Source organism: Saimiri boliviensis, chromosome 4 (genome assembly GCF_048565385.1).
Source record: "Saimiri boliviensis isolate mSaiBol1 chromosome 4, mSaiBol1.pri, whole genome shotgun sequence".
Lineage (NCBI taxonomy): Eukaryota > Metazoa > Chordata > Mammalia > Primates > Cebidae > Saimiri > Saimiri boliviensis.
In genome coordinates, this window is record NC_133452.1 from 31906774 (window position 1) to 31978862 (window position 72089).

A 72089-nucleotide genomic window follows, 5' to 3' on the forward strand; every position below is an offset into this window, starting at 1 on the left:
GCATCAATAGTGGAATTGACCACGCAGAAGAAAGGATATCAGAGACTGAAGATCAACTTAATAAAATAAAGCATGAAGACAAGATTAGAGAAAAAAGAATGAAAAGGAACAAACAAAGCCTCCAGGAAATGTGAGACTATGTGAAAAGACCAAACCTACGTTTGATTGGTGAACCTGAAAGTGACAGGGAGAATGGAATCAAGTTGGAAAACACTCTTCAGGATATTATCCAGGAGAACTCCCCCAGCCTAGCAAGACAGCCCAACATTCAAATTTTCAAATTCAGGAAATACAGAGAACACCACAAAGATACTCTTGGAGAAGAGCAACACCAAGACTCATAATCGTCAGATTCACCAAGGTTGAAATGAAGGAAAAAATATTAAGGACAACTGGAGAGAAAGGTCGGCCTACCCACAAAGGGAAGCCCATCAGACTCACAGCATATCTCTCTGCAGAAACTCTGCAAGCCAGAAGAGAGTGGGGCCAATATTCAACATTCTTAAAAGAATTTTCAACCCAGAATTTCATATCTAGCCAAACCAAGCTTCATAAGCAAATTAGAAAGAGTCAAGACCTATCAGTGTGCTGTATTCAGGAGACCCATCTGATGTTCAAAGACACACATAGGCTAAAAATAAAAAGATGAAGGAATGTTTACCAAGCAAATGGAAGGCAAGAAAAAAAAAAAAAAAAAAAAGCAGGGGTTGCAATCCAATCCTAGTCCCTGATAAAACAGATTTTAAATCAACAAAGATCAAAAAAGACAAAGAAGGGCATTACATAATGGTAAAGAGATCAATGCAACAAGAAGAGTTAACTATCCTAAATATATATCCACCCAATACAGGAGCACCCAGATTCATAAAGCAAGTTCTTAGAGACCTACAAAGAAACTTAGACTCCCAGACTATAATAATAATGAGAGACTTTAACACCCCACTGTCAATATTAGACAGCTCAATGAGACAGAAAATTAGCAAGGATATCTCGGACTTGAACCCAGCTCTGGACCAAGTGGACCTAATAGACATCTACAGAACTCTCCACCCCAAATAAACAGAGTATACATTGTTTTCAGCATCACATTGTACTTTATTCTAAAATTGACCACATAATTGGAAGTAAAACACTCCTAAGCAAATGCAAAAGAATGGAAATCATAACAAACAGTCTCTCAGACCACAGTGAAATCAAATTAGAATCCAGGATTAAGAAACTCACTCAAAACTGCACAATTGCGTGGAAACTGAACAAACTGCTCCTGAATGACTATTGGGTAAATAACAGAATTAAGGCAGAAATAAAGAAGTTCTTTGAAACCAAATGAGAACAAAGACACAGGATACCAGAATTCCTGGGACACTGCTAAAGAAATGTTTAGAGGGAAATTTATAGCACTAAATGCCCACAGGAGAAAGCAGGAAAGATCTAAAATCGACACCCTAATGTCAAAATTAAAAGAACTAGAGAAGCAAGAGCAAACAAATTCAAAAGCTAGCAGAAGACAAGAAATAACTAAGACCGGAGCAGAACTGAAGGAGATAGGGACACGAAAAGCCCTTCAAATAAGTCAATGATTCCAGGTGCTGGTTTTTTGAAAAGGTTAACAAAATACATAGACCACTAGCCAAACTAATAAAGAAGAAATGAGAGAAGAGAATAATCGAATAGACACAATAAAAATGATAAAGAAGATAGCACCACTGATCCCACAGAAATACAAACTACCGTCAGAGAATACCCGTACACAAATAAACTAGAAAACCTAGAAGAAATGAATAAATTCCTAGACACATACACCCTCCCAAGACTAAACCAGAAAGAGATTGAATCCCTGAATAGACCAATAACAAGGTCTGAAATTGAGGCAGTAATTAATAGCTTACCAACCAAAAAAAAGCCTGGGACCGGACAGATTCACAGCCAAATTCTACCAGAGGTACAAAGAGGAGATGGTACCATTCCTTCCGAAACTATTACAAACAATAGAAAAAAGAGGGATTCCTCCTTAACTCATTTTATGAGGCCAGCATCATCCTGATACCAAAACCTGTCAGACACACACACACACACACACACACACACACACACACACACACACACACACAAATTTGAGGCCAATATCCCTGATGAACATTGATGTGAAAATCTTCAATAAAATATTGGCAAACTGAATCCAGCAGCACATCAAAAAGCTTATCCATTACAATCAAGTTGGCTTCATCCCCGGAATGAAAAGCTGATTCAACACACACAAATCAATAAATATAATCCATCACATAAACAGAACCAGTGACAAAAACCACATGATTATCTCAATAGATGTAGAAAAGGCCTTCAATAAAATCCAATACCCCTTCATGTTATAAACTGTCAAAAGACTAGGTATTGATTGAACATGTCTCAAAATAATAAGAGCTACTTACGACAAGCCCACAGCCAATATCATACTGAATGGACAAAAGCTGAAAGCATTCCCTTTGAAATCCAGCACAAGACAAGGGTGCCCTCTCTCACCATTCCTATTCACATAGTATTGGAAGTTCTGGCTAGGGCAATCAGGCAAGAGAAAGAAATAAAGGATATTCAAATAGGAAGAGGGGAAATCAAATTGTCTCTCTTTGCAGATGACATGATTGTATATTTAGAAGACCCCATAGTCTCAGCCCAAAATCTTAAGCTGATAAGTACCTTCAGCAAAGTCTCAGGATACAAAATCAATGTGCAAAAATCACAAGCATTTCTATATACCAATAATAGACAGCCAAATCATGAGTAAATTCCCATTCACAATTGCTACAAAGAGAATAAAATACCTAGGAATACAACTTACAAGGGATGTAAAGCACCTCTTCAAGGAGAACTACAAACCACTGCTCAAGGAAATAAGAGAGGACACAAACAGATGGAAAAACATTCCATGCTTATGGATAAGAAGAATCAATATCATGAAAATGGCCACACTGCCCAAAGTAATTTATAGATTCAATGCTATCCCCATTAAGCTACCATCAACTTTCTTTACAGAATTAGAAAAAACAGCTTTAAATTTCATATGGAACTAAAAAAGAGCCCATACAGCCAAGACAATCCTAAGCAAAAGGTATGAAGTTGGAGACATCATGCTACCTGACTTCAAACTATACTACAAGGCTACAGTAACCAAAACAGCATGGTACTGGCAAAAAAACAAATATATAGATCAATGAAACAGAACAGAGGCCTCAGAAATAATGCCACATATCTACAGCCATGTGATCTCTCACAAACCTGACAAAAACAAGCAATGGGGAAAGGATTCCCTATTTAATAAATGGTGTTGGGAAAACTGGCTAGCCATGTGCAGAAAACTGAAACTGAACCCCTTCCTTATACCTTATACAAAAATTAACTTGAGATGGATTAAAGGCTTAAATGTAAGTCCTAAAACCATAAAAACCCTAGAAGAAAACCTAGGCAATACCGTTCAGGACATAGTCATGGGCAAAGATTTCATGACCAAAACACCAAAAGCAAGGGCAACAAAAGCAAAAATTGACAAATGAGACCTAATTAAACTCCAGAGCTTCTGCACAGCAAAAGAAACTACCACCAGAGTGAACAGGCAACCTACAGAATGGGAGAAATTTTTTGCAATCTACCCATTTGACAAAGGGCTAATATCCAGCATCTACAAGGAACTTAAACAAATTTACAATTAAAAAAAAAACAAACAACTTCATCAAAAAGTGGGCAAAGGATATGAACAGACCCTTCTCAGAAGAAGACATTTATGTGGCCAAGAAACATATGAATAAGAGCTCATCATCACTGTTAACTAGAGAAATGCAAATCAAAACCGCAATGAATACTGGCAATCATCAAAAAGTCAGGAAACAACAGATGCTGGAGAGGATGTGGAGAAATAGAAAACACTTTTGCACTGTTGGTGGGAGTGTAAATTAGTTCAACCATTGCGGAAGACAGTGTGGCGATTCCCCAGGGATCTAGAGCCAGAAATACCATTTGACCCAGCAATCCCATTACTGGGTATATACCCAAAGGATTAAAAATCATTCCACTATAAAGACACATGCACACATGTTTATTGTGGCACTATTCACAGTAGCAAAGACTGGGAACCAACCCAAATGCCCATCAGTGATAGACTAGATAAAGAAAACGTGGCACATACATACCATGAAAACTATGCAGCCATAAAAAACTCACATATGAGTTCATATCCTTTGCAGGGACATGTATGAAGCTGGAAACCATCATTCTCAGCAAATTAACACAGGAACAGGAAACCAAATACCAGGTTTTCACTCAGAAGTGGGAGTTGAACAATGAGAACACGTGGACACAGGGAAGGGAACATCACATACTGGGGCCTGCCCAGGGGTGGGGGGTGGCTAGAGGGGGGATAGCATTAGGAGAAATGCCTAATGTAGATGATGAGTTGATGGGTGCAGCAAACCACCATGGGACATGAATATCTATGTAACAAACCTGCATGTTCTGCACATGTATTCCAGAACTTAAAAGTATAATAAAAAATAAATTTAAAAAAAAACTTGTTTCAATAAAGAAAGAAAAAAGAAAGAGCTTTACAACTCACTGCAGCCTCAAGCAGACCTTCCACCTCAGCTTCCTCAGTAGCTGGGACTACAGGCATGTGTTCACTCTTATTGCTATATAATATTCCATTTTATGAATATACCCCAACATATTTCTCTTTTCTCCTGTTAATGGACCTTTGGATCATTTGCAGTTTGGAGCTGTTATAAATATTGCTGAGTTGGGCTGGGTGCGTTGGCTCAAAACTGTAATCCTAGCAGTTTGGGAGGCTGAGGCAGGTGGATCACAAGGTCAGGAGTTCGAGACCAGCCTGATCAACATGGTGAAACTCCTGTTTCTACTAAAAATACAAGAATTAGCCGGGCATGGTGGCACGTGCCTGTAATCCCAGCTACTCACGAGGCTGAAGCAGGAGAATTGCTTGAACCTGGTGGGCAGAAGTTTCAGTGAGCTGAGGTCGCGCCATTGCACTCCAGCCTGGGTGACAGAGTGAGACTTCATCTCAAAAATAAATAAATAAAAATAAATATTGCTGAGATGACCATTTGAGTACCTATTTTTTTTTGTGAACATATGTATGGATTTCTGTTTTATGGGTGTACACCTAGCAATAGAGTATATACCACTGGGCATCTACCTAGAATTGAAATGTTTGGATCATAGGGGAAGCATATGTTCTAATAAATATTGCCAAACATTAAAAAGAAAAAAAGAGCTTTAATAAACAAAAGTGATAAGACTTTGTCTTATACGGTAGATAAACTGAGAAATTAAGATACGTGCTTGGAATTTGGATATTAAAGAAGAAAATAATTTAGCTGGCTGTGATAATGGTGACTATGTTAAAAGGACATAGTCTGATCAATTAGAGACACACACTGAAATATTTATGGGTATGAAGACACCATATCTGGGATTTGCTTTCAAGTAGTCCAGCAAAAACAAACAAAAAAGAGGCTGTAACAGATGAGACAAATTGGGCAGAACGTTGGTAGTTACGGAAATGGGAGGATGGATACAGAGTGGTTCTTTACAGTATTTGTCATTTTTTGTCGTTGTTTATTAAAGTTTTCTACAAGTTAAAAACCTGATTATAAATACATTTTTTAGTGTGATTCTAAAATCCGGCTGATCATCCAAATCATCTGAGGAGGTTAACAAAATAGATTCGGGGAGCCGCGCAGTCCGGCTGAATCAGTCGTCTGTGAGTCTGTTTGTACTGGATGGGGGTGGGGATGAGGCTTGTGTGCGGAGGAATGTGTTATTTTTTAATTTCCTAGCTCTAGCAGCCAGCACAGCCACGTTGCCCCCTCCGCTTTGTCTGACCCAGGACATCTTACATCAGTCTTCCTTCCTCCCTGCCTACTTCTCTTTTTCCTGTCTTTCCCTCCTCCTTCCTCTTGTTTTCTCTTTCTTCACTTTATGAAAGTTTAGGGCAGGAAGTTTAGGGGCACAGGGTCTTAGCATCTCTTTCCTCTTCCCATCAGAACCTCAGTGTCCTCGCTGTAAGCGGGGGCCTGTGCTTGAGGACCGGGCCTGGCCCTCATACGGTTATGATTTGCGAAAAGCTGCCTTGCTACCACGGATGAGAGATGCGTGCGGTGCTCAGGTGCACCTCAGAATAAAGCTGCTTCAGAAGCACAGTCAATATCCGAGCCTTTCTTTTTCTTTCAGTATTCATCAATTGAAAACATCACAATATGTTCTTAAATAATTTATTTTTTAATGTTGTCTCTTGTGAAAAGTTACATTTATTCATGAAAACTTGAAGAAATCCAACAATATATGGCTATTAGGGACAATTAAATGTGCAAATTTCAAATATTTTTAAAAATAAGTATAAATAATTCCATTTTTTTCACATTAAGAATGGAAATAATGATCAATACAACATATTAAGATATTGACTTTGAGAGAATTCAGTGGAAACACTGAAATCTATTTGATATTTTTGGGAAGAAATTATAAAGATTTGTCTGGGAAAAAACGTAAGGAGCTTTAAGGGGAAAGCATATTTAATAACATGAGGAAAGGCTGTGTAGAGTTATGAATCACAAATATTTTCAGGTCATAAGTACAGACCCCCAGAATGGCAGACTTTATCTCTGGGAAAAACGCATTTCCCCTCCTTTCTTTTTTCTAGAGCAAATATGACAGCAACCACAAAGCACACAGAGAACCTGTAAGCCAACAACAGAAAGAGATTTCCTCATACGGTTACTGGCTTTGGTTGTCCCAATACTGGGGTACCACGGGAGGCAGGGGGCTTCCCAGCCCCCCAGGACACAGTGTTAACACAGAAAATAAGTTCCTTGCACTCGGCATTGCCAAAGCGATCACAGGCGGGGGCGCGGCAGCGTTGTTGTGGGGGGCCTTCGGGGGCAGGCTCACCTCTGTGGGCCCCTCACAAACGGCCACGTTTCCCTGTGGTCATCCCCAGTCTCATCCCTGCTCCTTCTCTATCTCATCTCCGAGGAGGTAGGACACTCAGAGGCATTAACAGAACACAGAGGATGGTTTTTTATTACATAGCTGGAGTTTCATAAGCAGAAGCATGAAACTTTGATGAACGTATATACCTTGGATGCAATTCCTTCTTTCCAGGGGAGGCAAAGCATATCAAAGAGGTCAACGTACTCCCTGCGGTCAGGAACTTGCCCACAACCTCACGCAAAGCAAAGTGTTCTCTCAAGAGGACACTGCAACATTTTCCCCGGAGCAGAAGAAATAGCTTCACTTAAATAACCTTGAAGTTTATAATAAAATAAATAAAGTGAGTTACACAAACAGGACTAGCACTCCCTTTAAAAAGGCAGCTGGTTGAGTGTATGCAAGCAGTGTATATACAAGCTCATGCCCCAACAACAACCAGAAAACAGGTTATTATTATTTAGCCTTCCTATTATACTTCTAGGGCAGCATTTCAATATAATTAAAAAAAAAATCCCTCATTCATAATGTAAGGGTGTATTATATATGTACACACTATTACTCCTAGTTCAAGCTAACTTCTTTAGAAGTAAAGACAATAATAACCCAAAGAGTTACACGTCTTCCCACTAAAATACTCTGATTCTTAAAAGGTGCATATTGTAAAGAGCAGCTTGTTTTTCTGTCAACGTGAACATGTTCAGTCTCAGCAGCCTCAGAATCACAGTCCATGGAGGGTTCTGTATTTCTGCCCGGTCCTCAGGAAAGGAACCAGGCCGGTAGGGAAAAACCACGAACTACAAACACTCTCTGAATATGCCCGTTTTCCCTGAGCTTCCTTGAGATTCTCGCAGAGTACCTCGCTGCCATGAGCATCTGGCTTCACATCACCAGGACATGCTGGCAGAGAGCAGGGAGAATGGCTCTGGCTTCCCCGGCCCGCCCGACTGCACGTCTTTTCCCTTCTCAGCCGAGATGATGGGCCGGATGCAGGGGCCTCGGCCAGTCCTCGCACACCTTCCAAGTCCAAAGAAGTTCCTGACCTCCTGCTTGGTAGGAGAGGAGGAACCTTGGGCTGAATCTGACATCACCCCTTGCCAGTTACAAGCTTTGCTTTCTAAGGCCACCGGGGAACACTCCCCAGTTACCAAACCTGAGCATCATGGGCACCATGAAGAGCTTATCTTTCCTCTCCTGCTCAGACACCCTTGAGCCACCGCTGCAGTGGCAGCTGAGGGTTCAGAGGACAGCACCATGATGACTGGCAGCTCGAGGCCCCTCTTCCTGCAGGAGCTGACCCGCCTGTTTCCGGTTAGCCATACATCTGCTTGAACTGAAAGCACTCATTGCAGTAGCCGTTGCATTTGGCATTGCCGAAGTGATCACAGGCGGGGGCCCGGCAGCGCTGCTTAGGGGGTTCTTCAGGGGCAGGTTCACCCCGGTGCGCCCCCAGGGCCATCCGCTGGTTGGGACGCTGGCACTCCATGCAGAGCTCCTCGCTGCGGCAGGCCAGGATGTTCTTGCAGGAGGCCCGGGCACACTTGGGCCTTGAGGTGCTCTGTGTGGTTCGAGGCACATCTCTGCGCTGGCTCGATCTCTGAGTGGAAAGAACAGACAGAGACTATTGCTCACCTGTCTTAGAGAGAGCACAGTGAAATCTCACTGGACGGTGTGGAGTCTACAAAGAGCTGTACATGCCTGAGCTAGGGAACAAGAGAGCACTGCCATCTATGAGCCAGAGGTCTCCAAGGACGTTTCCTTCCAATCCCAAGGAGAGCTGACTGGGCCCCCAGGGAGGCTGAGGAAAACCACCAAGCCTAAGTTGGCCTGCAAACGTCCCCTGGCTCTCTTCTGTTGGGACCAATAACCACTGTTCTCAGATAGCTTCCCTACCACGCTATGAACAGGCGACACACCTATCTGTCTAAGCTGGCTTTTCTGATGTGCCATTAACCAGAGGCCCCTGGGAAGCTCTGCCTGTTCACTCCTTGTGATAAAGGATTATTTAAGAAGGGCTGCTTTTTAGATGTCTGTGCTTCTACGAGTCAAAGGAGCCTCTGATTACCATTTGGCATTTTGGAGGCTTGAAGAAGTTTTATGCAATGCCTGTGTTTCTTTGTTTTTAAAATAAATTCTACAGTATACTTGGGGCATGAAAATCGGTGGCAGCGTTTCTGACCTGGGGGGCCACAGTGATGCGGACGTTTCCCTTCAGGTTCTGAACTAATCCTTTATCATGAGGGGACAGAACCTGGCAGAGAGGACAGTCTGCTTGTCACTGTTGGAAGAAAACGTTTCAACAAAAAGCCCCGAACCCAAGGGAGGGAGGGGAAGCTCCTGAAAATGTCTCACCAGCTGGTCTTCTGTCCTTTTGGCCTCATGAAATCTCTGATTCTGAGCTTCGATGAAACACTTCTGGCAGTATCCTTCAAACATGGTGCTTCCGAGGGTGCCGCATTCCCTCCCCAGGCACGGAACGGTGTTCTGGAACCTGGAGGCTGTGGGACTGGCTTTCCCTGAGGCAGTGGCAAAATCTACAAGAGAGTGGATCCTAATTAGTACCACACAGGGGTCCCCCAGATAGAGAGATGCTGACATCGGAGAAATAAACGGGTCCCAATTACAGATCGGACCAGCCTTAGATATCTATCTACCCGGCTACCTAACTAGCTAGCTAGCTAGATATACATAGCCAGCTAGCTATGTCTATCCAACTACTTACCTACTTAAAATACATATATTCAAATGTATAAATTCAGCAGAAGAAATAACAGCACTATTATGGAAACATCTTTGGCTTTACAAATCTCTCATTTTGAACTTGGAGCACTGATTGGTCACAGGAACAGGGCAAAGAGCAGGCATTACCTGGTCACCCTTCTTTTGAATTAGAGATTTCCAAAACCATGACTGTTTCCTTACGGTGTCCATAGACCCCTTCCTTCTCTCCGGTTACTGCTCTTCAGATTTTAAGATTGTTCCATTATATCCAAGTTGCAAAAGAAGTTTAGTTTAAACTTAGACTATCTTAGATATCCCAGACTTGAATGGTCTAATAAAACGAACCCCGTGAGCTCTGTCTACAGGGCGCTCTGGTTTTTGGAATGTGGTATTAGGAGCTGCTGCAATCACGCAGTGCCTTCTGCCTCCACGGGCGGGGTCCCATGCACAAGCATGGGACCATTCTGCCTGACTGCCCACACTGGCTTTTTTCCCCTTAAAGTTCAGGAACAAAACCCCTTCTTGACAGTAGCTACTATGTTAAGAGATCAACATTTCACTCACATTTGTTTTCTCTGTACTCGATGAAACACAGGGTGCAAAAGCCCTTGTTTTCTGGCGTCCCGAAATACATGCAGCCAGCTTTTCTGCACTTGCTCGTCCCCGCCCTGTCCACCGGAGTCCGTGCAGCTTGAGACAGGCAGCCAGCGGGGACGTCGTTTCCAGCTCTGTGACGCGAATGCGGGGAGGAGCTCCGGACGAGCTGCGAGGGATCTGACTTGGAGCGCTGGTGACAGGAGGGAGGGAGGCTGGTGCTGAGGCTGGAGGAGGCCTCTGCCGTAGTCCTTTTGAAGCAAGTACTGCAGATCCCATTAAATGTCCTGGTAACGTCCTGGAGGCAGGCTTGGCACTTCCCGGGATCCAAGTGCCTGGTGTGGTCTGCGGCGTGGCTGGTGCGAAGTTGCCGGGCGTTGTGGCAACGTTCACAAAATCCGTTGTGCTGCACGTTCAGTGTGAAGGGGCAGCCGGGGCTCCTGCACTTCATGGCAGTGGTCTCGCTGAACAGAAAGGGGCTGGGCGCTGTCGGTGGGGCTGAATGAGGCCCCCCAGCCGGCTCCTCGGGGTTCCACGCCAAGGGCTCATAGGCTTCTCCCCGAGAGGCCCCGAGTGCCATGCCAGGGAGCACCTCAGGGCCCGGCTTGGAGTTCAGCTTTGGGAGTTTGTTTTGATTCTTTTGCCGCCTCTCTGAGCACTCATGGCATAAAGGCTGGGTGTTCACAGACATGAAGAAGGGACAGTTGGGCGTTTCACATTTTACATCCATGAGAGAAAGCTGGGGCATGGAAGGTTCCATGGGATTCTGGGCAAGCAGCTCCCTCCTCCCCTGCTCGCTGTTTTCCTGCCATTTCTTGTACTCATGCTGAACAAGTTCAAAGTAATCATCTACCAGATTGATTTCTTTGGGTAAGTTAGCTTCATCCAACCTGAAGGCCAAAAGGAAAAAATACGTTTTGAGACGAAACAAAATCACACACAAAGTTTTATGTCGTTAGCCCATAGGACAAAGTTTTAGAATGTGGATTACGGCAAGAATCGTAGAACCATTCATTGAAATGCAGGCCTGCGATGAAGAGCTCACACTTTTCACATAACATGATCTGACACATTTTTCCAACATGTTCTAGAGTCAAGAAGGATGTCAGGTAGTTTGCTAAGACTTCCTTATTTTTAAAATCACGTTTCATTTAATCAATCTTGGTCCACCCAAAATTACAGATAGTTCTAAAACAAGGGCTAAAAAAAAATCATTTTACTTTCTAATTTCTCAGAGATCAAATTCTGAGTAAAACATGACTCAGGCTATTCATTCGGGGACTAGTCTGTTTTATAGTACAAACTACTTTGAAAGTTTTTAGGTTGGGTATTTTGCTGTTACTAACTTTAAACCTGTGTCTGATCTTCACCAACATTAACTGCCATGAGTAACTAAGACGCAGACACACTCAAAGCCACTGTTTACTATTGACTCTGTAATTTGCTAATCTCCACTTTGAGAGACAGATGCTCTTCAAGTGCTCAGAAACAGGCATCTCTTCAAACATAAAGCCAATGTTTAAAGACCGGATACCTGCACAATGGGCATTCTGGGGCTTTCCTCCCATTTCCGCATGGCAGAAATCAGGAGCTGCAACATAAACAACCTACGGTCCCTTCTATGTCTGATGTGCCCGTTCTTACCAAGAAGCCAAGACATAAAGGCTTTTGTTTCCAAGTGTTTTCACTTGCTAGTCTTTTTAACATGTACCGGAGTAATTAAAATACAAACCACTCCGAAAACAACAGCTATCCTGGATGTGTAAATGCACTTTAAAAACTCATGATTCTGCAATTCTAACTTTCAGCGTCCAGATATACAGGAAAATTGTTATGGATAAATTACTTGTTTCGATTTGAAACCAAAGTTAGTAGTGCCTTAGATAATCCTCTCTAACCATGTACAAGACGCTGAATTTGTTTCCCACTGGCAGAAACTGGCTGCAATTGACTCTACTGTTGAGCTTCAGGGTGGCAGCAGCTCATGTGGCTGAGGTTGAAGATAGTTACAGATGACACAGGAGACAGCTGAACATAAACTGCTTACTTTGCAGCATTAATGAGATGAGTTGTGCCATGGTCCCAGCCTTGGACGGGGATTTCTATCACCATCAAGTACTCTTTTAAGAGCTTTTCCTTCATCTCATTTTCAGGATCTGTCAAAAAGTGAACTTTTAAGTCTTCAAATCTTCCTCGGTCTCTGTTAACGAGTGGAACAGCTCGGATTTCTAAGGGAAAAAAATCACACGTAAGTAAAATAATACTCTACTAAACAATGCCATATGTAAGTAGATCTCATTTTGAAAATGTGTAACAGATGTAATTTACAGAACAGAAAAGTGTTCTGAGCCACAGTGAAACCCAAATGGGAAAACAAAATGTGCTATACTCTAATATAAAAATGCACTGTTGGCCAGGCACAGTGGCTCACGCCTATAATCCCAGCACTTTGGGAGGCCAAGGCAGGCGAATCACCTGAGGTTGGAGTTCAAGACCAGCCTGACCAACATGGAGAAACCTCGTCTCTATAAATTTAAAAAATAATAATAATAATACTTTTTGGAAAAAAAAAAAAAAAAAAAAAAAGGTATTGTTTCCAGGAAACTCACAGAATGTCAACCAGTCTGGAGGTGGTGGATCTGATTGGTTAAAAGTCTCAGGCTTTAGAATCAGACTGCCCTGAGTTTGAATCCTGGCTTTGTCACTAGCAAGCTGTGTGGCATTAGACAGGTTATTTGACCTCTCTGAGCTTTAACTGTTTAATCTGTAAAATAAGGCTACCAAGGCCTACATCTCACAAGGATGCTCTGAGGATAAAAATGAAATAAAATAATACACCTAAAGCAGAGTACCTGCTCCACATGAAGCTATTAAAATACCAGCTAACAGGCCAGGCATGGTGGCTTATGCCTGTAAATTTGAGAGGCCAAGGCAGGAGACTGCTTGAGCCCAGGAGGTGGAGGCTGCAATGAGCCATGATTATGCCACTGCACTCTAACCTGAATGACAGAGGGAGGCCCTGTCTCAAAAAGAAATTTAAAAAGCTAACCTGACAGGCATTTACTTGCTCCATACCAGGCACTGTATTAAGGGCATTGTGCACCTTAATTTACCATGTATGAAAGTACTTGACTTTCCAAGTCATAGTGAAAATGATATGGGGGTATTATGATTACTGCTATTACATTACTCTTACTAGCCAAGCAAGTCACAACACTATGTATTTAAATAAAAATAATCTACTTAAATAAGAATGTTTCAATAAGAAGCAAAAGAGAAAATCCCAATGTTTCAGTATCTCACAGAAGTTACAAATGTGAATTAATGCAGTTTTCTCACCAGGCCCACTGTCCTTCAGGGTCACCAAGGGCACAAAGTGATGACTGTCATAGCCGAGAACAATGGGGTATCTATAACATTCCTGAGCAGGCCAATGGAGAGGCAGGTAAATTCCACCCACTTTCAAAGGGGCAAAATTGGAGCCTGATTCCAAACTTCTTAGCATTTTGTCTGTTCAAGGAAAGAAAAGAAAAATGAGTCACCTTAAGGTGACTTTCATCAAATTCCATTTAACTCTATTACTTGAACTTTGGCAGTGTGGTTTTCTCTAAGAGCCAAGGCATTAAAGCTGAAAGCATTTAAGTGCAGATACATGATCTGCAGGCATCTCACCTGAAATGACAATGATTGGCCTTCTGAGGATGTTGCAAAGGACAAATATGTGTATTTCTTCCAGTGAGTTGTACTGAAGCCCACTTCGGGCTACGGGTGTGTCTGTGGAAGCCATTTTGATAAGGGTGTCCCATTCATCATTCCAGTTCTAAGGGGAGAAGGGTGAAAGAGGAAAAAAAGCTTGAATGTACCCTGTACTCCTATACTAAAAAGTCATTCTGACATCACTCTGCAATTATTCACTTATATAACTCAGCTTATTTTTCCCTTTTTATGAAACCATCATTTAAATGATCACCCTTTTTGCACCATTTTGCTTTTCTTCCTTTACTTTTTTCTACTACAAGGCAAACGCAAAAGCTGGGGAGGACACGGACAGCACCTGCTTTAAAAAAAAAAAAAAAAATCCCTGATGAGGTATCACATTGCAGCCCCTCATCCAAATGTTCACAAAAATTCCAAACTTGTGACTGAGGATGGTGAGACACGTGTTGTCATGTTATTGGCTGACTCAGCAAAGCTAAGGGCAAGCAAACCGAAAAACAACAAAACACCAATGGAAAAGGCCATGAGCAGAAGACCTGCTGCTAGAGGGAACAGATCCACAGCTGGGAATCTGCGAACCAAAAGCAGTGGCCAAAGCCTTGGGTTAGTCCCATAGGTTTCTGGTGTTTTCCACTGAGTATGTTTCACTTAGCCAAATTCATATGACCTAGTCCATTAGGTGCTGCCAGAGGGCAGGGACTCACCCAGGGGTACCCTATGCCCACCATGGAGTTCTGCCAATCGATAATTAGGGGGCAATACATACCCGAGTGTCATAGCAAAGCCCCGTTTCCACAAATTCCTGAGATTTGAGAGACTCCAGTTGCCAGCGGAATTTAAAGTTGCGTGTGTCTGTTTCCTTGAGCGTGCTGAACAGCGCCTTCCTCAGTACCAAGTCTGTGTCCTGAACACCCCACATGTACTGAGAAGTGGCGTGCATGAGGCAATTGCCATCACCTGAGGACCGAAAGGAGGAGAAGAGAAGGAAAGTCAAGTTATCTGCATTTAAGGCCTAGCAAAGGTTTTCAGAATAAACCAGCCCTGCTACTGTGCTAGGGCATTGAGTAGTTTAATTTGGTTTAATTTCCTAGTCAAGGACAAATTGGTATTTCACCATGTAATGACAGCTTTAAGGAAAACAACAGTTCTTTTTATTCTTCTTTTTAATGAATGACACCAACAGCAAAGCAGCCAGGGGACCTGGGTTCTAGCTTAACTCTGCTCCTGACTCACTTAGGTGACCTGGGGGAAATTCCTGAGGTTCTCTGGGCATTTTTCCTCTTTGAGAAATGAGAGCACTGAGTGATGAGCTCTAAAGCCCCATCCCTTTCTACTATGCCTTGATTTGCTGGTGAAGGCGCTGGCATTGCTGCTGTCTAATCCTAAGGAAGAGCACACAGGGCAACATGCACAAACCAGGAAGCAGGCATGGCTTGCTAGACTGGGATGGTCTGGCTATGACTCAATGGCAAATGACTTGACCAGTCCCCTTTAGCCTTTGGGCCCTGGGAGTTTCCTCTCCTGGTGTGTAAAGTGAGGTTGGCAACACTGAATGTATATGGTCTGCCAGTCCAGCTCTCAAAAACGCGTTATGCAAACCTGCTTGTTAGTAACTGTAAAGTACAAAAGTTAAAAAGCACCTGGGTGCCTACATTGGAAAATAATTCAGTGTTTAGGGCTGACATTTTGAGAAAGAAAAAAAAAAAAAGCAGGTTGAATTGTATGCCATTCGTTTGTGACCTTTCCAGTTTAAAAGTCACAATTCAATGGGCTGTATTTTTTTCAACCTCCAAACAATAAATCTTTTGGGGAAATGTTTCAAACAAACAAAGTTAACTCCTTAGTATCTTTTGGCAAACACAAAATAATCTTTATAAAGAAAAGTTAAACTGTTTCTTATATCACTCTATAAGTAGGGCAATAATGCTATTTGAAATTTTATCAAATTATAATTATAGTCAAACTATAAAGAGACCAAAAAACCCCTCAAATATGTATCCACAGCCAATATTCCTTCAAGTTATACATTTAGAAAAACTAGCTAAGTAAGTATTCAAACAAATGGACAAAAAGGATCACCCAAGCCTCGTGCCTTGGCAGACAGGCAGCAATGATTGCATTCTGTTGAAATTTCCCCTTTGCAAAATCTAGAGCAAAGATAAGGCTTTTTTTCTTCTTCTTGTGCTTACTTTCAGTTCTTTATTGAGATGCACCAGTATAAAATTCCCTAAGTAACATCTGGAATTCCCCAGTGCTAAGTTATTTGACTAGCAATTGAGCAACAGCTATTGTACTTTTTGTTCTGGTGTGTAGACATTTAAACTGCGAGGTGCACCCTGGACTTTCCAAGTGGGTGTGGTCAGGGTGAGCTGGAATAGGGCTACTCATTATACAAGTGAAATCGCTGCAGCCAATAGACGCTGGAATTTTTCACATGAAGTTTCAATTTTATGCCACCTACTCCCTTCCTCATTCACCACAGTCTCATATCCTCAAATGCAAACTTGTGAATCACCCCCTCCCCAGATATTGCCTTTGAATAAGCCTCCTATCAGGGGAAAGATTAATTTTTTTTTAAAAGGTGCTAATCAAAATCAAAGAAAAAAAGTCATTTGTATTCCTCCCTCCCCGATACCCTTTCTTCCACATTTAGAATCTTAAAGGGTTTTCTAGAAAGTGAAGAATACAAAAGGATTCTGAGTCTAAAAATGATTTCCCAAAAAATGTTACCAAAATGCACCTGCTTTTGTAGTTTTATTTGCAGTATGACTCCTTGTTGATTTAAATGACATGTTTGCAAAATAAGTGTTTCCTATTTATATTCCCCTTTTTTTTCCTAGTGGAAATTGAGCATTTCCTATCTTAAGGAAACAAAGCAAAAAGTCAGTTAATTTTCTTCATAAGGTTTTCCCCTTCCTACCACATTTTTAATTCAGCAGAATCTTTCTTTCCAACTCCCCCAAAGTTTACTCTATCTCTTTTTGGTAACAAAATGGGAGAGGATTAAAACCACAAATTGTCAGGCACATAAACCCCATGATGATGACTTTACATAACTACCTACCTCTCTGTATCACTTAATTTAATGCCAAGAATAATGCAGACAGTAGCTATCCCTAGTTTTCTTTCTACCTATGTTTCTAAGAATCAGTGTTTCATAAATCTAGGCAAGATGTTGAAGCAATGTACAAGCACCCCCAGAATCAAAATTTAAAAACCCACATCCACCAATCACTCTAAGTTACCCAAGTCAAAAAAAGCCAAGGTTAATATACCAATTAAGTTAATTAAGTTAGTGTTCTTATTGCAATCATTGTCAACAATGATTTTCTGCTCTTGGACACCTTACTTCTATTAGGATTGTCTAGGACTGTCACAGATTTAAGTATCTGAGATTCCTGGTCTTATGTAATCTATGAGCATTTAATTGATCTTGTATAGTCTACTTGCTTATTGTAATAATTATCCACATCCATAGAGTAGAATTTTGTGCCTGCATGAAACAGGACGCAACAGACACTCCTGTTGATGCATAGATTCTTACCCAAGGGAAATGATTAAAAAACAAAACAGTAAAGCTTGGAATAGGAAATAGCTACTCCTGATAAAGGCCATTGGCAGAACAGCACAGGCAGGAAGGATTTCGTGACTAGGAACCCCTAAAAATAATGAAGGTAAAGTCTAAAATTCATGCTAAAAATCTCAGCCATCTATCTATTTCACACTGCAGGGAATAGGCAGTAGAACCCAGGCCAGAGAGGAGGAGGAGGCAAAAGAAGTTCCTCATGTCTTCAACAGTCATTCACTGGTTAACCCATAAAATGCTACCAATTCGAGAGGCATAAGAACATCACACGCATTTTCTAATGACAGTGGGAAACAAACGTACTACCAGTTTTCACACCATGCTTTCCTTTTGAACTTAAAGGCTTTTAACATTTCCATTACGGGCCAGTGAAGGGTATTTTACAGATGATTAAACATTCGCAAGAATTAGAAACAAATCACCTAATTGGAGTATTAGAAATGCATTCTCCAAGCCTCAATGTGCTCTGTAATATACACGATCAGAAAATATCCTTAATAGATTCACATAACAAGTCAGCTCTTATCACATGTCCTGTATAAAGTTTCTACACTAAAGTGTCTATAGTAAATCTCAAGAGATTTGAGTCTGGGCTTGTGCTATTAAACATCCATGAATGGGGACCCAGCAGGCAGAAGCTATCACCCAGGCGAAAGAAACACAACAGAGCAAGTCTTACCATTCGTTTTCAGCGCTACAAGCTTCCTGACTTCCCGACACCAGTTGAGTTTCTTCTGGCTTTCCAGGGAAGCCTGGATGTTTCTGTCAATGAGGGCTTTCTGGATGATCTCCCGAAATTGAGGACAAAACTGGCAAGTTCTGAACATTTCCAGTGTGTATCGGTGCATGGTTTTAAAATGATGAATGATCCCATTCGTAGGTTTAAAAATATCTTCTGGAGTTCTCTCCCGTATCTTCACAGCTTTCCGCATGTTGCTCAAATATAAAGCCTGAGGAAGGACTTGTTCAGCCATTGTGCTCTCCAATACCTGAAAAGGAAAGAAAAAAAAAAAAAAGCCATTCCGTTAGCCTGACTTTGATATGACTCCTATATACCTGTCTGCAGGAAACCCCAGTGTTTGATCTTGTCATTACCCTGATCTGTAGGCAAAAGATCTTAGTACCTCTACTCCCGGGATACTAGCTGGCCCAGAGATTAACTCACACTGGGCTGTTTTAAGTTACATCACTTTAAAAGGTTAGTCTAAACAAGAGAAGGAAGGCAGAGAGTGGGTACTGAGGAGGAGGGGAATAACCCGTGTTTTCAGTAACGTTTGTCAGGGAGCCAACCCTGTCTGTCAGCAACAGGTACTGCTCCTCAAAACCAACTGAAGCTCCCGTTTCATTCTGAGACCACGCCGAACAGTGCTGGATTTGGGGAGTACCGGATGCCAGTTAAGGGCTCAACATAGCCCTGACAAGTCTGTAGCTCCTCCCCTTCAGACCACCACCAAGCAACCCTGCTCTTGGGCAAACTCTTGAGTAATCACTCCCTCCCTATGCTGGTAAACTATTTTATGAAAAATCTTGCAATTTTATGCTGTCATTTAGGCTGCTGGTTGGTGTTTCCTCTTTAGCCCCAAAGAGAAGTATTTAAGTGTTTATTCATAAAGTTTATTCTGATGTTTATAAAGAGTTAAAGCCGAATGTTTTCTAATCAACAACAACAAAAAAAAACCACTTCCAGCAAGATGCGCTGCAATTTTAAGAGCAGTCAACATTCCTTCAGAACCTCCCCACCAGACTTCATATCAGAATAAGAAACAGACTCATAATAGGCTGGGCACGGTGGCTCATGCCTATAATCCTGGCACTTTAGGAGGTCGAGGTGGAAGGATCACTTGGGCTTAGGAGTTTGAGACTAGCCTGGGCAACATATTGAGACCTAGGTCTCTACAAAAAACGAAAAACCACAAAATAATAACAGAACAATAAATTCTATACTTCCAAGAACAGATATTGGAGCTCAATCATTTCAACTCAACTGCCAATAAAATTCTGTCATCACCCTCCAGGTCCTAACACAGACGCCTGTCTGCCCAGTTTTCACCCTGAAATCTTTAAGCATAAGCAACTAGTAGAAGGAATGAAAGTCTAGAAGCAGACAAGGACAGAAGTTTCCACTAGGAGGCCACTCCAGCAAATGAAGGAGGAAAGGGGGCAAAGACCAGCCTCTATAATCCATGCCAACAGCGCAGGATGATGTGAATTAACATAATGTGGGATCTCTCCAGTATGGAACCGCGTGGAGAGCCGGCTCTGGTTCACTAGCCCTTTATAGGGTGCCTGGCCACACTTCCTAATTTCCAAGATGACGAAGATGTTTTCAGAGCACAAAGTCATCCCTTAGGAAATTTCACAGTGATTGTTAATTCCACTCCTGCAGCAACCTATTTGTCAGGTCAACTCTCCAGTTGATAAAATGTTAAGCCTATGGAAGAGGGAGAAGAAACCTAGATTTTAGGGTAGCTACTCCTGGGTGGGTCTAGGCTCTCTTAACGCCATTGATAAGGTGGTCTAAATTCTTGTGGCCCACTCAAAGGAGAGAAGTTGGACTTAGATGACCCGTGGTTTCTCCTGAGGAGTTTTCTGGTGATAGTTTTAGATTGGGATTCTTAATCTGATTGCTGGGAAAGGCATAGGGGGAGTCATTTGATATCAGCCATCCTTTACAGGTGAAATTGGGCAAAATCATAGCAGGACAAAAAATAACACATATACTTTTCCTTTGTGGCACAGCAAAAGTCTCTTTCACAATATTGTCCATCCATCTGTCTGTCCATCCATCCATCCTTGCAGCCACCCACCCATGCATCCATCCACCCAACAAGCCCTACCTGACCACCTATGAAGGCCAACACCATGCTCGATGAGGAACTAAAAGTCAAAGATGACCTTATTTCCTTCCTTGACACCACAGTACTACCTTAGTGTGCAGCTAAGGCAATGGAGTTACAGGTACTGCTTAGATCCCACAGCCATTCAGGGGCGAAGTTTAGCCTAGGAGCCAGGTCTTTCAGTACCTGCCCCTTGCAATCCCACAACACCAAAGCTGCTTATTTTTCTCTTCCAAATCTAAAGATTTTTCACCAAAGATCTAAAATAGTGAGGGCTATAGACCATAGGCAACGTATGCAAATGTCAATACTGGATACCCCAGTGAGCTCTCATTGGTAGGTTTAGCCTTGCACAGCCTGTAAAATTGAAATCAAATCCTTAGAAATCAAAACCCACTGCCCAAGTTTCCAGTTCTTGGACTTCTCCACACTTAAGATTAAAGAACAAAAGTGGCAAACAATGCAATACTACCCTTAACTTTTTTTTTTTTTTAACATTTGTTACCTCACCGTCTTATTTAAAGGTAATTTCTCAACTTCTGTCACTAGGATCAACAGGATTCTAAAGAAATTCTCCATTCCTCAAACTCTTCTCCTCCTTGTTTTATTTTTCCACTATGGGAGGACATTTTTGTCCGTGTTGTGGAAATTGATGAATTATTTATCAACAAATACCTCATCCAAATTTGGGGAAGTGCCTCTCCAAAAAAAAAATCAAAAATAGTATAAAGAATTGAAAAAAAAAATCAAAGCAGCAATGAGAATGAGGCATTCATTGGCTGCTCAATAATCTGGTACATTAAGGTTGCGAGTCCAGAAGCCCCTTTAATTAGCGATGATTCTGCCAGAATGCTGCCCTGAGACACTTGACCAGACTGGCTTTCCAAGGAAAGAAGATCTGAGGCGAACAGAGCTGAAAACAAAGCGGGCTCAAAAAGAGTTAAGCTCCTTCCTTACTTAATGCCACTGCTTTCCTGAGAGGCCAGGTGGCAGGAAGTGGGACGACCCCAGCTGACAAAGACAGTCTGACTGTGGGGTAGGGGCTGGAGCAGGGGCCTGCTGCTCGCTGCTAAAGTGGAGCCCCCCAAAGGCAGGCCAGCGACCCACGTCTACATGCAGACTTCTCTTACATTGCTGCAACTGGAAAAGCTGGACCCCGCGCCGGGACCTCAGCCCCCTGGACCGACCCCTGAGCGTCTGCGAAGCTGTCTCTGAAACTGAAGCCCCGCCGCCCCCCCCCCACCTCCGCAGGGCTGCCGGCCACTGCGGTACCCCACGCCCCGTCGGGCTGATTCTGCACAATCTGGGAAAAAGCCCCAGCGCTTCTGCAGTTCCTACGTGGCCATAGGCATGCAGCGCTTGACTCCAAAAGCCACTCCAGAAAAGAAGCAAAGCACCAACGACCACCCGATCAGAGGGCCCGAGGGGCGCCTCTACACCAGTCAGCTGCAGCTTGAAGTTCGGTGCATTATCTGAAAGGAACAGCTGGTTGGAGGTATCCAGGGATGTCACTCCAACATCTGGAGCGGCGACCTCAACTCCCAGCACTTCAAAACCCAGACAGAAACAAACGGCCAGCAAACTCCCCCACCAGGGCAGTTGCAAAACCAGTGCCAGGTAGACGGTGCCAGCCTGGGGGTCGCCGCTCAACATGCACCCGCAGCCCTTGGCCGCGGTGAGCCCAAGGCAGGCGGCTCGGGGAGGCGCGGCGGTTACCTCTGCGGGCCCCGCGATCCTTTCGCAAAGTCCCAAGTCCCGGTCAGAACACGCGCGCGCCGCAGGCGGGGGTCAGGGCAGGGATCCGGCGGAGGCGACGCTCCATGGGCGCCCGTAGTCTGGCTAGCTCGCTGTCAGGGTCGGCCGGGGGTGTGATCTCTCCTGACGGCTCGCTGCGCTCGGCCCGCCACGGAGGCTGCAGACTGCGCAGTCTGCGTTTCCCCGTTTCAGATGTACTGACGGGGATTTCCACGGGACTTTCCAAAGTCACGTGACTCGCTCTGGTCAGGGGCTGCGAATCGCGTCCCTTCAGCTGTCGGCCGCCAGGGGGCGCAGGTGAGGAGATGCGCGGCCTCTTCCCTTTCTTCCCGGCCCCAGAGAAACTCCCCTTTGCCCCGCCCCGGGGTGTCCCCGCGTGAGTCACCTGGGCATTTCGGAAGCTGGGGTCACGTCACATCCATGTGGAAATCGCGGTGATGGGAACTGGAAATGAAATAGGTTCTTTTTCGCAGTTGTTTTTCTGCAGAAAATCATCAACTGTGGAGAAGAAGAAGGGAAATAAGAAAGAAAGAAAACCCTAAAAACCACCCTGGCGCCCGGGCCCTCAGGCCTTGCGCCGGTTTTGAAAAGTTTGGGTTGTGCACGTGATAAGCGCTTAGGCGGGAACCCCAAACAGGACCCGGCAGGGAATTTCGAGAAAAAGCAGCAGTGACAACCTTTGGTCGCTGACTGCATTGCTCCTGCCGGCTCTGGACCCCAGGCTGCGTGAGATGTAAGTCCCAGGGCACACCCGACCCCGTGGCCCCAGTCTTAGGTAAACTTAGGAATGAGAACAACTCTCACCCCTATGCCGTGCTTGCTTCATTTCCCCTTCTATTTCTGCCCATCAAGCATCCAGCTGGCATTGCATTCAAGCAGCATTTCAGCTTAGAAATCGCTTCTAGTCCATCACGATGCTTGGCACGTGCCTCCAAGGCTTTATTAGGTGTGTTTTTAGTTGTCCTGATAATCAGTTCACCCTAGGGTGCTGATGGCTGATAATACTGGAGCTCCCTTCCCCACCCCCACGCGTTGCACAGGGAGGGTGACTCATGTGGAGATGGGTGTAGCCCCCTGTGCAGTGGGGGTGCAGGTGCTGTGCAGGGAGTGGTTTTAGGGCGCTTTTAACTGCCTTAGTACCCTCTAAGTACGGGACCCTTTGGACCATTTACTGAATTGGCTAAACTAGAACCAGATGGAAATACTCTGTACTATGGGCCCTTTAATTACATTTAAGAATACTCATCAGGCCATATATCACAGATTCTGAATTTTAAAAGTATCCTCTTCTCACTAGTAAGGACCTGTAGTGATGAGGGCAGGGGCTGGGTGGAGGGTGGGCACTTTTCTGGCAAAGAGAAGTTTAGAGCAGAGAGTCACTAGTGTCCTCTTCGAAGACTAGTCCTGGTCTTTTAAATCCCATGCTGGAATTTCTTCCAGTTCCAAACATCTGTTATTTGTCCTCTCTTCTTGGTCACAAATATGTTTAGCTGTTAACATTCAAACAATGGATGGTCACCTATCCATTATAAATGGACCTCCCTGGAGTCCAGGGCTAGCAGAAATGAGAGGTCTAAAATGTAATTTATCAGGTACTCGCTATATGCTTATATATGATTTGTATATGAAGGGTTAAGGAGCTTGAGGCATTTGCCCAGTTTCCGCAACCGAAAGGAGCAGAGTTGCCAGTGGTATTAAGCCTGTAATACTCTAAAGCCCATATTGATCAGTCTTATTAGACCATTCTCAGGAAAGATCCCGTGAGACAGGGACTCTTTTGGTGCCCTGACCCCCAGCCTCTCAAATAAAACAGCCCAACATGCATCCTTGACAGAATGCGGCTTCAGAGGCAGAAGGGTCTTGGTTCCACCTTCAGAAAACCTCCCGGGCTTCAGTTGAGCTGGTAGAAGAAGACAACGCATCTGAAAAAACACCCTGCGTGGAACTTTAATCCTCACACTACTCTCCCAATGGTGCTCCTTTGTAAACAGAGTTGGCCGGCTCCCTCTCAGCTCTGCCTGGCGCCATGGCTTCAATTCCTCCTGCAGCTTCCACTGCCCTGTCTGGCTCAGGTCTTGCTGTGTGGTGTGATGAGCTGGGAGTGCAGTAAAGAGGAGTGACAAGCCCGAGGGGCCACGTTCATACCTGCCACTGCTGACTGTCCTGACGTAACTGCTGTGTCATTTTGCCTGCCAGGATTAATGACAAGGTCATAGCAGTCAGATGCGGGAGGGGTCTGCAGCCCTCGGTTTTGTTCAGACTCCGCTTTCCATGATTCTGCTACTGGGCTTGTGAATTGCCCATTCCCACCCCCAGGCAGTTTTTACTGCCGTTTCCACCTTCCAATCAGCTGCTGTGTTGAGCTGTGCCCTTGGCTTTTCCCCTTCTATTGTGTAAAACATGGACAAGACCAATGACAATTTTCTTGATGAATCAGAGGGAAAGAATAGAAGGAAAGGAGACCGTATAGTGGAGTGACTTCTTCTGAAAAAAAAAAGGGGGGAAATACAATTTGTTAAATAAAGTTGAAACCAAAGAGATATAGAGTACCCAAAAGCCTTGAAAGGAGACTTTAATTTGAGCTACAGGCCTTGCCAAGATGGACAGAACTCTTTAATGAAGAGAGAATATTTATTAACATCTGGTGGACACTTAGGAGATGAAATGTCTCGTTAGATGAAAAAGGAATTCTGATTATGTGAAATATTTTTGGAGAGTTCCTAAGTTATGTGCCATTTTCACACCAATGCCAGGGTTTATGGGTCATCAGCTGTGTTAAATGAGCACACGTGACCTCTCGGAATTAAGCAGTTTCTATGACTGTGCATGCAGCCTGTATCCCGGTACCATGCAGTAAAAAAGATGTGCATGCCAAGATGTGGGAAGCAGGAGTAATCTGATGAAAGAGAGCCAGAGCGCCACGTGTGACAAGTGAGAGGTGACCCTGCTCAGCTCAAACATAGTTCCTGAGCCTTTCTTAATCAAGAGTCAGCAATAGTTGAATTGGTTGCTGATTCTTAATTGGCATGCACCTGCAGTCCCAGCTACTCGAGAGGCTGAGAGGGAAGCGTTCTTTGAGTCCAGGAGTTTGAGTCCAGCCTGGGCAACATAGTAAGACCCCTTTCTCTAAAAATTAAAAAAATAAAAAAGAAATCATATGTACATATGTATCTATATATAGGGAGAGAGATATTTGGAGACGGAGTCTCACTCTGTCACCGGGCTGGAGTGCAGTGGTGTGATCTCAGCTCACTGCAACCTCTGCCTCCTGCCATCAAGAAATTCTCCTGCCTCAGCCTCTCCAGTAGTTAGGACTACAGGTACATGCCACCACACCTAGCTAATTTTTGTATTTTTAGTAGAGACGGGATTTTACCATGTTGGCCAGGATGGTCTCGATTTCTTGACCTCATGATCTGCCCGCCTTGGCCTCCCAAAGTGCTGGGATTACAGGCACGAGCCACCGCAACTGGCCTCTAAATTATATATTTTAAAAAATCAGTGACAGTCTCTTTTGGAGAGTGTACAGAATTCCAGGGCATGGCAGTCATGGGCCAAACTAAAATTGGACATTTTGTGTCTTTTTTTACAATTGCCCCCCGCCCCCTTTCCCTGAACTGTGCTCTGTTGGAAAGGCAGATTCATAGAAAACATATCTGGAAGCAGCCTTAGGTGAGTATGGCAGCTTAGTTATTATAGGGTAGCTTTGAGTCATGCTTCCGATTTTCAAATCCTGCTTCAAACATTACTAAAGAGTAATGTTTGCACATTCAAGGGCACTGCAAGGGCTAGTTCTGAGAATCAAGGGAAGCTTTCTGTGGATTAGAACCATGAGAAGTGGGATAATGATGTCATAGATTTCATCATCCTATGAATGCCAAATTCTACTGAATGTTACCTCTTATCTAGGGACCTCAGATCCTTTACAGGTGGGCTGAATAAAGAAACCCAAGACGCACCATGCTAGAGGGACAACTGAAGTCCTTAGTGACCCAGTGAGTCACAGTACGCGGAACAAAGACCCTCCACTGGGAGGGAAGCAGTTGGTATAATGACAAGTACAGTTCCTTCTGTTCCACTTTGCCTGAAAGCATGGGATGCTGAAATCTCAAACTTGTCAGAAAACATACTGTCCCTGTGAATTCCGTTTCATTTCCGGTCAACACTTGGCTGCAACACTTGGCAAAGTAATTTTATTTTACATCATGAATATAAATATTTAATTCTTAGTTTCATTTCTGTTTCTATGGAGGCTGCTGTTAATGACCAAATAGGATGACAGCCCAGAAATGCGTGTTATTAGGAACTAGCTAGAATGCAGTGTTGGTTTTAGCAGTAAGCCAGGTGTTTCTGAGATAAATGAGCTCCTGTCACTTGGAATAGTGCAAGCCATTGTGAACATTTACCTTGACATTCCTCTTTCTCTTCATTTGTCCCTCAATCCCTTCAATCTAGTTTGGGGTCTCCATAATCCTGCTCCTTTGGCTGCCGGCCATCTCCATAAAAAAGGAATTTTAAAGGCTTCCATTCTTTCAGAGACCTGTTTTCCGGGACTGACTGGTAAGATAAATTATGCTCATTTTTCAAACAGATTGCGATGTGTTACAGTGTTGTATTTCTTGAGAAAATTGTTCTTACGGACCTTTTTAGAGCTTAATGTTGGAAATTCCAAGCACTTTAGGAGGCTAGAGAAAGAGCCGTGATATTTTTCTTTTTTTTTTTTTTTTTAGGAAAATTTGTTATATTTTAATTAGTTTTATGTACAGACACCTCAACAGTGTACATTTAACCCAGTTTAGTGGCAAGTTCTTTATCCTTTGCCTTTTCGAGCTTGGTGATAGGAGCCACAGACTTGAGACCCAGGACATTGCCTCCCCAGTGACGGTGGATCTCATTGTATCTCTCATTGTAATTGGTCCTGATAGCCTCCACCAGCTTAGCCAAAGTGTTTTTGTCTTCTTGGTTAACCTGTGAAGGCGACAGTGGTGCAGGGCTCTCTGTGGACTAGAGATCCCAGCCTTGCCTCTCCCTTGATAATGCAATAAGGGACCCCCGTTTTATGAGACAGGGCAGGCAAGAAAACAACCAGCTTGATGGGATCCACATCGTGTGCAGTCACCACCAGCTGAGCTTTCTTGTTCTCCAGCAAGGTGGTGACGGTGTTAACCCCAGCTTGAAGGACAGGTGGTCTCTCAGTGGGGACGTCCCCTTTGCCGGCAGCTTTCCTCTCGGCCTGGGCCAAGTCTCTGCTTCTTCTCTTGCTTTGTCTCTGGTCTGTATTGTGGGCCAGCTTAAGCGGCTGAGTAGCTGTAGGCGGTCCAGGGCCTGGGTGAACTGTTTCATCATAGGAGGAACTTCCAGCCTCTTGTAGAGGATAGCTCTCTGCTGCTGCAACCTGATATAGCGGGGCCATTTCACAAAGTGGGTGAGGTCCCTTTGGGCTGGATGTCCTGTCCAATAACAAAATTGTTAGGCCTTTTCTCAAACAAGAGATTCACTGCTTTCTTGGCCTCCTGCTTCTTCAAGACGGCAGGGGCCGGAGCCACCTTCTTCCCCTTGGCCTTCTTTCCTTTCAGCATCTTGGGCGGTGGGAGGAGCGAGCAAGAGCTGTGATATTTCTACAATTCTGAGAGTCCATGTTTGTAAGACACACTGTGGATTTAATAACAAGATTGGGAGGAAGACAACCTCATTGTATGAAATGCACACACATTTCTTTTTTTACTCTCTTAGCCTGCATTTATTGATGTGATGACATTTCTCTTTCTTCTCTGTCACCATTCATGTTTGATTGAAGGCTTCTTGGAGTTTTATGATTCCTCTGAGCTGATTTTGATGCTTGACAATTGTTTACTGCAGTGCTCAGATAGGCTGTTTACAGTAATCTGCCTTCAGTAATTTAGAATTGACTATAATATTCCGTACTCCTTTAAGCTTCTCTTGAAGGTCTGCTGGAAACAGAGATTGTCCTTTTAAGATGCTCTGCTCAATAACAGGCAGCTATTCTAGCTTTGGAAAGGAATGTGGCTCCGTCTAAGCCTTTGATCATGAGAGTTGCTCTATAGTTCCATGACATATTTAAACAGCTTTATCTTTACATAGGGTCCAAAAGGGCCATTGCTTTGTTAGAAACAATGCACTTTAGTTCTGTGTTTTTCTCTTTTAGCTTTAGTCTAGCATCATAACGTATTTTTGAAAGATATTTTGTTCAACAGATAAAAATCCAAATTTAAGCTAAATGGAACTTCTTGTTCAGCTAGCCATGGAAATGACTCCACAGGGTGAGTCTCCATGTTCCTTTATTTTGCTGAGCTCAGGCCAGCTTGCCTCAGGGCCCTTGCACTTACTGTTTTCTCTACCAGGACTGGCCTCTCAACAGCTCAGCAGTCAGCTTTCTGCTTACATGTTATTTAATCAGAGAAACCTCCCTGACTTACCCCACTTCCTGATTTTTCTGTCTTGTTTTCTTTGCAGCATTGATCACACCTGGAAACTCTTTATTTTTTGGTTTAATTGTTTATCATCTACCTTTCTCTACTAGAATGAGACTCTTTGAGAGCCTATCATTGATTCTTACCTATTATTGTACTCTGTGCCCAGAAATGTACATGATACAAAACATGTATTCAGTGAATAACAATTTGTTAGATGAATGAAAGGATTGGGTGAATGAATGAAGAGATACCTTTCCTATGGACATTTCTAAGCTTGCTTGCAAAAGCACAGGCAATGAGAACCACCTCTCTTCACTCCCTGGCATGTGAGGCTTTTTATGTAAAAATGTAAACTAATCACAATGTTAGAAAATTTAAAATGTTAAAAAAACTATGTCATAAAATTGAAGAAATATAGTATTTTGAGAGTCTAAACATGTTAACGAAGTTTACTGAGCTGAAGTGTTGGGTTAATCGCTGTAAGTGATTTATCTTTTTATGTAGGTAAGGGAATAAACAGAAGATCAGAAAGGAAGAGGTACTGCTTTTACATTTTAAGTTTCCTAATATGCTAGTAAGTGTTTCTAATAAAACTTAACTCATTGAAGAAGAAAATAGTCTGACTCTAAAAAGGAATGTGTGTTCCTGAGAAGGTCTAGACCAGCTATTTTCCCCTTTCATGTTTCAATGAAAGACCATCTGCAGGCAGAGATGCAACGGCTCTCTGCCAGGTATGTTTAGTATGGTTGTTTATATGCTGTTGACCAAAAAAAACCAAAACCAAAAAAACGTAAAAACCCCACAGCAATCTCACATAATATTTAAAGATATTTATTCTGAGCCAAATGTGAGGACCATGGCCCATGACATAGTCTCAGGAGATCCTGAGAACATGTATCCAAACAAAGCGATTGGGTTACAGCTTGATTTTACACAGTTCAGGGGGACAGAATTGACAGGCAGACATCAATCAATATATGTAGCACATACACTGGTGTGGTCCGGAGAGGTGGACAACTTCAAAGAAGGTGTTGGGCTTACAGGTGGTAGTTGAATTTGAAGGTTTTCTGAGTGGCAATTGGTTGAAACAGGTAAGTTTCTTGTTGTTGTTGTTGTTTTGTTTTTTTAATAGAGACAGGGTTTCACCATGTTGGCTAGGCTGGTCTCAAACTCCTGACCTCAGATGATCTGCCTGCCTCAGCCTCCCAGAGTGCTGGGATTATAGGCGTGAGCCAGCAGCCCAGCCCAGTTACGTTTCTTTCTAAAGCCTTAAGCAAGATATGCTTAGGGTTAAGATAAGGGGGTTTGTGGAAACCAAGGTTCTTGTGACGAAGATGAAGCCTCCGGGTATCATGCTTCAGGAAGGTGGTAAATATCTCTTATCAGACCTTGAAAGATGCCAGATTCTTAGTTGGATCTCTCCTGGATCAGGAAAAGATCGGAAAGCGGGGAGAATTATCTAGGGGATAGAGATTTTCCTCATAAGAGACAGCTTTGCCAGGTCATTTCAAAATATGTCAAATAAATATGTTTGGAAGTAAAATACTTCCATTTCTTTCAGGGCCTGCTTCACATTGCTATCTTATCGCTACGAATAGTCTGTTCCGTCAGTCTTAAGATTTCTGTTGTAATGTTAATGCTGGTCAGTTGTGCCTGAATTCCAAAGAGAGTCGAGTATAAAGAAGTTATGTCCCACTCTTCCTTCCCATCATGGTCTGAGCTAGTTTTTTAGGTTTCTTTTAAATCCCCTTGCCTGAGAGTAGGGGTTCATTCAATGGTTCAGGGGCTTAGGATTTTATTTTTTGTTTACAATATTTATTATTCTTTTGTTTACAGTAATATGGGCTGTTTTCCCATATTAATGTCTAGAAGTTTTAAAATTTTTTCATGCACTTTAATTTTTAAAAATTTATTTGTAAATCAACTTATATGTAAAAGTGTTAATCTTTTGTTTTATGTTAATGGGAAAAAAGTTCTTATTTTTCTTAACTGGTCCTGTTCTCATGAAATCCCCAGAATTTAGCCTTGTTGATTTCTAGTTTTTATTAGAGAGCATTTAGAAACTTAGAATAAACTGTTGCATTTGGCTTTTTTTTTTTTTTTTTTTTTTTTTGGAATGGAGTCTCACTCTGTCACCAGGCTGGAGTGCAGTGGCAGGATCTTGGCTCATTGCAACCTCTGCCTCCCAGGTTCAAGTGATTCTCCTGCCTCAGCCTCCTGAATAGCTGGGATTACAAGCATGTGCAAACACGCCCAGCTAATTTTTGTATTTTTAGTAGAGATGGGGTTTCACCATGTTGGCCAGGATGGTCTCCATCTCTGGACCTCATGATCTGCCAGCCTCGGCCTTCCAAAATGCTGGGATTACAGGTGTGAGCTACCTCGCCTGGCCCGCAATTCCCATATTTTCAGTATATGCTTTGCAGGGCGTAGGAGAGGGTTGGGGAGGGTTTCCTCAATTTTTCATACTTGAAATAAATCTACTGAATCTGTTTTGAGACATGTTCAGCTCTCTAGAGAAAACAACTTAAGGAGCATTATGTTTCATCTCTATAATGAAATGTATTTTTTTCTTTAAACAAGTTACTTTTATGATATCTTACAGAAGTACCCCTCAGAAAACTCAACTTGTTACAATTCAGCTGTGAAATAAACTTGTAAGAGATGCCTTGATTCTAGAGGCTTTCATGTTGGTTCTTAGGGTCTCTGGCTGAACTAAACAGTCATTGTTTGGTTGGTTCTCAATGGTGGCAAACATCCTAACGTGAGCAAGTATGGGATTTGAGATTTTTGAAAAAGGTTTTTTATGAAAGAACTTAATTCATATATACATCCCTGGCTTTGAACTTTGAGAAAATTATTGTACTTCTTGGGTGGCTGAAAAATTGTTGGCCTTGGGCATTGTAACTATAACTGTTTGGAATTGCACAGCCTGCTGTGTCTTATTCCCTTGCTACAGTAGTTACTTTGCGATAACTGAACAATCAGTGCAGAACTCTGGATGCTGCTGTTTTCAAAGTGCTTTTCTAGAGCTAAATTAGGTAATTTAAATTAAAAAATTAAAAACAGCAAAACATTAATCACCTTTTAAGCTAATGATCATTTACTCTAAGCCTTAAAGCTTCTGTTGGTCTGAGTTCATACTTGTTTTTTTAATTTTCAAATTCTTAAAATTTTTATTATTATTTTTTTTTTAGAGACCAGGTGTCACTCTGTCACTCAGGCTGGAGTACGGTGGCGTGATCATGGCTCACTGTAGCATTCACCGATCCTGCTTCAGCCTCCTGAGTAGTTGGGACTACAGGCTTACGCCACCACACTCAGCTAATTTGTAATTTATTATAGAGTTGGGTTCTTGCTTTGTTGCCCACTCTGGTCTTGAGCTCCTGGCCTTAAGTAATCCTCCTTCCTTGGCCTCCTGAACTGCTAGAATTGTAGGTGTGAGCCAATGTGCCTTGCCAATACCTGTTTTTACATTTTTTAAAAAATATGTCTTTAAGGTACAAATTCATATAGAAATCATTTTGAGCAATTTTGGAAAAAATGGTGGAACTTCCAGCTGAACCAAGAGATTAAGCGATTATTTTTTCCATTCTTAAATTGACCTCATTTTGCTCATTTATAAAACGAAAGGTCTGGACGAATTGGTCCCTAAGTCTTTCCAACTCCACTATTTTATCTTTTTATGATTCCATCAAGAAAATTGTATATGATTTAATGTTACAGTGGGTAACATTTAGTATAGGAATCTGAGTACAGAGTCAGAATCATACCGCTGGGTTCCAAGCTTGTTCTGCCACTTACTAGTTAAGTGAACTTGAGCAAGTTGCTTCTCTGCTTTAGTTTTGAATTTGAAAAACTGGAGATAATAATAGGACCTATGGTTATTAGGAAGATTAAATAAGTTAATACATGCAGTGTGCTTAGAACAGTGACTGGCACATAGTAAATATTCAGTAAATGTTAGTTATTATTTGCTCACTTTATTGACAGGAAAAGTCTTTTTTTTTTTTTTTTTCGAGGTGGAGTCTCACTTCGTTGCCCAGGCTGGAGTGCAGTGGCGTGATCTTGACTCGCTGCAAGCTACGCCTCCTGGGTTCAAGCGATTCTTCTGCCTCAGCCTCCTGAGCAGCTGAAACTACAGGCCTATGTCACCACGCTTAGCTAATTTTTGTATTTTTAGAAGAGACGGGGTTTTGCCATCTTGGCCAGGCTGGTCTTGCCCTCCTGACCTTGTGATCCACCGGCCTTGGCCTCCCAAAGTGCTGGGATTACAGGCATGAGCCACCGCGCCCAGCTGGAAAAGTCTTTTATTCTAAGGTTTGCTTGGAATTAATAAAACAAAAGCTAGAAAAAGGCATTTTATGGGGGTTTTCCATATCTTGGGGTAAGGGGTATTTTGTAAGGGAGTGCAAGAATTCCTTTACACGTTTACTTATTTTTATAGGTATAGAGTTGTTGAATGGCAGAGTTTGAGATCTTAGAAACCATCAAGACTGATGATTTTCAAGCTACTTTCCACATAGGAATCTTAAAGTTCCTTGGAGAGGATGTGAAGGTTATTCTCAGGCCATGCGAGGGGCAAGAAAGGATGTGGCTGCATGGTCTCTTTTCAGATTCAACCAAAACAGCCTTGCTTCCATTGGCTTTATATAATACTGCAATTCTTGATAACTGATCTGCTTTAACACAAATTTCCCTATTGAGTTTCTTCCTCATGAAGAAACTGGGCCTCAGTGAGGTACATTGGAATGCACAGGAACACACAGCAGGTTAGTGCAGACCAGAAATAAAACCCAGGCTTCCTGACTGCTCAATAGACCACATTCCACCATGCTGCCATGGAAACTTTAAAAGAGATGAAAGTAAAACAAACAAACAACAACAACTTAAAAACAAAACAAAACAAAACAAAAAACCCAGAGCATCTCTGGGAAATACCAACATGCCTTTGCCGCGTGGGATTTCTTCCACTTCATAAGTGCAATAAACAATAAACCAAGGGAACGCGAATTTGGAGGTTAGAAAACATGCCAGGGATTTGGCCGTGCATGGGGCTCATGTCTGTAATCCCAGCACTTTGGGAGGCTGAGGCAAGTGGATCGCCTGAAGTCAGGAGTTTGAGACCAGCCTGGCCAACATAGTGAAACCCTGGCTCTACTAAAAATACAAAAATTAGCCAGGTGTAATGGTGGATGCTCTTGCCTGTAATTCCAGCACTTTGGGAGGCCAAGCTGACAGATCACTTAAAGTCAGGAGTTCCGGAAAAGATGCCAGAGATTGGACCTTTATATTGTTTTGTAAATTCTTCAAACCTTAATCTTATTTAACTTCTCCATCTATACAAAAACTAATGCAGTAATTGTTTTTTAAGGAAGCATTTTAAGGGCCAAGTAATTCATATATGTCAAGTACCCTGGGATTCAGGAAAGAAAAATTCCCTATAGCTCTAAAGCAAGGATTATAATTTGAGGTTTTCTGACAGTTTTTGTAAGAAAAGAAATACCAACCTTTCTTTTCTGGGCCAAACGCCAAGGTAGGTAATAACCCCTGCCCCATTTTCTTTCCCCAAGCTGTTTTAACTAGATAAGAATTCTGCCTTCATTTCCTTTTGTGAACTGACTTGGGATGTTGCCACATGCCCTTCAACTCTATCAATGCTTTAGTTTGCTGAGTGCTTTTTCCTTCACAATCTATGGAAAAGATTTTACCGTAAGTACTTAGCTTTCTTCAGGGTACAAAATGCTTTCCAAGGAGCAGAGGGCAGAGGGAATAAACTTTCATGTTTCCCAGTTGTATTAGTCTGTTCTCATATTGCTAATAAAGACATACTCAAGACTGGGTAATTTACAAAGGAAAGAGGTTTAATTGACTCACAGTTCCACAATGGCTGGGGAGGCCTCACAATCATGGCAGAAGATGAAGAAGAGCAACGGGACATCTTACGTGGTGGCCAGCAAAAAGAGAATGAGAGGCAAGGGAAAGAGGAAACCCCTTATAAAAATCACCAGATCTCGTGAGACTTATTTACTACCATGACAACAGTATGGGGAACTGCCTCCCACAACAAGTGGGAATTATGGGAGCTACAATTCAAGATGAGATTTGGGTGGGGACAGAGACAAACCATATCACCAATACTAGATCTCTCAGCTTCAAGTTGGCTTCAATGATCCTGAGAGGTTCCAGGAAACCCTACCTCCCTGCTTATCCTGGATGTCTCTGACAGATGTTAAGGGAAAAGCACAGCATAACAACAGCAGCACCCAGCACCTGGTATGAGCAGGTCTCTGCACTGAGACAGAGCTGAGTTCTAGTACCAACTACCTTCCTTATAGCAGTGTTATTTTGGGCAAGTTTCTCAACTTCCAGAAGGTTCTTTTCTCAGGTTACATAGTTTTTAACTGAAAATATCTCGGAGCTGTCCATATCAGCACAAGCAATTTACACTGTTATTTTTTTAATGGCTGCGCAGCATACCATGATATGGCTGTACCACTATTTAACTATTGATGGACATTTAGGCAGTTTCCAGTCTTTTTCTACAGGAGCCAGTGCTGCAATGTGGTGGGTCATAACTTTTTCCTTTTTTTTCAAATGTGGTCTTATATTTCATCCAGGCTGGCATGCAGTGGCATGATCATACCTCACTGCAGCCTCAAACTCCTGGACTCAAACAATCCTTCTGCCTCAGCCTCCAGAGTGACTGGGAGTACAGGTGTGTGCCACCATGCCCAACTAATATTTTTCGTAGAGACGAACAGGATCTTGCTGTTTTGACCAGGCTGGTCTTGAACTTCTGGCCTCAGTGGATGGGCCTCCCAAAGTGCTGGGATTACAGGAATACACCACTGTGCCCAGCTTTAAATAACTATTTTATTTCCCTTTCTGTAACTCAAGTCTTTTGTGCATTTTTCCTTGGGCACTGGCCTTCTTATCAAAGTTTAACAACTGTTTATGTATAGGGATTAACCCTTAGTCTGTTGTATGGATTGCAAATATACATGTATTTTTATTTGTATATGCAAAGTTTGTCTTTTAACTTTGTATGTTAGATAGTTTTCCAAGTATAGTTTTATTTTATTTTATTTTTTCATCTTGCATGTTTTTCCAAAGTACCAAGCAGAGTTTTTAAAAAGTTGTTTTATGGCTTCTGGTTTTTAAAAGTCATATTTAGAAAGACTTTCTCACTCTAAAATTAAAAAAAATAAATGACTAAAATGTCCCGATTTAAAAAATATATTTTATGACTTTGTTTTTCATATTTAAATATTTGTTCCATCTGGAATTTGTTTTATTTTAAGCTGTAAGGTAGAGATCTAATTTTTTTTATTTTTCCAGATGGCTATCCACTTGTTACAGTACTATTTACTAAATAATGTATCAGTTGCTAACTGAATTTAGCATATACTAAATTTCTGTGTGCATTTTATTTATTTATTTATTTATTTATTTTTTGAGACAGAGTCTCACTCTGTCACCCAGGCTGGAGTGCAATGGCATGATCTTGGCTCACTGCAACCCCTGCATCTCAAGTGTAAGCAATTCTCTTGCCTCAGCCTCAGAGTAGCTGATACTATAGGTGCCTGCCACCACACCTGGCTAATTTTCGTATTTTTAGTAGAGACAGGGTTTTGACATGTTACCTAAGCTGGTCTTGAACTCCTGACCTCATGTGATCCTCCCACCTCAGCTTCTCAAAGTGCTGGGATTATAGGCTTGAGCCACTTTGCCCAGCCCTTCTGTGTGTATTTTGATGTACTGGACTTTCTAGTCTGTTCCACTGATTTTTTGTCTGCTCTTATGCAAATAAAGCATTGTTTAAATTGGAATTTCATAAAATGCTTTATTATCTAATAGAGTATCTTCTAATTTTTTTTCTAGAATTTTCCTGGCTCATGTTACTTATTTTTTCATATGAACTTTAGTATCCATTTTTTCTAGTCTTCCCCCGACTCCCAACAAAATTATTACTATTTTGTGAGGGGTAGTGAATTAAACTTATGGATTAACTTAGGATGACTTTTCATATTCATGATATTGGACCTTTTTACTGAAGCCTATGGTATGTCTTTCTATTTAACTTTTTGTGTCCCTCAGTAGTATTTTGAAGTTTCTATGTATAGATGTCACAGAGTGATTAAATATGAAAAGAGGATAATAATGGTACTTCCTGTAAAGAGTTATTTTAAAGATTAAATAAAGATAATAGTCAGTACCTGGTCATAGCACACACTTAAAAAATTAAGGCATGACAAATGCACACTTATCACCATATCCTGGACTATGTGTGACTAATCTAATAAGATAAAACAGTCTTTCAGTAATCTCAAATTTCCACGGTTGTGACTCACACTTGGCTCTACCCTTGAAATAGGAACTCTTTTTCTACTTATGTCACACTCACTGTATCCTGCTCACCTCTGCAAAAGGTGAACTGAGGCAACCAGAAGTCCCTTCAAGGGTATCTGTGGCCATTTTTGGACAGGAGATATTCAGGGTATGGCTGCCCTGCTGATCCAGGGAAGCATCAGCACCCAGAAAGAGGTGGCTGCATAAGAAGTACATTTCACATCTCTCTCCACAACTCTGGATGGGAGGAAGAAAATATTAAAGATACATTATAGCTTTCAAAGTTACTTTATTTTTGTTTTGAAGGTAGAGGATCTCCTTCCATAGGATAGCAGCAGGGTTGATAAGATAGCTCAGCTGTCAATCACATGGAGAGTCTGGATGCTCAGCACCCCATATCAACATATGTAATAGACCTCATAGCACACCCACTGTATAGCAGCTATTGAGCTAACTGTTTTATTTGCTTTATCGTATTTAACTTTCTGAAGTAGGTATCATTATCTCATAGTACAGACAAAAGAACGGAGGGTTAATATCACAGCTCTAGAAACTAGTAAAACTGCAGCTGGAAATTTGCTTGTCTTCAAAGTCTGTGCTACTAACCGCAATGCTTAATTTAGCCCATTTTGAAGAAGCTAAATAAAACCAACTGTAAAATAAATTGAAACATGATTTGACTGCATGTCAGAGCATGCTCCTTCATCTGGAACAGAAGCATTGTCATGCTAGGTATTATTAGTGTACACATTGTTTTCATTAATAAAATTACACCTTGACTGAGGGCTATAGTTCCTGGTCTATCTTGAAAATCAATCTGAAAAATATCCTAGGAAATTTAACTATCTTTTCAGCTGCATTTGCAGGAGGATAAGGTTTTTATTTTTATGTGATCTGGAAATGCCATCACATCAATATCCAAGGAGTGCTCTGCTTAATTGTCTTAATTTTTTAATGCCTTCATTTGGCAGAAAACTTTATTTATGTTACACTTCCATTTGGCCTTTTCCAGGTAACCTATTCAACCGCTGAGAAATACATCAGCGAGTAGGAAAAATGGCCTAGAAATTAGTTATTCCCCAAGGGAAAAACATGTGGCCAATGAATCAGGGGAAACTGATTGCCCAGGGAAGAGAGTACTCAAGGCCTTTCAACATGAGTCACCAAACATAAGGACTACCCCATGATCAAAAAAGGTGAATGAACAAAGCCAGGATTCCTTTTATAGTTTCCATCTATGCAATCAGGATGGAATTGTTCCCACACAGGCTGGTGACGCCTGCTGTGTAAAGAATGAAAATTTGTCACTAAAGTACCCAAAGGGTTGCTCTGTCAGGGAAGATGCTCCAAGTAGGATTGGAGAGCCTAGGGCCCAGGAAGCAACACTGGGTGGGTGGGCCAGGTATTTGAAACGTGGGCATCACATGGATGGTCCAACGGGGGAAAGGCCCACAGAGCTGGCAGGAGGTGGTGGCTGGACCAGATGTCAAAAGACCTCATTCCTAGAAGAACTGGGAGAGCAAATCTGGGACTTATTCTCTGAGGAAGTGGAATGTATAGTGTTTTAGCAAGGCAGATACTTGGACAAAAGAACTGACTCACCGGCATGTAAGGGGAAGGTTTGTTTCTAGGAACTATATGTCTGTTTTGCTTGTTGCTATATTGTTTCCAAGAGGAGGCCCTCTGCTTGGCACATGGGAGGCAATTAAGTGTTTGTTGAGTGAATAAATGAGGCATAAGGCAGACACCCTGTTTCAGAATGTAGGACACGTGGTGAAAGCAGGTGTCTGAGTGGGGTTGACTTGATGCCGACTCACCTGAGCAATGACTAAGGACACGGTTATTGCAGAGCTTCGGGTGGGGCTGAAGCTGCAGGTGGCATTTGCAGTGGCTGAGTGCAGGGCATAGGTGGGGGAAATCAGGAGGATGAGGAGTAGTCAGGAAATTCCTTACTCATTCTGTGACAGCTTTGCACATTATTGATCTTCGCTTTTGATCAAATATAATGAAAATGTTTCTCCAGTTTCCTCACTTTTCATGGAACTTCCTACTAAGGAAGTCACATGTCCCAAATGTCCAGGGTTCACAATTTTATGAGCTACCATTTAGTTTCCATTTGTTTGCTTGCTCTGTGGTGGCAGGCACTGTGATGAGTTCAGTATAGCCAGGATCTCTATTCCTCCCAGTAACCTTTACAGGTAGTACTTGGCTCAGAAAGTCTCAGCTGCTGGCGCTGCTGGTGGTATCTGCACCACATGTGGAGTAGCAAGAATCTACAGCAGGGTGGCCAGATAGTAAATGTTTCCAGCTTTGTGGGCCATATGATCCCTGTCACATCTCTTCACCTCTGCCATTGAAGTGCAAAGGCAGCCATGTATTATCCATAGACAATACGTGGGTAAGTGAGTGTGGCTGTGTGCCAAGAAAACTTTATTCATGGACACTGAAAATTGAATTTCATATGATTTTCATATGGCACAAAATCCTTTTTAATTTTCTTCAACCATTAAAAATGTAAAAAAAGTTAGTTCATGGGCCATAGTTCCCTGAATCCCGGTCTAGAAAATTCAGTGGCCTTGATCCCAAGGGGTTGAAGAGCTTCCCAAATAGGACAGCCCAGGTTCTGAGGTTTTGTGAAATCACCACCAACCATGACGGGTAGCAGGCAGGTGACTAAGAAGAGGGAGCACCTCATCTAGAGCAGGGGGTCAGATTTGCCTGTGATTGTCATTTCCAGCAGGGTGACCCAACAAAGTTTTTAATGTCTTCGTACCTTAATGTCCTCATGTCCAAAGTGAGGCTAAAAACAGGGTGATTGTGGCAAGAAAAGAAATTAGTGAATGCATGCAAAGCCTTTGGTAGTACTGACAGATGAATTACAAGGTTAGACGTACAATCTCAGCATCACTGACTGAAGCAGGATGGGAGGGCAAGAGCCCCTCAGAACCTGGACCTCAGAGCCAACCAACTCCAAGATGACCTGAGAGAATTTACTGATTGCTACACTGCAGTTATCAACAATCATACAGTTTTGAGGAAAATACTTTGAGGAATTCAGAACTAAATACAATTCTATAGAGTGCAGGTGAGGTCAGTGCAGAGTTCTTGAGAAGATGCCTTTATAGGGCAGGCAGCAGAAACCCTCAGCGGAACTGTTGGCAAGGCACAAGGACACGGTGGGTAATTAAAGTAATTAGAACAATGAATATAGCTGACAGTTATATAGCATTGATTAATATCCTCTGCTCAGCGACGGTCTAGTGTTTTCTAAGCAGAAAATATGTAGGTCTAGTTTACCCCCATGATCACTTTGTAAAGTAAGCACTATTAAGCAGTATTATTAACTCCATTTAATAGAAAAGGCAACTGAGACCAAGAGAGGGTAAATAACATGCCAAAACCATGCCTTCTTTAAGTGGCAGCACCATCTGGCTGCAGAATCCATGTTCTTAGTCGCCAGGCTGAGAATCTTTACCCCAGTCTCTCTAGGTCCTCTGGATAAAATTAGCTTGGCCAGACTTGGGGATGGTAGGGTCAGGGATTTCCTCCCAGGGAGTAAATGGTGCTCTGGGGATTTGCAATCCTTTTACGCCACTGGGTTATGATAGATAGCAAATCTGATTCATGTGCAAATGGAAATAACACTTTTTGCCTTCGTTTTTCACATTTACTAACCTCTCAAGCCAGAGTCCTGGTCTAGTCACACAGTATACTGTGCAAATTCAGACTGTATCCTGCGTTTTGGTGTAGATTCATTTGCAGAAGCGGGTAGGGGTGGCACACGTATTTTTGTCTCTTTTCTGTGTGGGTGATGACCCTGGCCTCATTTGTGGACTGTGCACAGACAATATGAAACAGAAAGGTGTCCGTTATGGATCAGAAGGAAATGTCACTTGACCCAGGGCTCCTGAAATTAGTGCCTCTGATTACTTGGATCCTATGAGTCTATAGAAAACTTTGGGTGATTCCCCATGCCATGACTTGTTTTTTCCCATCAGTAATCTAAAAGCGTTTTAGACTTTTTTTTCTGTTTTGTCTAGCAACTAAACGACTCTTCTAAAACTGGATTGGGAAAAGGAATTTTTAATAAGGGTATTCCCAACTACATATACCTCAGAGGATTTGCACTGGAAAATTGGTCTTACTCTATGCCCATATTTGGGAGCTTCCTCATTCGTGAGATCAGATTTCCTGGATATTCCAGAATTGCTTCCACCACGATTTTTTTTTTTTTTAAACTTGCAAGAAGGACATCGAACCTTGAAATGTTATGTTACCTTTCCTCAGAGCAGAAAGAATGATATATGAACTGCCCATCTTTATATACAAACTGTATTCATAAGCTTTGACTGCGATTCAGTGTCATTTCTCTTGGTGAAGCAAAAGAATCTTACATTCTCTAAATTTTCCAAGGATTTTTTTTTTCAGCTGCTTAGTGACTATGTGCCTCTACATTATTTCCTAAGGAGTTATAGGTATGTTTTGGATTCTAGCCCTGCACATAATTAACATTTTTATGAATATAATGATAGTGAGCCCTTAACCACACACACATAACTAACCGGCATTTCTTATGTAGATTTTCTTTTTGTTTTCGTTTTTATGGATTTAATACGTAGAGTTTTTTAAAAAATGAAAACCGTTTTTGTTTTATCAGAAATATGCCTTCAGCGATTCCAAGACAGAGCTTGCCTAATTTCTGTGGGATACACAGCCAAGAAAATCACTGGAAATAGTTGTTTAGTTTAATAAGAGTCATTTTAAAAAGTCCCGAATTGCCTTAAACATACTTTGTTACAATGCCTTCATATGTTATGAGAGTCACTGCAGTCAGTTAGAAAAATACACAGAATACCAGGAATTCCTATCCCCAGTCCAGCTTCACTTGTAAATATCATACGACCTTAAGTAAGATCCTTATGGCAGTCAATGTTGACTTTGTATTCTAGAAAGGGATTGTTTGTATTTCATCCCAAACACATCCCATTAACTATTTACTCACAGGAGACTAGGGGAAAAAACAAGGAAAGCATTGCTAAAATATATTTTCCAAAATACGTTAAATTTCAGCCAGGCATGATGGCTCATGCCTGCAATCTCAGCATTTTGGGAGGCCAAGGCAGGTGGATCACTTGAGGTCACGAGTTCAAGACCAGCCTGGCCAACATGGCGAAACCCCATCTCTACTAAAAATACAAAAATTAGCCGGCCACGCATGGTGGCGGGTGCCTGTAATCCCAGCTACTGGGGAGACGAAGGCAGGAGAATTGCTTGAACCCGGGAGGAGGAGGTTGCAATGAGCCAAGATTGTGCCACTGTACTCCAGCCTGGGAGACAGAGTGAGACTCTGTCTCAAAAAAAAAAAAAAAAAAAAAAAAAGAAAAAAAAATTAATTAGAATAAATAAAATAAAATATATTGAATTTGAAAAGAAATTGTTAAGGCAAAATGATTTCTCAGGGTGTTTGGGCTTCAGTAAATAGATAACCTGACCAGCATCATAGTCTGGGGGAAGACAAGGGTGAGCTGGTTATTTTAAGCTTTGGTTCCCCTTGGTTTAATGAGGAATTTATTATATAGTATGAAATAACTCCCAAGCGTCTATCCTGAGCTACCCAGGACAGTACACATTGTGAACTATGTTGTGGTTCTCAGGGGCTAAAGGAATTCAAAGAAGCCTAAAACAATGAGACAAGAAATGGCCAGAGGCTGATGTGCCAGGGAGGAACTGAGAGTTGAGGCCAGTCTTAGATGACAGGGACAATGTCCAATGTGTTCTGGAGAAAGGTGAGCGCTTCCAAGAAAGGGAGGCAATGTGGACCAAGTCATGAAGGTGGGAAAAGGAGCCTGACAGGTTAATGGAAGCATGAAAGAACTAACCTTCCATGAGCAGAAGAGAGCCGGGGCCCAGACACACTAGAGGCCTCTGCAAGTCTACTGGGGACTTCAGTTGCGATAGGGAAGGGAAACGGAGCCTCTGAAAATGTTAAGCATGAGTCCTGTGATAAAACTGGTGTTTAAAGAAGATTGATCTGGAGATCAGTCCAGGAGAAACTGAGAGATTGTCCTTTGGGTAGCAGCAGCCTATATATTTATAAGCTGTAGAGTCTTAATTTGGGAGATGAGCTATTTCACTATCCAGTGAACCATTTACCTCCACATGCACTTACACATTTAATCTAATATTTTAAATGTATTTTATGGAATATTAGTTCAATATTTTATATCAAAATACCGCATACATTTCATCATGCCACTTCCAGTCCTTACAGACCAAGGGTAAGTAAAAAAAGCATCAATGGCTCCTCTATTAGGGACTGAATTATATTGACAGACGAGGCAGGTAGGGTGTCTGCCCTCAAAAAGCTTATCCACTGAGATGGGTGTAAGCAAATCGTTTCATTACGAAATACCAAGTTACAATTGTGGTAAATGCTAAGAAGTACTAGCTAATAGGGGGAAATTTGACAGAGGATTCTAACACAGACTTAAGGCCTGAGGATCTGGGGAAAGTATTCTTGGGGAAGTAATATTCAAAATGAGATCTGATGGGAGTGGAGGAAGGTAGAACAGAAGCTGAAGGGTGTTAGAAATTCTGAGAAGAGGAAATTACATTTGTGAGGGCCCTGGGGTGAAACAAAGTCCAGAACATTCAAGGAACTGAAAGAAGGCCCACTGGGCTGGAGTGGGGAGGCTGGGCCGGGGCCACAGGAAGGGAGGCTGGCAGGAGGCAGATGGCACCCAGCCTCATAGACCACATGAAGGGCTTTCACGATACATCTCTATCTTCTTCAGAGGGTGCACTCTACCCTCCCCTTCCATGAGTCACAGTGACTTCCTCATCCATGCTCACTGTCCTCTCTCATCAAATCCTCAAATCTAACTTCAGACACTACCCAAGACACAACTGCACAAGTAGCCCCCTTGGAGCGCAGCCACATCTTGGAACTGAAGGTTCACTGAAAATGCTCTACCCCCGGCAGCCTAAATGTTGAAATTCTCTACCCTGACCATAGTCATTCATCCCTTTGTCTCCCGCTGAACTTCTGTTTGACCTCAGAAATACCTTCTGTTCCTTTCAGTGTCCTGGAACTCTTGGTTTACCAGGCTTTCCTCCAACCCCTCACCTATCCTGGTGCAGAGCTCAAGCTCCATCACGTTGAGCTGCACCTTCATTGGTGCCTGACAGTTCTTCTTCTGCTTGGCCTTCTGCCACTCTCACATTCCCACATTTTCCTCCAGAGGAAAGACGAACCTGTTTTCTCTACTTCACTCCTGAGCTCTGCTGGGAAGCTTAGGTCACCTCCTGGGGATGTTACTACTCATTGATGTGGCTAACTTCAACTTGACCCTCGTACCATTAACTATTGTAACCACTCGTGATTGATTATTTCATTCCTCTTAACTACTTTTAAATTTCAAACTTTATCATCCTAACTCCCAACCCATTTCCCCCTCTACATTTATTTACTATGTCAAGTATGGGCACTCCAGCCTTGATTTGTCCATGCAGGAGCCTGGGAAGCCTCTGGATTCCTCCTTCCCCACCCTTACACTCAGACAGAAGCCAAATCTCATTAATTCTCATCAATTAAGCCCCTCTCTTTTCATTTGCCTTCTCTCTATCCAATAGTTATTTCCCAAACTCAAACTGTCACTGTCATTGCTTTTCTTACTTCTCATTAGGAATTCTTCCAATTCTTCTTCCACATGGCCTCAGATGTGAAATCTTTGTTTTAAGCTCATCAATGACCTCCATTACTGTAGGAGGAAAGTCTAGCCTCCTTATACAGAAAACAGGACCTCTGTAGCCTGGCCCTCACTCACCTGTCCATTTTTTTTTTTTTTTTTTTTTTTTTTTTTTTTTTTTTTTAACCTAGGCATGCCACCTCCTTCACCTGCCCTATTCTTCCCTTGAGACTTACACTCTAGCAGTTCAAACTTGCCCTTCCTCTAACCCACTGTGCTACTGTCTGCCTCTGGACATGGTGCTCCCTCTGGCCAGAATTCTCCCACTCAGGTTACTCCCAACATACTTGAAATCTTTGCAATGCAGCACACAAGTTACAAGAAGCCTCTTCTGAACTGCCTTCCCTCCCTCCTCCCTAGGTAGTCCTGATCTCTCCTTTCTCTGTGCTCCACTCCACCCAGTGGGTACTTCCATTACAACATTTATTATACTTAGTTGTAATAATTTGTTTTCAAATCTCTCTTCTTTAAAGCCATTATATACTCTTTGGAAATGGGTTTCTGTGTGATTTGACTCTGCACACTTGGTGCCCAGTACAGCTCCTGGCCTGCAGCAGTCATTCAAATATGTCACCAGACCAAAGGACAAATCTCTGGTTCAGTGAATGATCTCATGGTCTACCTTACTCAGATTAACTCCTCCTCATGTGGAACGCTTCTATCTCTTTCCTCTACTTCTTTTCCAGAGAAAGATCTTTATGCCTCCTCTCTTTCTTCACTCTTGTTTCAAGAAAGAGTGTCCCTGATCCTCTCCAAGATCCACTGAAGCCCCCATGCCCGGGATCCAACAGGCTCCCATTTCTCCTGTGCTTTGCTCCATCAATATTGCTCCTGCCTTCTACTTTTTGTTTCTTCTTCCACTGCATCTTTTCTTTCATGCCTACAAATGGGCTCTTTCTTTCCTTTTAAGATTTTAAAAATCTCCTTTCCTTTTTTTTGATCATCCTGTCTACAGAAGACTCCCCCTCCACCTCTCTCCCTGTGCCTGCTTGCTCATTTTCATAATTACTTTCTTAACTTCAGTTATCACAATTACTTTATTTTTCTGTTAACTCATTTTTTTGTCCCCACTAGAATGTAAGTTTCATGAGGGCTGGCACCTATCTCCAATGTCTATCTAGCACATTGCCTTGTGCAGAGACACTATTTATTTAATTTACTTGTTGGACAAATAAATGCATGAGTGAATAAGTGAATGAAAAAATAAATCTACTATCTATCTTCTCTTCAAACCCCCTTGAAATCTGCACTTCCAGTGCTCTTTCCAACCCACTCTGGCTTCTAGCTCACTGCTCTACTGAAATTGTTCTTTTAGTGTTTACCAATGACTCCTTTGTTACCAAACCCAGGGGCCTTGCCATTTCTGTGGTGTTTGGCAAACATTCCTTCATATTTTCTTTATTTTTGGTTTCTGGAAAAATACAGTGACCTGGTTTTTCTCTCACACGTCTGGTTACTTTCACTGGTCCCTCGTCTTCCACTCAATTTCTTGATTGTTTTCTGGGAATTAGTCTATTCTAACACTATGCAACCCACTTATCTCACCCATCCCAGGTATTTCAACTGTGATCTCCAGGTGAATGAACTGCAAACCTGCACCTCTATCCTCAGCCTTTTTCTAAGCTCTGTGTTGGCCTTGTGTATATTTCCAAATGAGGATCCTGCCAGTAACCCCAAACTCACCACAACTCCAAAACACATCTACAAACTTCCCTCTTCTTGGGTTCCACATTTCAGCCAATGACAGCATCCTCCTGCCACTCGTATAGACTTACATCCTGGCTCTGATCATCTCTCTGGCACTTCCCACTCATCAGTCACCAAGTCCTGTCAATGTTTGTATTGCCAGATCTCTGCCTTTACTCTCCATCCTCTCTTTTCCATTGGAATTCAGCCTTCATATAATCTCTAAAACAACCTTCCTGAGATCCCAATTCTGAACACCCCAAGCCTCTGTTAAAAAAAACTGATTGCATAGAAAACTTTTAGAAGGATTAATAAGAGTGTACAATTTGAATTTTGTACTATAATCATGACTTAGTATTATAATTTTATAAAAGTCTAACTTGAAAATAACTTTTATTGCCTGCCAAATTTATAAACTTCTCCACTAAACTTTTTTCCATCCACGATATGATGATCTCAACCTAACTTTCCACCATTATTTTTCACTTACTCTGTGCTCTAGCCAAATACATTATTCATTATGTGTGCTCACATATATTTTTTGATTCATGGTTAAACTAGTATAGGAGAAAATAGGTAGAATAAAAAGATGCCTTTTAGTGTAATTAACTTAAAGCTTTGGTCTTCAATGAAGTTTATTTGCACATATATAGCTCAGGAAATTGAGCTCATAAGGACCCTGACAGAGTCCATTGCACCCTCCACCACCTCCAACTGAACAGGCAGTATTCTGTCACCTCCACTGGAAGAGGTATGGATATGGCTGAGAGACCCATAGGCAGTTCACATCACAGAACTCTGTGAAGACAACCCTTGGTACCAGCCCAGAGCTGGGTAGACTTGCTGGATGGCTAGACCTAGAATAGAGACAACTATCACTGCAGTTCAGTACACAGGAAGCCATGTCCACAGAAAAGAGGAGAGAGTACTACATCAAGGGAACACCCCATGGGACCAAAAAGATCTGGACAACAGCCTTTCAGCCCTAGATCTTCTCTCTGACAGAGCCTACTCAAATGAGAAGGAACCAGAAAACCAACCCTATTAAATATGACAAAACAAAGCTTGTCAACACTGCCCCCAACCCCAAATCACACTAGTTCACCAGCAATGGATCCAAACCAAGAAGAAATCCCTGATTTACCTGAAAAAAAAAAAATCTTAGGAGGTTAGTTATTAAGCTACTCAGGGAGTGACGAGAGAAAGGCAAAACCCAATGCAAGTAAATCCAAAAAACGATACAAGAAGTAAGGGAGAAATATTCAAGGAAATAGATAGCTTAAGTAAAAAACAATAGAAACTTCAGGAAACTTTGGACACACTTTTAGAAATGTAAAATGCTCTGGAAAGTCTCAGCAATAGAATTGAACAAGTAGAAGAAAGAAATCCATAGCTCAAAGACAAGGTCATCAAATTAACTGAATACAACAAAGACAAAGAAAAAAGAATAAGAAAATATAAACAAAGCCTCCAAGAAGTCTAGGATTATTTTAAATGACCAAACCTAAGAATAATCAGTGTTCCTGAGGAAGAAGACAATTCTAAAAGCTTGGAAAACATATTTGGGGAAATAATTGAGGAAAACTTCCCTGGCCTTGTTAGAGACATAAACATGCAAATACAAGAGGGACAAAGAACACCTGGAAAATTCATCGCAGAAAGATCTTCATCTAGGCACTTTTTTTATCAGGTTATCTGAAGTTAAGATGAGGAAAAGAATCTTAAGAGCTGTGAGACAGAAGCACTAGGTAACCTGTAAAAGAAAACCTATCTGATTAACAGCAGATTTCTTAGCAGAAACTCTATGAACTAAAAGGAATTGGGAGCCTATCTTCAGCCTTCTCAAACAAAACAATTATCAGCCAAGAATTTTGTATCCAGCAAAACTAAGCATTATATATGAAGGAAATACACCGTCTTTTTCAGACAAACAAATTCTGAGGGAATTCACCATTTCCAAGCCACCACTATAAGAACTACTAAAAGGAGCTCTAAATCTTGAAATAAATCGTGGAATCATATCAAAACAGAATCACTTTAGAGTATAAATCACACAGAACCTATAAAACAAAAATACAAGTTAAAAAGTAAAAACAAAAAACAACAAAGTACATAGGCAACAAAAAGTATGATGAATGCCATGGTACCTCTCATTTCAATACTAACACTGAATGTAAATGGCCTAAATGCTTGACTTAAAAGATACAGAACCACAGAATGGATAAGAACTCATCAACCAACTATCTGCTGCCTTCAGGTGACTCTAATAACACATAAGAACTCACACAAACTTAAGTAAAGGGGTGGAAAAAGGCATTTCATTCAAAAGTGGACAGGGGTAGCTATTCTTATATCAGACAAAACAAACTTTAAAACAACAGTGGTTAAAAGCGACAAAGAGGGGCATTATATAATGGTAAAAGGCATTGTTCAGCAGAAAAATATCACAATCCTAACATATATGCACCTAACACTGGAGCGCCCAAATTTATAAAACAATTACTAATAGACCTAAGCAACAAGATAGCAACACAATAATACTGGGGAACTTCAATACTCCACTGACAGTACTAGACAGCTCATTAAGATAGAAAATTACAAAGACGGTAAATACAAAGACCACAGATGGATAAATTTATAACGAAGGGAAGAAAACAGCCAAAAAAGGCTGAGAATACCCAAGATCAGAATGCCTCTCCCTCAGCGGGGGATCATAGTTCCTCATCAGCAACGGAACAAGGCTTGATGGAGAACGAGTGTGTTCCAATTACAGAAGCAGGCTTCAAAATGTGGATAATGAGAAACTTCTGTGAATTAAAAGAACTTGTTTTAACCCAATCCAAAGAAACTGAGAACTTTGAAAAAAGATTTGACGAAATGTTAACAAGAATACACAATTTAGAGAGGAATATAAGTGAATTGATGGAGCTGAAAAATACAATACGAGAACTTCGTGAAGTATGCACAAGTTTTAACAGCCAAATTGATCAAGCAGAAGAAAGGATATCAGAGGTTGAAGACCAACTCAATGAAATAAAACAAGAAGACAAGATTAGAGAAAAAAAGGATAAAAAGGAATGAGCAAAGTCTCCAAGAAATATGGGACTATGTGAAAAGACCTAATCTACGCTTGATAAGTGTACCTGAATGTGACTAAGAGAATGAATCCAAGCTGGAAAATACACTTCAGGACGTTATTCAGGAAAATTTTCCCAACCTAGTAAGGCAGGATAATATTCAACTCCAGGTAATACAGAGAATACCACAGAGATATTCCTCAAGAAGAGCAACTCCAAGGCACATAATCGTCAGATTCACCAGGGTTGAAATGAAGGAGAAAATACTAAGGGCAGCCAGAGAGAAAGGTCAGGTTACCCACAAAGGGAAGCCTATCAGACTTACAGCAGATCTCTCAGCAGAAACCCTACAAGCCAGAAGAGAGTGGGGACCAATATTCAACATTCTTAAAAAAAAGAACTTTCAACCCAGAATTTCACATCCAGCCAAACTGAGCTTCACAAGTGAAGGAAAAATAAAGTTTTTTGTGAACAAGCAAGTACTCAGAGATTTCATCACCACCAGGCCTGCTTTACAAGAGCTTCTGAAAGAACCACTGCACATAGAAAGGAACAAACAGTATCAGCCTTTCTAAAAAAAATACCAAAAAGAGCATCAATATAATGAAGAATTTACATCAACTAATGGGCAAAATAGCCAGCTAATATTAAGTGGCAGTATTAAACTCACATATATTATTATTAATTCTAAATTTAAATTGACTAAATCCCCCAATCCAAAGACACACAGGCAATTTGAATAAAAAACTAAAACCCATCAGTATGCTGCATCCAGACCCATCTCACATTCAAGGATACACAAAGACTCAAAACAAGGGATGGAGAAGGATTTACCAACCAAACAGAGAGCTAAAATAAATAAATAAAAAGCAGAAGTTACAATTAAGCAACAAAGATCAAAAGAAGCAAAGAAGGACATTATATAATGATAAAAGGATCAATGCAACAACAAGAAGAGTTAAAGATCCTAAATATATGCACACCCAATACAGGAATACACAGACATACAAGACTTATAAAGAGACTTAGACTCCCACATAATAATAGTGGGAGACTTCAACATTAATATTAGACAGATCAATGAGACAGAAAATTAACAACGATATCCAGGACTTGAACTCAGATCTGGAACAAGTAAATGTAATTAACATTTATAGAACTCTCCACTTTAAATATACAAAATATACACTCTTATCAGTACCACATCATATCAACTTAGAAGTTTAAATGAAATGTTGGTTGGCTCCTTGTTTGTTATTCTCTTCCCTCATTTTCTTTTATATTTCCATTATTAAGGACAATTATAGGCATACCCATATTTAGATTGCATTCTAGCCAGGGCAATAAAGCAATACCCCCATCCTCTCTTCCTCTTCCTCTTTCTCTTTCTTCCTCTTCTTCTTTTTCTTATAAAAGAAAAGAAAAGAAAAGAAAAGAAACAGGACCACAGAGACTCAAAATAAGGATTGTCCCTTTTCTAACACCCCCTATACCTTGCCACTCCACCCCAAGCTCAGAATGCACTAGGTTCCAAGCTCTATGCCCCAGACTCCAGGCTCAAACCTGGAGTCCTGGGAACATGCACATGGCCAGCATTTGGTTGAGGACCAGGCCTGGGAAGGGGGAGTTCCTACCAAGGACACTGTGGAAGAGGCCAAGACTTCTGGCCCAGCTGAGCCAGCCAGGCAGCCAGTCTGTGTGGAAGTGAGGGAGAGAGGGCAGGAGGGGACAGGTACTGGGCTAGGGAGGCGAAGAAAAAAAAAAAAAGACAGAAAATCAACAAAGAAACAGTGGATTTAAACTATACCTTGGAACAAATGGACTTAGCAGATATATACAGAACACTTCATCCAACAACCACAGAATATGCATTCTATTCAACAGTGCATGGAATTTTCTCCAAGATAGACCATATGGTAAGCTATAAAATGAGACTCAATATATTTAAGAACATTGAAATTATATCAAGCACTCTCTCAGACTACAGTGAAATAAGACTGGAAATCAACTCCAAAAGGAACCTTCAAAACCATGCAAATACATAGAAATTAAGTAACCTGCTCCTGAATGAGCATTGGGTCAAAAACAAAATCAAGATGGAAATTAAAAATTTTTTTGAACTGAATGACAATAATGACAGAACCTATCAAAACCTCCAGGATACAGCTAAGGCAGTGCTAAAGAGGAACATTCATAGCTTTAAACACCTATATCACAGATTTTGAAAGAGCACAAACAATCTGAGGTCACACCTCAAAGAACTAGAGAAACAAGAACAAATCAAATCCAGACCCAGTGGAAGAAAGGAAATAACCAACATCAGAGTAAAACTAAATGAAATAGAAACAAAAAGGACACAAAAAATAAATGAAACAAAAAGCTGGTTCTTTGAAAAGATACATAATATTGATAGACCATTAGCAAGATTAATAAAGAATAGAAGAGAGAGAATCCAAATAACCTCACTAAGAAATGAAACAGGAGATATCACAACTGACACCGCTGAAATACAAAGGATCATTCAAGGCTACTATGAACATCTTTATGCACATAAGGTAGAAAACCTAGAAAGATGGATAAATTCCTGGAAAAATACAAACCCCTTGCTTAAGTCAGGAAGCATTAGATATCCTGAACAGACCAATAACAAGCAGCAAGATTGAAATAGTAATTTAAAAATTACAAACAATAAAAAGTCTACAACCAGATGGATTCATGGTAGAATTCAACCAGACATTCAAATAAGAATTTGTACCAGTCTTTTTGAAACAATTCCACAAGATAGAGAAAGAAGAAACTCTCCCCAATTAATTCTATGATGCCACCATTACCCTAATACCAAAACCAGGAAAGGACACAACCAAGAAAGAAAACTACCGATTGATATCCTTGATGAACATAGATGCTAAAGTTCTTAACAAAATACTAGCTAACCAATTCCAACAACATATCAAAAAGATAATCCGCCATGATCAAGTGGGTTTTATACCAAGGATGCAGGGATGGTTTAACATACACAAGTCAATAAATGTGATACACCACATAAATACAATTAGAAACAAAAATCACACGATCATCTCAATAGATGCAGAAAAAGCAACAAAATTCAGCCTTCCTTTATGATTAAAACCCTCAGCAAAATTGGCATACAAAGGACATAGCTTAATGTAATAAAAGCCATCTATGACAAACCCACAGCCAATATAATACTGAATGGGGAAAAGTTGAAAGCATTCCCCCTGAGATCTGTAACAAGGCAAGGATGCTCACTCTCACCACTCCTCTTCAACATAGTACTGGAAGTCCTAGCCAGAGCAATCAGACAAGAGATAGAAATAAAGGCATCCAAATCAGTAAAGAGGAAGTCAGACTGTCCCTGTTTGCTGATGATGTGATCATTTACCTTGAAAACCCTAAGGACTCCTCCAGAAAGCTCCTAGAACTGATAGATGTAGTCAGCAAAGTTTCTGGATACAAGATTAATGTACACAAATCAGTAGCTCTTCTGTACACCAACAGTGACCAAGCAGAGAATCAAATAAAAAACTCAACTCCTTTTACAATAACTGCAAAAAAAGACAAAATATTTATGAACATACCTAACAAAGGAGTTGAAAGACTTCTACAAGGAATACTACAAAACATTGCTGAAAGAAATCATAGATGAGGCTAACAAATGGAAACACATCCCGTGCTCAAGGATGGGTAGAATTAATATTGTGAAAATGACCATACTGCCAAAAGCAATCTATAAATTCAATGCAATCTCCATCAAAATACCACCATCATTCTTCACAGAGTTAGAACAAAGAGTTCTAAAATTCATATGAAACAAAAAAGAGGCAGCATAGCCAAAACAAGACTAAGCAAAAAGAACAAACCTGGAGGCATCACTGATTTCAAACTATACTATAAGGCCATAGTCATCAAAACAGTGTGGTACTGGTATAAAAATAGGCACATAGGCCAATGGAATGGAATAGAGAACCCAGAAACAAACCCAAATACTTACAGCCAACTGATCTTTGACAAAGCAAACAAAAACATAAAACGGGGAAAGACACCCTTTTCAACAAATGGTGCTGGGATAGTTGGATAGCCACATGTAGGAGAATGAAACTGGATCCTTGTCCCTCACCTTATACAAAAATCAACTTGAGTTGAATTAAGGACTTAGACCTAAGACCTGAAACTACAAAAATTCTAGACGATAACATTGGGAAAACCCTCATAGATGTTGGCTTAGGCAAGGATTTCATGACCAAGAACCCAAAAACAAATACAATAAAAACAAATATAAATAGCTGGAACCTAATTAAAATAAAGAGTTTTGCATGACAAAAGGAACAATTAGTAAACAGACAACCCACAGAGTGGGAGAAAATCTTTACAATGTGTACATCTGACAAAGGACTAATATCCAGAACCTATGACAAACTCAAACAAATCAGCAAGATAAAACCAAACAATCCCATCAAAAAGTGGGCTAGGAACATAAATAGACAATTCTCAAAAGAAGATATACAAATGGCCAAGAAACATTTTTTAAAAATGCTCCATATCACTAATGATCAGGGAAATGCAAATCAAAACCGCAATGCAATACCACATCACTCCTGCAATCATGGCCATAATCAAAAAATAAAAAACTAGTAGATATTAATGTGGATGTGGGTTCTCATGTTTCTTGGCCATGGTAATCTACTAATTCATACTTCAAGGATTAACATCTGGAATACATTAAAAATCTTTTCAAATCATTTTATTGTTTTCCTTCTTATTAGAGAAATTTCTTAGAAACCCAATATGTTTTTCTAATTACAATACAATTACTCTCTCACTGTACAACTACAACAGTATAGCAATAGAGTGTTGTGTATTAAATTGGATATTTGGGTAAATCAAACAATCTTTAATAATTTTGTTTTAATAGGAAACCATATTTCAGGCTTCAAATAGTCAAATGTATGCAAGCTTTTGAAACATAATTACAGATGTTATGATTTAAACTTTCTAACACACACACACATATATACACACACACACACACATACACACACACATGCTTAAGGACAAAGCCTGGATGGAAACATGGAAAAATGAAAACTATCAATGTGCACAGTGGTGAAAAAATGTTCTCCTTAATAGTGTTATTGTATTCATTTATGCAATTAAAAAGTACCTTAGCAATAGGTAAGTGTGAAAAATTTGTCGTTTCCTCTCTAAAGGTCATCCTTTTCCATAACCATGATATGATTTTCTATGTTTTCATAACATCTTACATACAAATCTTAATATAATAGTCACGTTGGAGCATAATGCATAGTTATTTGTTTATGTGTCTATTTTTCCAATTAACTGGGATTTATTTAAGGACAGGGATTACCTCTTGTTAGCATCTGTACACTATACTAGTTCAATAGCACAGTGGCATGGAGTAGGTATTTAGCAAATTGTTGAATGAATGAAAAATGCATGAGTAGGTAAATTTCTTCATGTGGTATAGTGGGAGTAACACATTCACACTCAGCCAGTTTGGATAAAAATTCGTGAATATCATCTACAAATTTTGAAAACTTTGGTGAAAGCAGAAAATAACTTTTTTTTTTGAAGTAGAAATGCGCAAATCATTTCTAAGTGCATCTGGAGGAAGTGTGAACAAGAGATTTGAGGTTTTGTTCCTTTAGTGTATTCCCTGGCTTCAGGCCTCATATGTTTTCAGTTCCTCAAATTTCTGTTTTTGTTTTTTTTTTTTTCAGCTTCTCCTGATAAAACTGTTTCCTCTCTCCAAAGTTTTAAAGGTTTTGACATGAAGTTGTGTTACCCAAACCATGAGGACTCTGATAAAAGAGTTATCAATGATGACTGGCAACTTGGATGCAAATGGACTAGGGATTCAGGCTGATAGAGATCGGGATATGGCTACATCACCATCCTATGAGGGAAGAGATAAGACTCCTAGAGGGACAAAATGTAGGGAGATAGGGTTTGGGAACTGAAGAAAGGGCCATTGGAAATGTCTGTGGTAAAAAGATCTTAAGCAAATGAAATATTATGAACAGAGCCATGTGAATCAGTTAGTTCAGTATTTCCTAAACCTGCTTGATAACAAGGATCACCAGGAGGTGATTACTTGTTAACAATATAGATTTCCACTCTTCTTTCAGATCAGAATTTTCAGCACAGAGGCCTGGAAATCAGTACCTTTAACACATGATTTCTGATGATTCATATAAGCAAGCAAGTTTAGAAAATTTAAATTCATTCGTTCTAATTTCCTGAAGTCCAGTTTAGAAGATAAAGTCCACAAATCCTCACATCCATATACCCACACCTAGATCCGTGCCTACAGAGGCTTTCTTTCTCCTCCCCCTCCCCCTCCCTCTGTCCCTCCCTTCCTCCCTCTCTCCCTTCCTTTTTTCCTTCCTTCCTTTCTCTCTTCCAGCATATTCACTAGATGCAAATATCTATTATAGGAATAAGATTTCTCATCATTGTGGAGGGAGTTAAAGGAAATACAAAATACAATCTCGAACTCTACAGGATACTACTTAATGCAATTTACAAGTCTGCATACTTTCATGAGTAATTTGAGTATTTTACCTAACTACATAATCAGGCATGTTGTGTGTGTCTGTGTGTGTGTGTGTGTGTGTGTGTGTGTGTGTGTGTGTGTGTGTTGTTTTGTTTGCTTTTTAAACCCTGCTGTAGTTTGGATATGATTTGTTTGTCCCTATCAAATCTCATGTTGAAATTTGATTCCCAAAGTGGTGGTGTTGAGCGGTCGGGCCTACTGGGAGGAGCTTGTGTTTTGGGGTGGAGCCCTTGTGAATGGCGTGGTTCTTGTATTAGTCTATTCTCCTGCTGCTAATAAAGACATACGCGAGACTGGGAAATTGTAAAGTAAAGAGGTTTAATTGGTTCACGGTTCCACATGGCTTGAGTGGCCTCCCAATCCTGGCAGAAGGTAAATGAGGAGGAAAGTCAGGTCTTACATGGTGGCAGCCAAGAGGGCATGTTCAGGGGAACTTCTCTTTACAAAACCAGCAGATCTCATGAGACTTATTCACTCTCATGAGAATAGCATGGGAAAGACCCACCCCCATGATTCAATGACCTCTCACTGGTGCCTCCCACAACACGTGAGAATTATGGGAGCTACAATTCAGAATAAGCTTTGGGTGGGGACACAGCCAAACCATATCAGTCTGTTCTACAGGAATTGAGTGAACTCTTGCTCTCCTGAAACTGGATTGGTTCTGGGGGCAATGGATTAGTTCCCAGGGGGAAGAGTTGTTATATAGCCAGGACACCCTTTGGGTTTTGACCCTCTTTGCATGCGCCTACCTGGCTTTTAGTCTTTTCCACCATTTTTTGATGTAGCACACAAGCTCTCACCAAAAACTGAGCAGATGCCAGAGCTTTGCTTCTTGCACAGCCTGCAGAACGTGAGCTAAATAAATCTTTTTTAAAAAATAAATTGCCCAGTTCAGATGTGCCTTTGTAATAACACCAAACATACTAAGTCAAACAGCAATTGAATAATATTAGATAATCAAGCCGAATCATTAAATCTCTTTAAAAAGTCCCCAATTCTTTTCCACTTGGGAATTTTGAATCTGGAAAGTTTGAGTATTTTATATATGATAGTGTTTTTTTTTCTAAAAAGTCTGTTTCTGCAGACTCCAACACTTAATTCACTCTGTGCATTTAGTGTGCTAAGGCATCATCTTGGAAATCTTTGGTTTGAATTAGCTATAACTTACAGCCTTTGCTGATATTCTGACCAGCACCTTTTTCATTTTAGGCCCTTTGTTGATCCAATCAGTCTCTTACTTTATGAAATTTAAGTTTCTGGGTTGCAAATAAATAATTTGTATTTTTCAGGATGCGCATATTGTACTTGTAGCATCATTAATAAATGAATACATGCCTCTACTTGCAATGGATTAAGAGAAAATAAATATAACACTATAAATAGAAGCCTTTAGTAAGTGAGTCTATTGAACTTGAATTATGTGAGGCCTTCATATGCCCCTGGATCCTCCCTCATTTATTTATTCTGAGGACAGAGCTAAGCACTAGAAGGTCGTAATACATAACAACTCTGATTAGTATTAAAACGTTTGTGAATTTAGTATGAATTCCTCCACCAGATAGTAAGCTTCTTGAAGGGAAAGACCTGGCATTACTCACTCCCCAATACTTATGAACAGAGGGTGGCACCTATTAGGTATATATAAATGTTTGTTGGACTTCAATTTGATTAAGGGATGCCTAGGAATAATTGTTTTTCTCTGGGTATATGAGCCAAAAAAGTGAGGCAATTGATTCTTCGGTTATAATTTATTCTCTCTTTCTGCCCCTCCCATACACTGGTAAAAAGCAATAATAACGAGTCTTTGGTTAGCAAGTTTTTCTTAGAATTAATCCAGTTTACTGCTTGTGAAGCTTTTGTCTGTCCCCCCTGCATCTTTTCCTAATACGGTAAATAATGCATTTCAGGGAGCGTTTTCTTGACTTTTTTTTTTTACTATTACTTAATTCTTCTAAAATGTCCCATTTTCAGTATCAGAAATTGCTCATTTCTTGTTGGGAACTGTGGTTTATTGAGGAGGGGGAGTTCCTTTAAGGCTAGTAATACTTTGGAATCCCCAGGGATGGTCCATGACAAAAGAGATTAGAATTCTGAAGTGACACCCTTCAAACCACAAGTAGTCCGTCTATCATCTGAGTCATAGTCATCAACCAGGTCAGACTGAACATAAAAAGGGGTAGAAAAGGGGAAGAAATCCTCGTAAAAGTACATTGTACCAAGTAAAATATTATTGTTATGCTATAGAATTTTGATATTCAACCCATTGAAACACTTCTATATTTAAAATTCCAAAGAGATTGCCATATCAAGTCCCTACCATATACTTTCCTGCCCTATATTCAGTATTTGTAGTTTTATTTATTTTGTTGAATACCTGTCTTTAAGTTGGTTCATAACTTCCCTGGTGGGCATTTTTTTTTTTTTCTGAAGAAATAAAGAAAAAAATACCCACCAAGGAAGTTATGAACCAACTTAAAGAATATGTTGGTCAAGCTTCATATTACTTAAGGTACTTTTTATAGGTATCTACATTCCAATGAAATACAAAGAATTGAATTTATCTGAAAAAACGTAAGCCATCAAATTATTGGTTAGAGATGATCTGTGTGGATGATAGGTCTGAATAGGCTTATAGGTCACAGCTATGCACTTTAGTCATTGAAGGCATCCTGGAAGGGGAGTTTATGTTATTATAGAGAGCAATAAAAAGGGAACAATCAAATGAAAATCCTTTTCTTTTCATAAATAACTTAGTAATTAGTGTTTACGAGAATAGCTGAATAATTTTGGCTATTAACCAAAGAAAACCTTTTTTATCCTTTATGACCCAGGGTTGGCTCACAAGTTGCCTAATCAAGAATGTGTGTGTGTGGTTTTTTTTTTTTTTTTTTTTCCCTGCTGTCACTAACAGCTGTTTTAAACTTAGCTTTCATTTCTTTTTTTTGGTGTTATCATTCGCTCTCACAGGTAAAAAATCCTTAATTTGTAAGAAATACAGTGTAATAAATCAAATTCAGGTTCATGAGCCCTGAATTTATATGGCAACTCTACAGCTTTTTAGCAGTAGGATTTGGGCTACTTACTTAACAGACTTCTTCCCTCCTCTTCCTCTCCTCACAAAGTCATTCTTACCTCTAAAATGCAGGTAATTGGACACACTGCCTAGAGTTGTAATGGGCAGATGTGAAAACATAATGCTAAGCTTCCCGCATCATGGTAGATGAACAAATGATGATGTCCTCCAGTAGAAAGACAATGTGGCCTCCAAGAAAGAGAGGTGACGGGGGCTCCCAAGACCCAAATGGAAGTCTTGGCTCTAGCACTTACTAGCTCCCCACGTTGGGAATTCTCCTAAATGTCTCTGAGTCTCAGTTTCTTAAATTGTAAAATGGGCAGAATATTCCTTAATCTACCTCTCTAAGTGGCTTAAAGGAAATAATTTTGTGAAACTGCCTTATAAAAATGATGAGATATTAAAGTGCTATTAATATGATGACAAAGTTTTGTGAGTTACCTTTTTTTTTTTTCCTGTGGGGAATAGTATTTTTTGAATGAGAGTTCAGTGGTTCCCTTTTGCTGAAGGTAGTGACATTTCTCTTTTTTTTTTTTTTTTTTTTTCTGAATGACTCAGTTGTCATTTGTGATGAGCTATCTTGTAGGTTTTCTTTTTTTCTTTCTTTTTTTTTTTTGGCACCTCAACTCTGGTTTTAATCTTTTCAAGAGTAAGGACCCAGTTTTAAACCTTGTGGGCTACATGTTGAGAGCTCACGGGAGGGGCTGAAGGGGAAATCCTCCTTGGGGCAACATACTTAGTGTGGGAAGGGCCGGGGTTGTGGAGTGGATCAGAGATGGTCTTCAGAGAGAAGAGAAAAGAAAAACAGGAACCTTGATGACATGGAGAAATTCTGAGATGCAGGGGAACATTGAGGGGCTTCCATGAACTTACCTTGATTTAGTAAGGAAGAAGGCCAATAAGATGAGGGGAAGAGAGTGGAAGGGAGTTGGGATCTTAGGGGATATCAAAGTCTGTTAACTAGAAAGCACTGGACATCCCTTCCTCTCTATGTGATGAATAAAGACCATGTCTTATTAATTTTTGAAAATCCCACTGCCGATTAGAATAACTAGCATACAGCTGACACTAAAAAAAGTTACTTAACTTTGAGATGAGTAGAAAATAATATTGTTATTTCAGTATTCATGCACTTATGTGATATGTTTTGGCCTTTATGCCTATGCTTATATTGAGAACGGCCTTACTAAGTAGATGCTATGATTATCTCCACTTTAAAGACGAGAAAACTGAAACTTTGGAAGGAAGTTCTGAAACACTACTGTAGGGCATAAGAGTATCCAGTTTAGTAAGGAAAAGTAAAATGATTATAAGAGAGAATCGAGGGTCCAACTAAAGATGGATGACATGAGCTTAAGAAAAAACTCTCAGCACAATTACATGTTTACCTCGGCAGTGTTCTGCAACTTGGAGCTGTTGGTTGAGTTGATTGAGACTTAGAATACAGTGGTTAGGAAAATGTCATCCTCCTTGCACTCCACGTTGGACTTAATGGCTATGAGTCATGTAATATAGAGGAGGCCAGGTTTTCATTGGAGATCAGAACAACTGCAATGTGTTCTTCAGCTGAGTGGAGACACGTGATTGTTATTGCCCTGTGAGTGTTTCAGATACTTCAAAGCATGGGTTGTGCTTCGCCCCGCCCTCTCTGGCTAAACTCCTTGGCTAATGGCCTACATGATCTTAACTTCATTCCAGAAATACTGGTTAAGAGGATTTGGGAGGGGCCATTTGGAGGCTGGTGAACCTGACAACCTAGGCAACCTACATTTGCACAGCCCAGTTATTTCCTGACTAATGGGTCAGAAAGAGGGGGCAGAATAGGAGAGAGGAGTCTTCACCAAACAAACAGCTGGGCCATCTGGGTGGAGTTGCTTCAGGCATTCGCAAAAAAAAAGATCACATCATTTACTTCTCATCTAACCAGGGCAGGTCAGGGATATTAACTGTGAGCTACATAGGCTCTGGGAAAGGTAGGAGAGTTTGTACAATCTTTGCAGTATAGGAGAAAGGGGACATGGGAGTAGAAATTGGATTGTTGAGTTATAAAGCAAATAGGTATCTTTTTATTCTAATTAACCTGGGAAAGAAAGAATTTGGTATTTTATCAATTCAGAACTTAAACTTTCTGGCTTCATTCTATAAAAACTGTTAATGAAAATTGTGCCATTATGACTTATTTTTGGATTCGGATAATGGAGCTTTCTCTAAAGAGAGCAGATGGAATGATGAGGAGATTCAAAATAACGTCAATCGTCAGGAAATAGGGTGGCCCTGTTGGCCTGGGGCTGAGGAGAGAGGCTCTGACAAAGGTGCTCCGTCCCCAGCCAGGCTGCATGTGGTACTCGTCTACCTGACCCCATCTGAAGGGACACTGCCAGGTTAATTTGGAATGTATCTTGGGCAGCAGGACTTTTGAAAGGGCATTAGTTGATTCTAATGCACAATCCAGTTGAGAATCACTCAACTTTAGGGAGCAGGGTGCCTGCATGATGAAATAAAAAGGGGCTTTTTATGGAAAAGGCTCTCTATCTCTCTTATTTAGCACTAGGAAAGGAACTAGTATTAGTGGTAGGGAGTGATGGGGAGGCCAGTGAAAACTCAAAGGAAAGAAAGCTCTGATGCTTGGCACTGAAATGGAAGTGGCATGGTGAGTGGAGGAGCCTCAGATGCGGGAGGTGATCAAGGAGAAGGTGGACAGCCATTGACTGGGAAGGCTAAGCTAGCCCAGTGATGGCGTGATAGTGTCGGGAGGACCGGAAGCAATCTCAAGTCCCTTCCCCTTCACTCAGGGCAGCTCTGTTTTCTCTCTTTTTCCGTGTTGGGTTGGGTTTCCCCATAAGATTTCCTTTGAAGAAAAAGTCTGCTCAAAAAAAGTTTTAAAACCACATAACGAGTTGACCTTTATGGCTATTACCAATCTGAAGCATTAAATCTTCTTTGATGTTTTCTAAGAAACCAGGCTACTGATTGATCCATTCTTCCAAAGGCCAAGGGGGAAAGGAAGGAACGCTTAGAAGGGTGGAAAGCGTGAGTAGAAGCGAGGGGGGGGGGGGGACTTCTCTTAGCTGAGGGCAGGGGCAGGAGCCCTTAACCCGGTCTAGGCTTGGAACCACCTGGGAGATTTTCAGTAAGACATTCTTCAAAACAAGCAATATCAGTCTCTGGGGACAGTGCCTGGCCATAGGTATTGATGAAGTGCAGCAGAGTTGAGAACCATTGGCTTGATAGGTGGGCCCTGAGGCAAATTCTTTTTATACATTAAGGCCAAACATGTTAGGCAACCCCCAACGCTTCGGTTCTTAAACTTCAGGTGCATCAGAATCACCTGGGCTTGTTCAGACAGATGGCTGGGCTCCACCCCCAGAGTTTCTGATTTAGTAGGCCCGTGATAAAGCCAAGAATCTGCATGTTCAACAAGTTCCAGGTGATGTTGACACTGCTGATCTGGGGAACCACACTCTGAGAACCACTGCTTGAACAAAAGGACTTTGCTTTTGACCTTAAAAACAACTCCCTCACGTTGGTAAGTGATCGATAGTGTGCACCCTTGATGATATGATATGATGAGAATGGCACTTTGCCTCTGTGGTCTTCCTCCCACCCAATACCTTAACCCAGTCTAATCATAAGAAAAACATCAGACCAATCCCAAAGGAAGGACATTCTACAACATACCTGACCAGTAATCCTCAAAACGATCAAGGTCAGCCAAGCCAAGGAAAGTCTAAGAAACTGGCACAGCTAAGAGGGGCCTAAGGAGACATGACTACTAAATGCAGTGTGGAATCCTGGATGGAATCCTGGAATAACAAAAACACATTAGGGGCCAGGCATGGTAACTCGTGCTTGTAATCCCAGCACTTTGGGAGGCCAAGGCAAATAGATCACTTGAGGTCAGGAGTTTGAAACCAGCCTGCCCAAGATGGTGAAACCCCATCTATGCTAAAAGTACAAAAATTAGCCAGGTGTGTTGGTGGGTACCTACAATCCCAGCTACTTGGGAGGCTGAGGCAGGAGAGTTGCTTAAACCCAGGAGGTGGAGGCTGCAGTGGGCCAAGATCACACCACTGCACTCCAGCCTAGGTGACGGAATAAGACTCCATCTCAAAAAAGAAAAAAGACATTGGAGAAAAACTGAGGAAATAATGTACCAATATGGATTGACTGGTTGTGACAAACGTGTCATATTATTGTAATATACTAATAATAGGGGAAACTCAGTATTGGGTAGGGAGCTCTCTGTACCATTACTGCACTCATTACATTTGTTCTGTAATTCTAAAACCATTCTAAGATAAACAGTTTATTTGAAAAAAAGAACTTCCTGACTTCTAAAATACAGGCCATGCCTGATCGTGATTATGGAGGAGGTGTCTTCAAAGAGCATCGAGGAAGAATATCCGATAATTTTATTTGTTTGAAGGAAGGCTTATCTGGATATAGGCGGTGAGTTATATAACATACCTTTGTCTCTTTTTCTATGTGCTTGTTTGACTTAGGTGATTGTGTGACTTTGAAATAATTTTTTTTAATTAAAAAAAAAATTTTTTTTTGAGACGGAGTCTCAATCTCTTGCCAGGCTGAAGTGCAGTGGCGTGATCTCGGCTCAGTGCAACCTCTGCCTCCTGGGTTCAAGCGATTCTCCTGCCTCAGCCTTTCGAGTAGCTGGGACTACAGGCTCCTGCCACCACTCCCGGCTAATTTTTGTATTTTTAGTAGAGGTGAAGTTTCACCGTATTGGTCAGGCTGGTTTGGAACTCTTGATCTTGTGTTCTGCCTGCCTCAGCCTCCCAAAGTGCTGCGATTACAGGCGTGAGCCACTGTGTCTGGCCTGAGATAATTTTTAAGGGCTATACTTTGTATATACATATCACATATAGATATTATATATAATGCAAATATAAAATACATATTATATCAGCATACTTACAGCTGGTATGAAAGATAAGGTAGCTGATGCCTCTTAATTTATTAGGATGCAGCCATGCTGTGGGAATACAATTTTAATTAGAAAAGGTACCTGTTGTAATGACTTAATATTCCTGGTAGAAATTTTCAACCTTTTGATTATGCCTATCTGGAAACCATCACATTGATGGTCTTTCTTTCTCTCTCTTCTTTTTTTTTTTAAAAAAAAATTTTTATTGCATTTTAGGTTTGGGGGTGCATGTGAAGAACATGCAGATGTGGTGAGCCGAGATCGCGCCACTGCACTGCAGCCTGGGTAACAAGAGCGAAACTCCGTCTCAAAAAAAAAAAAAAAAAAAAAAAAAAAAAAAAAAAAAGAACATGCAGGATTGTTGCATAGGTACATACATGGCAATGTGGCGTGCTGCTTTCCTCCCCATCAGCTATATTTGGCATTTCTCCCCTTGTTACCCCTCCCCAACTCCCCACCCCCTGCTGTCCCTCGCCTAGGTCCCCCCACAGACCTCAGTGTGTGTTGCTCCCCTCCCTGTGTCCATGTGTTCTCATCGTTCAACATCTGCCTGTGAGCGAGAACATGCAGTGTTTGCTTTTCTGTTGTATCTCTTCTTTTGATTGGCAGTTCCCAGAGAACCTGCTTCACGTGGTCTAAATGAAAGACAGTCCAAGTCTTAGGCAATATTTAGTGCTTAGGCAATATTTAGCTGTTGTTTTATAGTTATGGATGATCTTATGTAATTGGCTTCAAGAGTGCACTTCATAAAATTCCTCATTTATTGATTTAAGCTTTAATGTATCTGTAGAGCACTGGGTGTTCATGATGGGTGAGGATAGAGATGAGATGACCCAACAATTCCTGGACATAGATATATGTTAACCAGCCAGCATTTACATTGTTTCCGTAACTGGGCTTCAGTTCCTCTCAGCCTTTCGGGTGTTGGTCACTGATGGTCCCTGTCATCGTGCCCAGCATGGCTCAAGATCGTAAGTGTCAAGTACGTTTGGTAAGGGAGATAATAATTCAAGGGCAAAGGAATTGCCCCATGCACAGTGGATTACAGTATGTTACAATGGATTCATTTGGACCATTTATCTTTTCTTCGGAATTGACTTAACTGTACCTTTGTAGGAGATAAACAAAAATATTAGAAGCACTCTTAGGGATTGGTACGGGTCTAAATGGCAGGTGTAAGGAGAAGCTTAGATACCAGATTCATCTTCCATCCAGGCAGGAGCTCCACAGGGGTAAAACTGCAAGGTTAAACGTGAAGCTCAAAATTAGAAGCAAAAGGTTCTCATCATCTACATTTTTTCTTCCTAAATTGAGCAGTAATAGTAGAAACAGAGTCAATTGAACCTTAATAGCTCCTTTGGGGTACCAGGCATCATTCTAACGAACTTGTTTCACCCTCACAGAGGCACAGATAAGGTAAGTAACTTGCCAAAGCTCACACTGCTTGGAGTAGTCAGGATTCTAATCTGGGATGTCTGGCTCCAGAACCTACGTTCTGAACCATTAGCCTCATTCTGCCACTTTTGGAGAAGACACCAGAAGTCCCAATCTTTGCTAGCCTGGCTAGTCCCAGAGACCTTCACAGCTAACTAAAGCGTAGAAAAAGAATGTCCCATGACTTAGCTATACTTCTATCCTTCTCGTCTTCTACACAACTACACCATCACCACCAGCAACTGGTAAATATTGAAGGAGCTTCTTTTCTTTGTCAGGCACTATAGATACAAAAATTTAAAAAGAGAGAGACTGTAATCTTAACCTCAGGAACTACAGAGGAGATAGACATCCAAATATGCCAAATGCGTCTAACAAGGACAGAAAAAAAAAAAAAAAAAAAAAAGCTGGTGTAGCCAGATGGGCAGGGACTCGCCTTGCCTCAGGGACAAATTTGCAGTGGTGATGACTTCCTTTCATTCTTAGCTTTACTCCTATTACTTCCCTGATTTCTTTTACTTCCAAGTGACATTGTCTAAACGGCAGAGACTTGAAGTTCTCTTGATGAGGTGCTGAGATGTTCAGAAGGGAAGTATCCTGTTTAACCAACAGATCATTTATGGATACAGAGAGGCTCTTACTCAGCATACACTTCATCTATTTCCTTCCCCCAAGAAAGAGGGAGTATTTGCATCTTCTCCATTCCTTCTTCCAGGGCAGGGATCTTGTGTTCCATATGCTGCATCTTCTGGCAGCCTTGCCCTCTTTCAATCCTTGTCTACTACAATAACAAACAGCTGTTGCTGAGGCATTGCTGTTGACGTGTTACCTTTGAAATCTCCCGCCTCTTCCAGATCACCGATCATTATCATATGGTCTGACAAGCAGCTCTGTTGCCATGGAGACCCAAAGGGAATCAGGCATGGTGTTTGCCTGCATCATCACCCCCGCGGTGGGGAGGGAACAAGGACTCTTCTGTGCGTCATGCGTGGCTGTCCTGGGGCGGGCTGCCACCAGACTTTTCCTGCGGGTAAAACCTAAACATATGATCAGCTGCAGATAATATCAAGAGCTGTGTTTGATATGTTAATAGTGACTGCCATACTTCCACAATGAACAACAGGAAGGGAAGAAAACACGGTAGTCACCAGACTTGGGAGGAGAGGGTTTGTATTCACGTAAACACAGCCTCACGTCACCGGTTGCCACCACAAACGTCTCTGTTCACTGTTTCGTTCTTGAAGTTCATCCTTGTGCTCATCCTCTGATCTTGAATTTCTACATAACTTTCTCAGCTTCTATGCTCTGTGGCAAGTGCAACAAACACTGATTCCTGTTTCTAAACTTGTAGACTACCATCCATGCATCTGACAGCTGTCAGTTTTAACCAGGTAACAGCAGCACTTTGACGCTGCTTTTTAATCAGCTTAGGTTAACAGGACCCTGGAATTAAAGTTGTTGATTTATTCAATAGGGTGTTCTCAATTAATCTGGCTAGATTTCTACATGATTCAAAATTGAAAAAAGTAGAAATGCATGCTTACATGTCTAAGAAATGAAGATTTTAAAACAATAAATACTTTTTTTCTTCTGTGTTTGGGGAGAAGTAATGAAGGAAACATGAAGGTTGCTTTAAGGGGTGAGGACTCCAAAAATAAGAATATATAATTATGGCAGATAGCGCATTGGTCAGAATTGATGAGGCCTGTGCACATACAAACATTTTAACAGTTCTAATACTTTGTTTACACTCTTGCGATGAAGTGATGACTTCATCAATTGATTGAATAATATTTATGCGACACTACTATGTGCTAGCTATATAACTAAGATTAGTCTCTTAAAATCTTAAGATTCTGAAACTATTACAATGTATAATCACCATTTGTAAAAGTAAAATATACCAATCTAATAATTTGGAATGTACAATAAACTAAAAAAGAGGGGAACATCCTATAAAAAGTTACTCAGGGATAACCACTACTAACAGAATGAAGTATATTCCTGCTTTTTGTGGAGTGTGTGTTTGTGTGTGTGTGTGTGTGTTTGTGTATGTGTGCATGTGTATGTATAAGCAAAGCTAACAATATACTATTTTAATAATTAGGCATTTATTTTTTCTTTTGCTTAATTTTATGTCATAACCACTTTCCCACATCATTCCAAACTCTTCATAAACAGTCATGTTAATGATTATGTAATATTTATCTTATTTGTAACAAGGACTTTTTTTTTCATCAGTACACTGCATGGATAACAGATTTATTTTGTAAGTCAAAAATCTTTCTTGGCTACCCTAACCAATGTTCTTGGTTTTTTGTTTGTTTGTTTGTTTGTTTTGTTTTTCTGAGACAGAGTCTCGCTGTGTCACCCAGGCTGGAGTGCAGTGGCATGATGTTGGCTCACTGCAACCTCCGCCTCCCTGGTTCAAGCCATTCTCCTACCTCAGCTTCCTGGGTAGCTGGAATTACAGGCATGTGCCACCATGCCCAGCTAATTTTTGTATTTTTAGTAGAGACAGGGTTTTACCATGTTGGTCAGCTGGTCTCAAAGTCCTGACCTCAAGTGATCTGCCTGCCTCAGCCTTCCAAAGTGCTGAGATTATAGGTGTGAGGCACTGTGCCCAGCCACTAACCAATGTCCTTCAGAAAAGTTAACCTCATTCATGTTTGGGGATGTCACTCCTGTTCCCTTGGAGATATAAGCACACACTCAGACATACATCACAAAACCTAGAGCCTGATAGATCCAGACCGTAGAGGTGTGTCTAACGTGACGACCATACCTCTTTCCCTTGGGGTGGTAGCGGTCCTCCTAATGGGCCAGGACTTCATGTCTTCACTGATGAATTCAAGACATGGCATCTAGGATTTAACCCGCCACACCACCACACAGCCATCCTACCATGTGAGAAGCCTCTGCGTCCTGGTGGTGGGCCACTCCCTAACTCCATTATGAGCACCTAGTATGTGTCAAACACTGATCTAGAACAGAAAGAAGCCAAACACAAGGCAGATAAAATTCTTTTTTTTATTTTTTATTTTTTTAGGAGTCTCGCTCTGTCATCCAGGCTGGAGTACAGTGGTGCAATCTGGCTCACAACTACAACCTCCTCCTGCCATGCTCAAACAATCCTCCCACCTCAGCCTCCCAATTAGCTGGGACCGCAGATGTGCACCACCACACCCAACTAAGTTTTTGTAATTTGGGTAGAAATGGAATTTCACCATATTGGCCAGGCTGGTCTCAAACTCCTGGCCTCAGGTGATCCTCAGCCTCTCAAAGTGCTGGGTTTACAGGCATGAGCCACCACGCCCATCCACAAGGTGGGTATAATTCTTACCCTTGCAGAGTTTACTGTCTGGGAGGAGATAAACTTTTAATCAAATAATTGTGACATTTGCTACAGGAGTGCGTAGCAGAGGGGACCTAACCAGAGAAGGTGACATTTAAACTAACACGTGAAAAATACGTAAAATTAATCACATGAAGAGGAGGAAAGCAGCTCCACTATGTTTCCTGCGAGGTCTAATCTTCCCAACAGATGCTTGGACTCTCTTCACCACCACTTAGAAATACGAGGATGCTGTTAATTTAGGTCATTTTTCCCCCTTCTGGACTTGCAATATGTTGTTCCCTTTTTCTGGAACACATTATGGTACTTTCTTGAAGGAGCAAGATTCTTTTACTGCCCTTGTTTCTGCTTCTTGAAATATTAATCAGAATATTTCGTCTGCCATCCCCTTCTTCTGGTTACTTTCACACAGTTTTCACGCATTGGTTTGAATGTCAGCCCTCCTTCTGGATAGGTCCCTCTGCTATGCATTCCCATAGCAAGTGTAATCACTACTTGATTGAATGTTGACCTCCTTCCAGCCTGTCGTTCCTCCCAGCACTGGAAGGATAAGAATCATATTTGTTCTGTGTTTGGCTTCTGCTCTAGCTCATTGTTTGACACATATTAGGTACTCAAAAAATATTGAAATGAACAGTGGGCATTTAGGGTGCTTCTATTTTTTTAAATAAGCAATGATGAAATGAACATCTTTTATGCATGATGTCCCTATTTTGGAATTTTAAAATTACTTTCTGACGATAAGTTCTTGGAAGTAGAATTACTAAGCCAAAGGCGACAAACACTTAGCATCCTCTTGGGAAACAGCACATTGCTTTCCAGAAGGTTTTATACTCCTATAAGCAATGTATGAGATTTCCTGTTTCATTATGCTCTTATCAGCATGATTAGGCAAAGAAATTATTTTGCTAACTTGATATTAAGAAAAATTCTCTACTGCCCTTTCAATTTCACCTTTGTTAAGTAACAAGATGAACATTTTCCATCTGTTTTTTATTGATTGATATTTCCTCTATCGTGAGTTGTCTCATGTCCTTTGCCCACTTTTAATCTGCAATCTTCATGTTTTTCTAATCAGTTTTTATAAGCTCTTTATGTTTCAAATATGTTAGATTATTATCTCTTCTTTTTACCGTAGATTTTTCTATGTGGATGTTTGCATTTTAGTCTGTACCCTTCTTAATCTTTAGAAGTTTACCATTTTTCTGTGGTCAGGTCTGTTGTCATTTCTCACGGGATTTCTTACGAGACAAACCCACAGTGCTCTTCACCAGCAGTGATCAAATAAATATTCTACTAATTTTTTTGGCACGTATACAATTTGATTTCTTTGCCTGTGTGTGCGCGCACGTGTGTACTTGTGTATGTGCATTTATGTGCACATGGACTTGGCTCTCATCCACTGATAATTTAATTTGTCATCTGGCAGGAGGGGAGGGTTTTCTTTTGCTGAAAGGACTCACCAATTGTCTCACCACGATTTGCAGAGTTTTTGTTTCCCAATGATGTCAGGTGTCTCTTTTCACTAATTTAAAAATCAATATTATTATAGCATAGGTTTGTCCTCCTGGAGTGGATCTGGTCCTTTTCTGCCGCTTGGGTTTTAGGGAGAGACTTTGAGAAGGCACAGTACCTCCTTCTGCTTCCAATCTTCTCCCCACTCATTCCCCTGGCTCTGGGTGCTTCTGTTCAGCAGCAACTTCACTGAAGTTGAACACTGAGCATCTAAGGAAAGCTTGAGATCTGAAACAGTCGAGGCACAAGGCATTTGCATGAAAGTCCACCAGGCTAATTTGGCCATGTTCATAAATGTGTCTTTCTGGCATTATCAGGGCACAGCTTTAGTTGGTCTGGCATTGGACAACTTTTAAAAATGCATAGCCTGGACTGGGTGCGGTGGCTCATGCCTGTAAACCCAGAACTTTGGGAAGTTGAGACAGGCTGATCACCTGAGGTCAGGAGTTCGAGACTAGCCTGACCAACATGGTGAAACTCCGTCTTTATTAAAAATACAAAAATTAGCCAGGTGTGGTGGTGTGTGCTTATAATCCCAGCTACTTGGGAGGCTGAGGCAAGAGAATCACTCGAACCCGGGAGACAGAGGTTGCAGTGAGCCGAGATCATGCCACTGCACTCCAGCCTGGGTGACAGAGCAAGACTCCATCTCAAAAAACCAAACCAAACCAAAACAAAGCAAAAAACAAAAACAAAGCATAGCCTGTGAACAGACAACTGCTAAAAAGTGAATGCTATGGCAAGAGACAGATTAGTGTTCCTAGATAATCATTCCTAATATTCAGGAGACCCAAGTGTCTATGGTGATAGTTTCTTCTTTTACACAACATCGCAGAGTTGTACAAAATGGGGAATGCCAGTCTTAACTAAGACAAGAGCCGACAAAGTGTTTCCTTCACAGGAAGCCACTAGCCGCGTACTCAGAATGGTGTGGGGAAGAGACATCTTTATATTAAACTGATTTGCTCTTGCTTGCTTTCTTGTTCATCTTCTTGCTCACCAGCTTTTGACTCAGTTATAATATTATAGTTCTTACAAGTTGGTCCGTGAGAAAATCAGAGTCACAGAATTTAACTTCTCAAGTTGTAAAGCATTGCCAACATTGATGCAATTTCCATAAATCAATGTTGGAAACAGAAACAGATGATTATTTGTATATTTCAAGAAGCAGAAACAATGGAAGTAAAATAATCTCGCTGCTCCAGGAAAGCAGCATAATTTATGTCAGAGTGCTACAGGATTGAAATGGAAATATTTTAATCCCCACACCCTGCCCCCCAAATGTGGATATGTATTTTCCAAAACCGATGAATTCAACCATTATCCAGAACTCAAAGGCAATGTCCCTCCCCAAGCCAAATCTTAGACAAATGTAATTCATATTCTTTTAAAAAAAATTCTACAGAAATTTTTGCCTCTGGATGTGTGTTAGGGGAAAAGGGTAACAGGTATTTAGAATGTCCTAAGGTGTAGGTTTATTAGCAAGTAATGGAAAACAAGTAGCAGAGAGACCCCCACCTTAAAGAGTACAACACACCTGTAATTCCAGCATTTTGGGAGGCCAAGGTGGTCGGATCACCTGAGGTCGGGAGTTCGAGACCAGCCTGACCAACATGGAGAAATCCTGTCTCTACTAAAAATACAAAATTAGCGAGGCATGCTAGCAGATGCC

General features: G+C 41.1%; 1 protein-coding gene and 1 pseudogene across 4 annotated transcripts; both read right to left on the minus strand.

Moving 5' to 3' along the window:
- Window positions 1-6264: 6264 nt before the first annotated feature.
- On the minus strand, window positions 6265-22380 carry TNFAIP3 (TNF alpha induced protein 3). 4 transcript variants are annotated; one of them, XM_010337563.2, is made up of 9 exons: window positions 22165-22380; window positions 18291-18600; window positions 14792-14982; window positions 13981-14128; window positions 13648-13818; window positions 12356-12536; window positions 10279-11198; window positions 9346-9527; window positions 6265-8590 (listed from the first exon to the last, which is right to left on the minus strand). In XM_010337563.2, the coding sequence occupies exons 2-9, from the start codon at window positions 18583-18585 to the stop codon at window positions 8306-8308; spliced, it is 2373 nt and encodes a 790-aa protein (XP_010335865.1). In that variant the 5' UTR covers window positions 18586-18600; window positions 22165-22380; the 3' UTR covers window positions 6265-8305. The 4 variants fall into 4 exon arrangements, with proteins under 4 accessions (XP_010335865.1, XP_074253493.1, XP_074253492.1 ...); XM_074397392.1 differs by lacking the exon at window positions 22165-22380 and adding an exon at window positions 21579-21585; XM_074397391.1 differs by lacking the exon at window positions 22165-22380 and adding an exon at window positions 18902-21514.
- Window positions 22381-26988: 4608 nt separating this feature from the next.
- LOC141584126 (large ribosomal subunit protein eL8 pseudogene) lies at window positions 26989-27782 on the minus strand (annotated as a pseudogene).
- Between the last annotated feature and the right edge of the window lie 44307 nt (window positions 27783-72089).

Excerpts from the sequence above, each read along its gene's own strand:
- TNFAIP3 (XM_010337563.2), bottom strand. The coding sequence starts at position 18,585 with ATGGCTGAACAAGTCCTTCCTCAGGCTTTATATTTGAGCAACATGCGG. Across the intron at positions 14,129-14,791 it reads GGCTTTGCTATGACACTCGG|AACTGGAATGATGAATGGGA; the intron begins GTATGTATTGCC and ends TTCTCCCCTTAG. Across the intron at positions 8,591-9,345 it reads AAAGGACAGAAGACCAGCTG|AGATCGAGCCAGCGCAGAGA; the intron begins GTGAGACATTTT and ends CTTTCCACTCAG.